At 33.3% G+C, this 72,089-nt stretch overlaps 4 protein-coding genes across 8 annotated transcripts in view; 2 read left to right on the plus strand and 2 right to left on the minus strand.

Moving 5' to 3' along the window:
- Positions 1-7,378: 7,378 nt before the first annotated feature.
- LOC138306486 (acetylcholine receptor subunit alpha-like) lies at positions 7,379-9,198 on the minus strand. Its single transcript, XM_069246950.1, has one exon. The coding sequence runs from the start codon at positions 9,095-9,097 to the stop codon at positions 7,844-7,846; it is 1,254 nt and encodes a 417-aa protein (XP_069103051.1). The 5' UTR covers positions 9,098-9,198; the 3' UTR covers positions 7,379-7,843.
- Positions 9,199-12,671: 3,473 nt separating this feature from the next.
- Positions 12,672-14,095, plus strand: LOC138306645 (neuronal acetylcholine receptor subunit alpha-3-like). The gene has a single exon (XM_069247085.1). The coding sequence runs from the start codon at positions 12,678-12,680 to the stop codon at positions 13,947-13,949; it is 1,272 nt and encodes a 423-aa protein (XP_069103186.1). The 5' UTR covers positions 12,672-12,677; the 3' UTR covers positions 13,950-14,095.
- A 1,681-nt stretch (positions 14,096-15,776) lies between these two features.
- LOC138305552 (glycoprotein-N-acetylgalactosamine 3-beta-galactosyltransferase 1-like) lies at positions 15,777-45,266 on the minus strand. 5 transcript variants are annotated; one of them, XM_069245842.1, is made up of 5 exons: positions 45,049-45,266; positions 42,338-42,569; positions 22,312-22,398; positions 19,675-20,339; positions 15,777-19,185 (listed from the first exon to the last, which is right to left on the minus strand). In XM_069245842.1, the coding sequence occupies exons 2-5, from the start codon at positions 42,519-42,521 to the stop codon at positions 18,940-18,942; spliced, it is 1,182 nt and encodes a 393-aa protein (XP_069101943.1). In that variant the 5' UTR covers positions 42,522-42,569; positions 45,049-45,266; the 3' UTR covers positions 15,777-18,939. The 5 variants fall into 5 exon arrangements, with proteins under 5 accessions (XP_069101943.1, XP_069101941.1, XP_069101942.1 ...); XM_069245840.1 differs by lacking the exon at positions 45,049-45,266 and adding an exon at positions 44,343-44,978; XM_069245841.1 differs by lacking the exon at positions 45,049-45,266 and adding an exon at positions 44,226-44,978.
- A 25,451-nt stretch (positions 45,267-70,717) lies between these two features.
- LOC138306164 (mucin-2-like) overlaps positions 70,718-72,089 on the plus strand; it is a 3,485-nt gene continuing 2,113 nt past the window's right edge. The window contains exons 1-2 of the mRNA XM_069246557.1: positions 70,718-70,891; positions 71,156-71,543. Of these exons, the coding sequence (XP_069102658.1) occupies positions 70,724-70,891; positions 71,156-71,543 (556 nt within the window). The 5' untranslated portion in view covers positions 70,718-70,723. The remainder of the gene's footprint in view (positions 70,892-71,155; positions 71,544-72,089) is intronic.

Raw genomic sequence — 72,089 nt, forward strand, 5'->3', positions numbered from 1 at the left:
TCTCTTTTGGATAAGTCATTCGAGCCCGGCTTAGGACACGCGCAAAAAAAAAAATCGCCTAGTTACATTGTAATAGTGTAATTCTTGATGCTATCATTGGCTGAATGAGAATGTATATGTTGCAATATAATGCATCAGGCCCACATATATTATGTGAGGTAAAAACAACTAATATTTGGTAACATACGATTGGTTTTAAGCAAAATTATACATATTAATATTTTGTATAAAGGTTCTTAAATAAGTGTTAATTTCATATTTATATTTTCAAGCGAGTCTAAGAGGATCTAGGTCGTGACGAGTTTCATAAAATCACATATGAAAATCAAAGTTGGCAGAAGCGCGAGGAATATCATTCCTGTGAAAACAACATTGACCAAATAATAAACAGCTACAAAGGCGTATAAACTGTAACGCAGCAGGTAAGCGAAAATGAACACATGGAAGGGCCGCGTGAGTGAGTTTAAATAAATATTTGTTTGCCTGGTCCAGTTTACCCAAACAAACCCATTTTACATACGATAACGTGATATGTTCATTAAAAGTAATTTGTTTTCGGTTCATACCACATAAAGTGTTTATTACTTTATAAGGCTATCGTACTAAACAATATGATTCGTAGGCAGTTTATCCCTAAATATAGCTACAAAAACACGTTCGGCCAACTAGTGCATTATCTATGATGATTCCCGATACCGTCATGTGTCTATCACACGAGACTGGTGCTAAAATGAGATGATTTTGACTCTTGTATAAATAGAGCGGCTGTTGTATTTCAGAAGAAAAACCGAACTCATTTGATGGTCTGTTCATCTAAATTCGGTCCGATAAAATGCTTTCCTTCCAGTCGTTTGTATAAAATTACATTTCACCAGTATGTCAGAACGTATTTAATCTTTTTACTTCCCCCTTCCATATTAAGACATTGCTTGTTCTTCACTCATGATTTGAATGTTTGATTGTTTTAACGCGCTATTAACAGCCATACTCATGTAAGGACGGCCTCCCATGTATGCAATTTGAAGTGTCTGAGCGTATTTTGGGAGACTGCGGTATGTTCATGTTGTGTCTTCTTGTATAGTGGAACTGTTGCCCTTTTTTATAGGGCCATATCACTAAAGCATGCAGCTAATCGAGCACTATTTATGAATGTAGTACCACGATTCGTTAAGACAACTTATTTATATATATTCCTTTCAACAAACATCTGTGTTGATTGTAGGTAGGACTTTACGTTACATGTTGCCAGCATTAAAAAGCGACTATTCCCAGTTTATCAATTGTTTTGTAATTATGTTATTTTTTTCCAACAGCAACAATATATACCGATAAAAGCAAATGATATAAGTTAATATCTTTATCCTTCTAATCATGCACACTATTTTTTTAATTTTGATTGTCATTCTCACCATAATCATAGCTGTTGGTGTAAATATAGGCATCACACATCATTCATACCACATGTACACCACATACATGCACATACTCGCACATAGATGTTCTCACACATACATACACTTTGGTTTGCTCACATAGAAAAAGTCCTCACTCAAATTTAACAATTTAACTTCTTTTTCCCTCACATATTCATTGATGTCGATTCACTGTGGCCTTCTGCAGAGAACGGTTCTGTGCCATCTATTGTGACTAAGAAATGATTCTTGTCAATCTACCGGGTTATTGTAGGAATATCTCATTAGCATTACATTCATTTTATATACTAAATGACTGAATCCAGTTTTCTCAGTTCAATGATAATGTGGATTTTTTAATTAAAATATTAATAACATGAAAATTGTAAGATAAAGTTAACATTGTGATTAATAAAAAAGTTAAATAATGTTATTCTTAAACTCTTAATTATTGTATCGAAAACATAGTGGGCCTTTATGCAGAGCATGCAGGAGTTATATAGCACTATAAAAAGGGCAACAGTTCTACTATACAATAAGATACAACACGAAATACCGCAGTCTCCTAAAACACGCACATCGCACTTCACACACGCTACACACTGCGTACATGACAGGTCTTCCTTACATGAGACTGGCTGGAACTAGGATAATAAAATAATAAAACAAACAAACTAATTAATTAAAAGATAACAGTAAATTAAGAAGAATATATATCTTAGAATCTGTAATTTACGTTACCTTATTAACATGGCTACAATTTATAGGCTGCTGTGCATAATACCTTTAGTATTAACCTAAATTATGCATATTATTAAATATAGATTAGCACATCCCACCCTGTCACATTATACTAACAACGGGCTATCCGGTCGTCCCAGTCCGTCCCTTTATTCTAAGCGACAAAAATGTTTTGTATAGACTATGGTGTATCAATGCTAAGGGAAAGAACCCAGAACATACCTAAAAGGGGCGAGCGCGAAACTGAAGGCCAAATGTGAGGTGGTGTCATTTGAGATGTTAGAAATAAAAAAGCGAGTTAGGAAGAAGAGCAACTTAACGATAGGGTTTTAACTAAAGTCGCATTGAATGATCATGCGACGTGGCAGCAGGTACAATGCCCTCATATATACCATCTTACTGTCAACATCATTGACACTAGGTATGATTGCTATGGGGTAATTGACGAATCTAATTAATCGCTTATCTAGTTAATTTTTACACTTGGGCCAATATAAAAAGCAATATCGCGGCCAGTGACATATTACTTCACATAAAGATTTGACAATGAGATATATCAAGCGTGCAAGAGACACGGAAATAGTTAAAGCGTACGTGAGACCCGATCAGAGTGACCTTTTCTTAATTGGACGGGCTGTCCGTTGATGTGCGACGCCAGCTACTAAATCAGAATCACCGTGATGCTTGTGGGCGGAAATCAATAATCTATTTCCTGTAGTCAAGGTGCAACAGACGCTTTATTATAACACTGTAGGGATTTAAGATGGATCTTACAAAACTGCTGAATGGCAAAAGAAGAGTTTATTCATAGCACCGACGTGATCGTTTGTCATGACATAGCAATAGTTTTATCAATGGATTCCGTCTACAGTGCTCTTCTGATATATCACTATATATCTGTTGATTATAACTCCCAAAGCTTGGTACGCCTACTTAATTCTTAGTATTTTACGAGTCAGCTGGCTGTAAAAGTACCACCAGCTCTGTATAACCACATAACAAGGTATACACAAAACACAGACAAGTGGTTGTTTTCTATGAAAAATATATTTCAGTTGCTACAAATTCCACACAACAACACAACCAGGAGGTATAGCAAAATATTTCTGTATCCTTACAAAATAAACATGGCGAATAAAAAAACACCATGTACAACCATCACAGGAATGTTTTCATCGTGATATCTGAATGGAAATTTATCAAGCGACCCTTTTATAAACGTTATAACTGAAAACTTTTATATTCTTTTGATTTCCCCTGTGTTTAAATTTAAAATTGATTAGTGTATTAATGTATAGTGTTCTGATCGAACAACACCGCCATTTATACTGATTAGTTGAGCGGGACACAATGGCTGAATGGATATGATGTTCCCCCCGTATTACCACAAGCTTTCCACCTCTGGATTGTAAGTTCAAAATCCATGTTGGGCAGTTGGCCAGGTACTGACCGTCCGTCGATGTTTTTACTCCGGGTATTCCAGCTTTCTCTATCAACAAAACTCAAACCTAGCATGTCAATAAATGACCCTGGTTGTTAATAGGACGTTAAACTAATAAAACTAAAACCTAAAATACCACACTCGGTGGCTACTGAATATAACTATATTACTGAAGACAGCGATCAGCTCACACCGTTCGATAGTTTTACGATAAAACTACTATAGTTTCACCCCGTGTTTTATGAGATGTTGATATAACTTATATCGCCTCTGTTAATATTATGGAACAAAATACAAAAGAAAGAAAATGATTGAGAATGGAAAGCATTTTTGTGGTAACATTGAATTACTAAAACTATGGCATGTTTATTTAAAAGACAGGAGACAGAACTATTCTATTTCCTTCATGGTGGTATCATCCGAAACGATAGTATCATCATTTATATTTCATATAAACGCTATTATGCCTATGGTTACCCAGCTCATCATAAACTGTCAAAATTTACTAATTTTAAAATTTTAATTCAGAATACAGCCTTATCGGCGCCTGATGCAGGCTTAACGAAATAGAAATGTTTTGATTTTCTGACTGGACTTGGTTGAGGCTGGACAGAACCGCCTGTAATATGCACATTTTGCACAAACTATACTGCGCAGTTAAACAGGTGTGTGGACCACGTGATGTCCTGTCATTCCTTCCAGAACATTCCACGTAGTCCCTACCATACCTATACCTATTCGGTAACAATTAACTAACAAGTTGGTCACCTAGTTTAACACGTGCATAGACCGTCATGCCTGTGTCTTTCCAGAACATCCCAAGTCGTCGCTACTAAGTAGGTGCCGTAACAATTTACTGATATTTCGGTCACCCAGTTTGGCCATGCTTTAAAACAACAACCTAACTCTTGCTGCAAGCATTAGTAAACAATTTCGCGTTACTGACCTTTGAATATACTACACATCAGTACTAGGTCTAAGCAACATTATATACACCACAACAATACACTATGAAATTAAATACAGTCTAATAAATTTATACATGGTTAAATTGTTATTAAATAACTAAGACTTGTACTCTTATAAATACACTATAGTTTAACTCAGGCCCGCGATTCACAATTAAACACGGCTAACATGACAACTTCTGTCAAGGTTCAACAGGTACCCCGCTTCCTGTTTACCTAGCGGGAATATTCAAATATCATATTTATCACTAATGATATTAATGGGGACTTAAGCAAGACTACCAGCTTACCTACCTCTATAGGGTTACAGGGATGCCGCGCTACATGACACTGGCTTTTATTAGGACCTTAATATAATAGATAAACCAAATTATACCAAAATATATACCATTACGTGCTACATTCAGAATGTAATTAATCTGCCTTCTATATAATAAATATGTACATTACGACATACCAAAACGACGTAGCTAAAGTAAAATTTACTGCCGGTGTTTGTGAATTTCTCGGGGAGAGGGACTAATCGACGGTAAAATCTTACTCGACTCACATTGTTTGTGTACTTGGTATCTCGAAATCTACATACCGATTAATGCTACATCACTACCTTACATATATATACAAATTAATATATATGCCATTGGCGTTATCAGCTGCCTATCATGACGTTAGCTGTTGCACAAAAGACGTAAATGATGTTAAAACAATAAAAATATTTTCAATGAAATCTGCTGAATTTCGTTTACGTGGTAGGGGAGGCAACTCGGATATGCGGTTATGTTATGTATTCAATTTTTCAACGCACGATTCGCGTAAAAGTGCCTAAAGAAACTTTAGTATTACTTGTCTTATATACAGTATTTATCAATTGCTTATGATGAAAACAAGAACATTCGGAAACAGAGATGTTTTGTATTAATTAACATATATTGCATGCTACTCCAATGGTAGATCGCTTGGTTTTCTACTAAGACTCAGGCAACAGCATCAGGTAAAGGGAAACTACTAGTATTTATGATCAGAAATAAAAATAATATAGAATATCCTCCCTTGTCACATTACCAATAGGCAAAATTTTATTAAATTCGATTAAATTATGAATTTGTTGGATATAACAATTTCACCATAATTTCGCTACTATAATATAAAAATTGGAGTGCGTTAGGACCGATTTGACAACCATTGAATGGATTTCCTTTGAGACTTGGATTTACGAATGTCTATTGACTCTTTACAACTCACTCTGTACTTTCATCGGTCTTCTTAATTGAAGAAATGTATAAGATCTCAAAATTTTGTTGGAAGACATTTTACATTCAGGATATTAGTATTTGAATTATATCGAGTTTCCTGAGTATATAATTAATTACACAATTTGAACTGAAACTTTAAAATTTGAGGAAAATCGCTTTAACTTTCAAGGAGTCGATACTTATATATATATTTTTGGCTCACTACTTTTCGGAAACATTTTGTTACTTTTAAAATGGGAATGTAAAACGAGATTAATAATTTTGTAGATTCTAAAGCTATTAGCTTACTGTCAATATAACATTTGTCATCACATCATGAACAATTTAGTTAAAATAAATTAAATGTCAATTTACATAACGTGGGTCGTCCTAATTACTGCACGTTCATTGACTATCCCTGCACCAGACGTTAATGAAGTAAATTGTATATTCAGTGTTAACACAAATTACGCAAAGAATCTTGCATTGGTTGGTATTGTAACCTCATCTTACGCCATCTATAAAAGTTTGTTATATAAAATTGAATAACGCGTGTATAATTTTTTGAAAATTTTAAATTTCTGTTTCAGAAAAGTAGTGGGCCTTTGAGCACGGTCGGTGGTCGGGTGATTGGTTAAGTACACATAGGATACGTACATCTAAATGTATATTAATATCCAAGGTTCGGATGTGTGGCGCGTGTGAAGTGCGTGGTCTTTTTTAGACAGCAGTTTGTGTTATGGCTCCTTGTAATAGTGCTATATAAATCAAGTATGCTGCCAGAACAAGTACACCCCTACCGCTTCACATTATACTGACAACAGGCAAACCAGTCGTTCCACTCACCAAGGCCACTTTACCTTGTTGCATATATTGAGGAAGTATGTAAACGTTGTCTACTCCGCGGGACTCCCATTTGGAAAGTACTGTTAACACAACTATATAAAAGAGAATACACTACCACTTGTATCGACTTTGGTTTGTCCCGGCCAGCGGACATAACCCAGAGCAGACCTCATAGGGCCAAACGCTCAAATGGAGGTAAACGGTGAGGCAGTGTCAAGGGAGACATTAGGAAGAAGAGACAGTAGGGAAGTGATAAAAGAAAAAAATCCTAAATTTTGTCCGCCGTAAATAAAACAACCAACCAACCAATCTAACGGACAAAACCAGTCGTTCCTCTCCCTTTATGCCGAGCACTATGCAGGGATAGAAACTACCACTTTTATAGGCTTTATTGTGTCTCGTCCAGGGGACTGAACCCAGAACTTTCACACAGGAACGAGAGCTAAAATCGCGCCAAATTGATAGAATGCGATCAGTTGGTGAAAGATAACAGTATAATATCACAAAATAGTTGCCGTTCACGGTCATACAATAGGGCACCAGGTATAATTATAACGCCATGTCCCTAGGGATAATACATATATTAATATTAACATTCCTCCTGAAAACATAAAAAAGAATGAAATAAAACATTAGCAAAAACGCTTAATTATGTTACATGGCAAAATCCGAGAAATAAGTCTTTCAAGCTTAAAAATTCATACCGTGGATATTAATGTTTCTTACATCACCATGTATTACAAACAATTAGTCCTAACTAACCTCTCGCTTAAGCAATGAAAAGGACTAAATTTTCCACAGGAACGAAATCATACGTACTTATATAGAATTTTGAATATAGACACAATATTTTCTTGTTATACATTTGATTTAATTCGCCGTTTATTTGATTGTGAAACAGATACTAATTTACTGTGGTTCTTTCTTTGTCTTTCAAAGCCGCTTTATACATACCGTGTCATAAATACAATATAATATCGTAGCCAACACAATGCATCCTCAATCTTTTAGTCTTTTAGTAGAAAGCAAAAAGTTGATACTCGAATCGTCGAGCAAAGTTCATTATAGCCGCTCTATTCCTAATGCAACTTGATATATATCATTTGTCAGCCACTTAAGGTTTCCCTGTATTTACATGCGGCGTTGGTCGAAGAATTCTTGATTAACCACGCGCATAAACCACATGCGAGTACTTCCTAATGTTCAATGCCAGTAGCTGAATGTAAACACAAGCGACGTCAATGTGGTGTAAAATAATGTAACACAAAACAAGAACTTGTCAATGAAACCAGTCACCTCGTCCTTCGATAAATGTATTTTCTGTTTTTCGTTCATTTCATCCTTGCCGTCTGCTGTTGTAGCATCATTAGCGTCCCCAGAGTCTGAAACCTGTTCTAGGGATGCTATCTTTTCCCTTCTGCATGATGTTGAACGTTTTACACGTTTGATAAGCCACAAAACCCAGTTAGGAAATGAATTGATGTTTGCTACATCATGGCAGCGAAGTGTTAAAATTGTTAACAGGATCACGACGCCACTGTACAGCATAGCCAGAAGGAAAAAGTAGGAAATCTTTGAGATGGGATCAGAGATCTTCGGCATTTGTTCACTAACCACTGTCATGTAAACGGTCAACGACAGAGATATAGTTATAGAATATGACGTTCGTTCGCCAGACGAAGCAGGCAGGAGAAAAACAAACGGGTTCAGGAACAGAAGCAGTAGCATTGGCGCTGCCAGAGGTAATATAAAGAAAGCGGAATGCCTTTTCAGATGGACTGAGAAGTCAAGCGTTGATGTCAGGTTTCCGTAATCGGTATTGTTCTTCACGGATGTCCAGCAAAGATCCCATTCCCCGTTGGTGTGGCAGTAAAACTTATCAATTACTGGACTTTTTGGAATTAATATCACTTCCTCCATAGTGTATAGCATTGGGGTCAGCTGAAATACACATGTTTGTGAATCCGATGGGAAGTATGTCATATCGAAAATGCAAGTGACTTTCATGTGACGCCCAGGTGAAGAACTGACTTGGCCATTGGAGTATACACGTACATCATAATCGTCGAAGGAAAAATCTGATAAATCGTCAGATGATGTCACAACGTATATCCGAGGTTTCCAAACATTTAACGAATTTAAAACAAAAGTTGTGATGCCACCGAAGTCGTTTGGGTCCCAACTCAGACGATAGTCTGTCCACAAGGTAAAGAGACCACAGTTCAGTGTGATTGTGCCAGTTACTGCGTTTAGATCTAAGATGGAGATGAGGATCATATCAAGTGTCACTGCGACGGTGTCACTTAAATTGTACGCAGGTCGAATATCTGTTGTGTAATTCTCGAACAACTTTCCCCTCAATCTCAACAGATCTTCTATTGTACCATGTGTGTATGCACAGGGAATGTTGCAAAAAACGTACAATGCTATTAACAGCAGAGCATAAAACTTCGTCATATTCCTATATGAATTTATAGTCCAAAACTATTAAAATCAAATATATTAGAATATCTTGTTCATGTAGCAAATACAAGCCGAGTTAAGCAAGTATATGTGTCATAACCATATACTCAGACATCTTAAACATAATGCCAATTTCCTAAGAAAGATCATATTTTAAGCGTTCATATTTACAAAGTTCTGTCGATCAGTTCGATACAAACATTATTAATTATATTGACATTGTTAAGTAACATGTATATGCGAGAGTCTTTCTAATTAGCCTCCAATATAGAATTCTAATTAGCCTCCAATATAGAATTCTAATTAGCCTCCAATATAGAATTCTAATTAGCGTCCCAAATTTCTTTCTAATTAGCCTTCCATATTATCAAAGATATCTGAAATCAATTTTCAATCCATTTCAATGTTTAGATTGTATACACACTTGAGTAATGTTGTTTAAATTGTTATGATTCCGATACTAATGAGTCTATTGACAGGATTTTTCCGCGGTCCAGTGCTGAAAAGTTTAAATATTATTTTATGCATGTTTGGATAAGGTAACGAATGGATCTTAAAAGCCGTGTCAGAGGGCCTTTTACGATAATAATTACTTCAAATGTGGTATTATCGATAAATAAATGAGTCATTGACAACAAAGTTAAGGTTATTAATCAATATTTACGATTCCCGTTTTTCTTTGCTATATAACATTACCAACTGGGAAAGCGTTTACACTTGCGTAAGCGCAGTTGGTTGTCGCGAAAGAATACATACACCGGAACAATGACTTCCGCAAGTAGTGTTAATGCGCATATATCAGATTCGGCCTATCTTTTCATTATTTGAATGTAATGAATATATCAAATTATATTTCCGAAAATAAAATATTTGAGATACATATGTATATTGCATCAGTGGAGTAAAAAAGATAGCGTTGTTGTGGAACTATATTTTGTATACTTGCTGAACTTCAAATTAGAGCCAGTTGTTCAGGGATTCAATCAATTGACCGGCTGTTACATCAATCGTATAATGTTGAAAAAAAAATGTTTTATTTTATCGGAACATTAAATTTGGAATAAGTAGTCGGTTGAATTATGCTCTGAGGTGCACATAAAAATCATTAACAATTGTGCCATCTCAATGAAGGAAAAAATTGTCGATATAATAGTGTCCTTGCACAAACAAATTATTTGTTTCCCAAATAATATGCAAATGTAAAACGGGGTTATCATTCCTTTTAGTAGTAATGTGACATCATCAATATATGGCATACCATTAAAGCAGTTATCATGGCACACCCTTTCCCCGTATATTCAAACATTTTGCATAATTTTGTTCATTATACATTGGAACTATCTAATGCTGTCTGCATGATGGAGTAGTTTAAATTTGTAGTAAATACTGAAATTATTCAGCAGGTTACCGAATTACAGCACAAACAGATAGACACAAGATTTTCCGTTACTGAGATATTTTATAACAGCTCACACATATATATACAAATGACTCTATATATGGTTTACTAATTTGATCTTTTATGTTCGGGGAAAAGAGTGCGACGACCCATATTACGGGAAGGGAGATAATGCTGTACACAGTTTTTGAAAATCTCATGTATTGTAAAATGTGCCATAGCAACAGTAACTGATGACAGCGAATGTGAAACTAGACAGTTTTAATGTAATTCAGAATTTAAAAGAATTTCAAAATTTAATTCTGACGTGGAATTTATCTTTTTTTTTTTTTTTTTTTTTTTAAACTAATATTTTTTGTTTTTATTTATTTTCATGCTAATTATTTTATCAAGTAGTCTAAAAAAATAGTATAAGCGTTGATGTCACTCGACTTAAATACACAGAATATTTCATACCCCGATGAAATTAGAATATAGTGAAGTTTTGTTGAATGCTTGAATTGTTTTAAAACTAATCGGCGAAAAATACATCATAGATATGTAAATCATTGAAAAATAGATCTACAGACATCATGACACCGGGTACAATTATAACGTGGGGACTGCCAATACTGTGAAGCCATCGGCTGTCATCGGCTGCCATCGGCTGCCATTGGGATGTTAAATTTCCAACAATGTAAAACATCATACAATAGTATCGTTTGCACTGAATCATGTGTATTACTGACCTATGGACAGCATTACCTTCCACGTGCATACAAACAATGAAAAAATAATAGTATACACGCATGAAGAATCTAACAAAACATTGGAACAATTTTGTTTCCAAAACAAAGACAAGCAAACAAGAAAATACATTATAGTCATTGTCAAAGCAAACACTATTTCCAACCATATCATACCATTTTCAACCTTAGTATTTATCGCTCGATACGTGTCAAAAAACTAATGTACGTTAGTGATTTGTATATATATATAACTAATCCCGTTATGTAAAGCAATAAATCCGACCCTGAATGTTTATTGTATGAAAAGTTTGTCCATTAACAGAACACATTACAGTATCTAAACAATGAAACCAACGATTGATTAGTTGATTTAATTAATATATTATCCCCTGCACATTGTTAATGAACTCGTCCAGTCTTTGAGCCAGAAGAGTCAAAATATGTATTTAGGGGTGAATGGTCAAGTAATTCTACCTTTCTGATTTACCTGATAATGTCTGCTACCATAAGTGATACTTTTTTTGGGTTTTTTAGACAACAGCAATGGTCTATTGATTTGACGCATTGTCGCCATACATTACAAACGACTAGACAAATAGTCAGAAATTGATAATTAATAACGAATTGGAGATTGTTAATGTCGAGTAGAGATCATGTTCTACCTCTTCAAATATTTGAACTGAACTAATGTGTTCATACATTCATAACAGTTAGTGCACCCAATCACATCAATACGGTGCAGTAGTATGTATTGAAAATATTCTAAGTAGTGACTAAATCGTGTCCTTTTCTAGTTTTGATGTAACGTCTTTGCTTGAAGCAGCTTCAAACACCAGGTAAGGTAATGTGATGTGCCCGCTGTATGAGCATTTGAATTTTCTTATAATACTTATAATAACGAGATAATGCAATTATGTCTATTTGATCGCCAATGATATTCATCGCATATTTGATTCCTTTGTTACCTCCACGTGAGATTTCAGAAGTTTAGAAAGTTATAGAAACATGTGTGTCGGCGAAGATGTTAAGATTCTACGTCAATGAATACATATGAAAAGAAGAGATTTTAGCCAACTAGAGGTAGATTACAAAATCGTGATTTCGGTAACGGATTTCTGGTAACAGAATTTAATAATACGAAATCATCAGGCACATTATATTGGGTCTCTATAATTATATAATCTGTGGTTCTTTTTGAAATGATGGAAAACTTTGGATAGGCTAGTGTGCAATTCATTACCAATTATTAGAAATATTATATCGAAGTCTCCGAAAGTCACGTTTTCATAAGGCACAGTATATCGCATACAGCGACGATTTACATTCATTGATGAATAAAGAAATAACTACTAATTTTAGTTTTTGTTTCCATATTTCTCACGATACATAAAGATACTTAATTTATTTCTTATTTTGAATTATTTACAGAGGTTCCATCTTCAACAAAATGACACCAATATCTATACTACTGATTTTGGTGGTGTCTTTTGACGTCATCACATCCTGTGCACAAGCGCAAGGTACAATGGATGACCTATATAGACTTAGAGAAAAGCTGTTTACAAACTACACCATGGACTTCCGGCCAGCATACAACTTAAGTGAGCCTACCCACGTCACACTGGAGATGCTTCTGATTTCAATTCTGGATCTAGATGAAATCTCGGGAACTATCACTCTCAATTGTGCATTTGGTATTCGATGGACGGATTATCGGCTGGCGTGGGATCCAAATGATTTCGGTGGTATCACATCGTTTACATTGAACTCGTCGAGTTTGTGGAAGCCTCGGATTTACATCTCAACAGCCGCTGACGATTTGTCGGATTTTTCCTACGACGCTTTCGACGTCCGGATATTTTCAACTGGAGTGGTGCTGACCTCACCTGGTCGAACTGTGAGGGCGAGCTGCAAGTTCGACATGACGAAATTTCCTAAGGACTCACAAACCTGTGTTTTACAGCTGATGACGTGGATGTTATCTGCAAGTGAAATGGTGTTTATTATAGGACGTTCAGATATAAGTTTGTTATACTATACACCCAATGGAGAATGGGAGATCGACGGCACATCTGTTACAAACAACACGGAATTCAGACCTCTTTCCTCAATCATAGACTTTACAATTCACCTGAGCAGACGATCTGCCTTTTTCCTTATAACCATGACTGCGCCGATTCTTCTTCTCTGTTTCCTTAACCCGTTTGTCTTCCTCCTCCCGGCGTCCTCAGGAGAAAGGATTTCCTACACCATAACCATGTTCTTATCGTTGGCGGTATACATGACAATAATCGGCGAGAATATGCCCAACATATCAGATCCTATGGCCGCCATTTCTTATTTCCTTTTAGTTGCCATGGTATACAGTTGTTTGATGACGGTGTTGACAATTTTCACCCTTTGTTGCCACGCTGTTAAAGACATCCGTCGATTCCCAGTCTGGCTTACGTGGTTAGTCGGCCGTACGATGTGTAAATATGCACGAGCCAGACACAACAAAGTCCAACCTGCAGACGATGGTAGAATCAAAACAGTAAAAGACTCAAGTGAGGAAATGGTGGAATACGAAAGAAAAGTCGATGATGACAATGATTTCCATGTTCAAGTCAGTAAGGAGAATGTTGTGAATTTTATTGATAGAAGTTTATTTTGTTTGACAGTGCTAATGATAGTTGTCACATGGTGCGGCTTTTGGTTTCGCTACTGGAACGAATATTAACGATATGTAACTTAGACTCAGCTGAAATATGTTCAACAAGCTTACCTTAAATGTTAGAAGCAACACACGTCCCCGCCATCAATTGCATTTTCTTATCTATGGCAAGTTATTATTATTACTAAGTTATGCTATCATTGTATGATGTTTGGCCAAATTATGTTGATGTGTTCTCAGGGTATCGTCTGGAAACTAATATTTTGCTAATTAAGCGGTTATGTTTGACCATGTTCCGGATAGTTAATCTGATGTACTGAATTGTGATCACTGATATCGTAACTGACGTGGGGATTCACTGAATGTTAGAATTGGAATTTCTCCAGACACTCGCATATTCAAAAGACTTGGAATTCCATCAATAAAATGACTTGATAAGGAATAACCCTATTTATAAATATGATGTCATTTAAAGCAAGGTAAGCCATTTGTTCTCTCTCTTTTGTAATTTTCATTATAATTACTAACAATAAACAAAAGACTACAATTTAAAACATCGATAGACTAAATAATTAGTCCTTACATGATGCTATTGATCGTATCTACATCTATATGGCATTTACATTTACAATGTATATACATGATGTATAATTACTAATCCCCTCAGGGAATTTAAATACTTAACAAACAATAGGCCTCTTTGTGGTATCCGTTATCGCTCATCATGCTTGTTAAAGTAAACACAACAACAACTGCTATTTGAGTAATGTTCTGCGGGTATGGCATTAGAATTGTACCTGCTGCCCCTATTGCATGATCGTAAAAGGCGACTAAATTTAGGATCTAATCTGTTCTATTTTTCCTAACTGACTGTTCTTCCGAACGTCTCCTTTGACACCGCCTCACTTTTGTCCTTCTGTTGAGCGTTCGCCCTTGGGATGTAGGCTTTATGTTCTGTCCCCTGGTAAAGACACACCTAAGTCTATAAAAGTGGAAGTTTCTTTTCCTGCTTAGCGCTCAGCATAACGGGAGTGGGACGACTGGTTCGCCCGTTATCAGTATAATGTGATCGCGTGGGGCGTCACTTTGTTGTTTCTGTGATGACGTCACGATGAATTTCCTGCTCGACACAACCAATGAAAATCGTTCCAGAATATATCACACCAGTGATACATGCAAACAAATCACTGGATGTCAGGCGGATTTTGGGATACTCTTATTTTTTTCATACATAATGATTCCTTTGAACCAAATAGAAAAAAGAATCGTACATCTACACGTAATTTATTTCTAAAAGCACACGCATTTTGTTTTCAGATTCTCAGTTTCTCACCACCGATTGTATTTTTCTCTCTCACATAACCCCATTGGAAACGAGTGATTTCAATTCTTGAATACTGTAATTTCCTGCGTATTGCCCGCGGGCTATATATTTTTTACCATAAAAAGATGTATAATGCGGGCTATCTGAGAAATTTATTACGACAATGGAAAAAATATGCAGCCTATACCTTGTAAGATATTTTAAAGGCACACAAAATAACAGGTGAATACTCAATAGCTGAGAAGTGAAAGTATATTGAAGTATTATTACATGTACTATCAACAAATAATATGCTAATGACTTAACATGTCTTTAAATAAACCTATGTTCTCCAAATGAAAGCATTACAAATGAAAGCATTATAGCACGTACCATAAATGAGGAATTCTATAAGTTTAAAGACCGTTAAGATATAACAAGCGAATTGGGCAGGGATACCACTTGCTCATGTAACCGATTTGAAATAAGGTTTATTTTTTAAGGTTGCGGTATATTGGTGTTGTGTCTCCTTGTGATAGTGGAGATATGTACAATAATAAAGGTGAATATAGAACACTTCAATAACACTCTTTGAATATTTTAAAAAGTATGTTTTATTCGTTTTATTCAAATCATACGTACAAGAGACCAAGAGGGCCAGAATTGCTTACCTGGAGTAAAAAAAGCATAGCACATCAATAATAAATGTGTCATTTTGCGAATTTTAAAAACCAAATTCTCAATATCGATAATTTTAACAAATTACAATGCTTGAAAGGTAAAACAATATACATTTTGAAATATTAGACAGTATTGATAAATTGGTTTTATTATATCATTATCCAAAGCTGATTTACAACCTCATTATCTCGAAGTTGTCATGACCATGGCGACGAGTGTTCCAGTTAACTGTAGTTAATACATAAGGAAGTCGTGTGACATACTTCGAGTATTAAGAGGTCGAATCAATGGTACATGTATTTATCTGTGTGTATGTAACATGATTCATTGATTTTAAAAAAAATGAGGAAATTCGAAAAAGGAATGAAAAAAAAATATATCTCGAAATAACAACTCATTATCTCGAAAACATAACTTATCTTAATTTTACAATTTTAAATGTATTTAATGTAAGGTTCTGCCTGTACACCAAAAATACATCAAAACAAATGATTGCCTCCCGAAAAAACAACAACGTTGCACTATGCTCTATATGGAATGAAGTACTGATTGCGCATGCACCAAAAGCAAAATAAATATTTTTAATGTATTTTTTCGTTAATTAGACAAATATATACACGATTAAATTCACAATACCCGTATCTCTTTTATTTTTGTCATGATTTAGAAGAGTTTTGAAAAAAAGGTTATGTTGTAAATCATGCAGAAACATTCAAGTCAAGATGAGCGATAATGATTCAGAAACTTTTGATAAAAATCAAATAAATATTGAACATCGCTAGGTGGGTCCTATTTAGTCAAACAAGCCGAAGTTGACTTTTTGTTGACAGATACGTATAGTGTGGCTTTAAATATCAGTTATTGTTCAAATGATGGGTATCATTTATGCTATGTCGGCGGTGGAGCATCTTTAATATATTTTTTCAAAACAAATATAGAATAAAATGTCCTTATGACAATATTTAGTGAGGGAACACAATATTATTGACTAATGTAAGACTACACAATATTCATCCCTCACAATAATACTGTGTTCCTTTACGTTTAATTACGTCACAGTACATAACGTCCTATATGATTGGTTCATACGACAGCGTAATGATTTCTACAAGGAAAAGAGTCCATCAATAAACAAGTAAAAAGATAAAATTCTACGGGTTACTAGTAATATAATGTTATGGAGATATAACACAAAAATGTAAGTGTACCATCTTCATAAACGGTCGTTATTTATTTATTTATAATTTATTTATTTGTTTATCTATTTTGGTAAGAGTACACTCATATTTTGTGTTATATTTCCAAAACATACAAAATACATTCAAATGAATTATTAAATAAATGTGAACAAACATACAAATGTATGTATTTATGAGTTTGTCATCTAGTAGCAGTCATTACAATCCGATTACATTACAGATTATAATTTCCTTAATGACAATAAGTGAAAAATTATTATGGATCTCTATATATGTATATTATTGATTGTGTTTAGAAATGCTAAGTATTATTGCACATTTAACCATTGTCATGATTGCTGTCTTGGAAACTATGGGAAAATCCCCATTCACCCCTATAAACACATATGTGCTCTTCTAATTCAGAGGCTAGACCAGTCCATTATGATTATTCAGGGGTGAATGCGTTAAATTAAAGCACTTAAAATATAAAATCACAGGTAGACATATTATAATAAGCATTTCTTAATAGGATTTCACGTTTCATGCAGAAAATAAATGGGTTTTTCATGATCCTTGATATCGACAATAAGGTACATATACATGTATATATATCACAAGGCTTTGTTCTTTTTTTCAATTTTTATTCTCAAAAATACGATATTGAGATGCACCGAGATGCATTCCTCATATCATCTTATCTTGATATCATATGAAATAGGATTTCCAAGGGATAAAATTGTTGGTTGTCATATAATTCTCATAGATACCTTAATCACATTTTAAAATTCAAAATAGATTTCAATTGTCAACATGAATGGTTTCAACTTCGACCTTTAACTAACATATTTTATCTTGGATTATCTGATTATCTCATTTTACTTATTGCGTCCCGAAAAGAATCCGTGGCACTATGCCCTATATGGAATGAATTACTGATTGCGCATGCACCAAAGCAAAATAGATTATCTTATATTATATTTTGTGTTAATTAGACATATATATATACACGATTTAATACCACTTATTGCTTAAATGATGAGTATCGTATATGCTCTGTCGACGAGGATTTCCTGACAAAAAGATTTCAATTAAGGCACATTTATAAATATAACTAAAATGCATTTGCATATTACAGAGTTATCTGCCCTTACGTGTAGGTATTTATTGCTACGTTAACTGTTTGCAAGCGTAACGCCATACTTTTCAGAGAAAGCGACGTGAGTTTCGCTGACAAACCAATGACGTCACAATGGATACCTATCCGCAAGGGAGGTAACACTGTAAAATGCAAAGACGGACTAATAATACAACAGTACAACCTGGATCTGCGACCACCTCTGTATATTGACCACCTATTGAATAAGACCACATGACCAAGGAATAACACAAGTGTACCTGTGTATAAAGACATCTTGGCTATACATACATTTTTGTTTGGTCTTTAGTTGGTCGCATTGGATAGGCTTAATGTAGGTAAATTTGGATTTCATTCAGCAAGGGATTTCAACTTAGTCACAAATGTCAGGTAAATTCTTTTTTTAAAAACAATGTAGATTCTAATGTTCTAAAAATGATGGATATCAATATGAAGATGGTCATAAATGATAAATTGTTTTTCATCACAATATCAGACTTGACTTGGCCTTACTTCAAGTTTATTGTAAATGAATTTGACTTCCAGATTGGTCTCTCATGAGATGATGACTCGATATCAAGAAATCCGATGCAGATTTCTACTTCCTGAGGTATAAGGGACTCTACACGAATCCCTATAACTCCACAACAACATGCACCCAGGCAGTGGCACAGAGCGCTATTTTGATTGGTTGAGGACAAACATGTTTATCCGTCATCCTTTTTCCGATTTAACCTAACTGGTCCTGTCATTAATTCAGCCGCCATTTTGTTTATTTGGTTTCGATTCCACCAATGAAATACCGTCAATGCCTTGAGGTAGAAACACGGAGCTCGGGTCTTTGTCCAAGTGCGATACCTCTTCTTTGAAAAAGTCGTCGTCTATCGCCGCGAGTTGTCTCCCGTACACCGCCGTTCGGTACAGGAAGTATTCTGTGATGTACATCATCTTTGGGGTAGTGTAGTGAAAGGTTATTGGTAGCTGGCTACAACAGTTCTTACCCTGTAAACGGATAAAACATATGTAAACAAGAACGAGATTAATACTCGGTAAGGTATTATACAAGGTTACGTGTTTTTGCGTTTTTGTTTTACATTAAAACAATCATATTTAGAAATCTTCTACGATATGATTGTCTTAGTTGCATTTGTATTTTATTGTTTCAAAAAATAGTTTAATGAAATGAAGGCTATTATAATTCACTTTTGTTGCTAAATAAAATTATTTTGTAACTCGATCGCGTTGAAAAATATACAATCTTAATATACGAGGCTATTCAGTTTTCATATTATTGAGTCAAGAACTATGTGATATTTGCTAACAATACCCATGCAAACATATTAATGAATTATGAAAGCAACTTCCAAAGTGAACATGTTTAAATATTCGAATTTTGAAATAAGCATTAACGTGAGAGCAACGAATTTAGAATTTAAATTTATTCATTTTGATGTTTTTTTCTGTTTGTGAATCAGATTTTAGTAGACTTACGGATCGAGCTGGCTTGTGAGGGTATTGCAGGAGGTACACGGGAACTGGTCCAATAATGTAATTCAGTATACTAAACGCATGGAAAGTCTCCCGTCCGAATTTATCCGTGGTTTTATAAGGCTGGACACCGACGTTTTCCAAACATCTACCCACATCAACATCCTCATCATTCCCATCTCGGTCACACCGATCCCGATTTAGACCGTCCTCAACGAGCATGCGCAGTGCTGTCTGGCTCATCACATATCCGGCTCCGCCGCTCATGTAGCCTTGTTTTAAATGCACTTTAAAATGGTGTCCCAGATATATTGGCTTTTCATGGTCACATTTTGATAATAAGAGTTTAAGATTCTCCATAATTACAAACGTATCGTCGTCTGCTTTCATAAACCACTGGTAATCGTTTAAGTAATTATTGTACATATAATTCAACATTGTCATGGTTTTTCCAGTCAAATGACTCCGCGAGTCTTCAATGTCAAACGAAATTGTCATGGATAATTCCGATGGTGAGGAGGACACAAATAAAATTTTATCACAACGTTTTCCCCAAGTATCGTTGACGGCTTTGGCTTTCGTCAGTAAATTTGCTGTCGTCGTGGCGATGAAACAAAATACCTTGACCCTCTTTGAAAGGTCATCTGCTACAGAGGTATTCACCAGAACTGAAATCAAAAGTTATAAACAAAAATGAATGAATGAATGAATGAATGAATGAATGAATGAATAAAAAAAATGAATGAATGAAAGCCGTGACAACATTTAAACCATAACTCATTGTCCACGCTCCGATCCCTTTTATTTTCTGTAAATGGGCGAAAAATTAAACACCATAAGGTTTAATAAATTAAGCTGTGAAATTCATTCAAATGGTCAGATATATGCGCTGCCTTATGAATGTTAGTTACGAGACCGATATCATGCACGGTAAAATTATTATTTTAAAATCTTGTGTATGTTTAGATTACAATATACTTGCAAAAATCACTTTACAATTACTAATAACACCGTAAAATGTGAAATGAAACTGTAAATCACAATTTGGCTTTATAGTATGGCCGTATGTACTCATTTCACTGTATTGTAGATGTGACTTTAATGATTTTTTGGCATTTGTAAAATAAAAATATATGCATTGAAAGTGTTGTAATTCTCAAAATTTTTGCAATTTTTGTTGCTGAATAACATATCAAAAACCTCTTCTGAACTCGTGAGTATGAAAATATGGCACATATAACTTTAAAGGTGAGGGGCTTACTAGCTAACATTATTTTCCTACTGATGTATAGGTATATACAAATCGGAATATCAGATTGAATTTAAAGAAAATATTTTCAGATCGTGAAAAACAATATATCTACAGTTCAATAAAATGACACTCTAGCGGTGTTGATGAAAAGAAGGGAGGTCACTGTTGGTGATTGATAAAACCCGTCCATGTTCTTTGAATTCAATGACTAAGTCAAATCTATGATAGCTTCACGTTGATAAGCTTGAGCTTGTAATATTCTATCGAAGAGATGTTCGATATTTTTTTCAATGACAATACATTTGTGTATATATATATACACAGGTCTACCCATTATAATCAATACCTCTCTTTTGGTAGGCTGAACTAACATCAAAACCATGACCAGTTCATAAGGCCAAAATAAATTGTCTGTTTAGAGTTACATTGGCAAAAAATAGGGTCGGTCGCGCGGTAGGGAGGATTTTTTTTTTTTTTTTTTTTTTTTTTTTTTTTACTTTTTTTTTACCTTTTTTAGTGTCTTTCACTCTTAAATGATGGCCGGAACCGGAGTCTGAGATCGAAATCCCGACTTTTTAATTTTTTTTTTTTCGTAGAAAAGTGGAAAAGAATTAGAGTCGGTCGGGACAAAGAGACATAGGTTTTTTTGGCCTTATCAAATGTTGATGTACTATAAATGTATGTCGGTTTGTTGATTAGTAGAATAGGTCAACGTTAAAGTTGCTCCACCTCCAACAAACGGTATATTTCTCTAGTTAAAATAGGAGCAGACGATTTAGTGTTCTTCTTTAGTTAAAAAGTTACTTAGTTTACACCATGACCACCATTGAAAAGTTTGAACTTCACTTCTTATCTTAATTCAAAATAAAAAATATTAAAAATAATTAATTTCGTCCCGAAAAAAAATCCATGATACTAAGTTCTTTATGTTAATTATATATCTTAATTAAGTACTGATTTTACATGCACTAAAAGTAAAATCAAATACTTTATATGCATTATTGTGCTTGTTAGACACATATAAACACAATTGTACATCAATTATTGTGAAATTAAGGATCTGTATCGTTTATGCTCTGGCGGTGGAGCATCTTTAACATCCGGAGTCTTATCAGGATGGCCAACCCCGTATGGTAGACAGCAGAATGTTGGTGTTGTGCCTATTCCGTCTTTGTATATTACAGAGTTATCTCCCTTGTGGGTAGGTATCGATTGTTACGCCATTGTTTTGTGGGCGCAATTTACGTCGTTTTCTCCGAAATGTATGGCGTTACGCTCGCAAACGTGACGTCACAATCAATACCTACCCGCAAGTGCGGATAACTCTGTAATATGCAAATTCGGAATAACTTTGAGAATGTCGACTTAACGATCAAGACATTACTTACTGGTATCATCATCCTCGATATCTTCAGGGCGATAACTCTGGATGGACGACATGTCATTTGATACATTCTCATAGTCAAACCACATGCCTGAAATATACAAACAACTATTAAATAATTATAAACCACATGATATTTCTGAAGCAACTATACAACATTATTGTACGAGTACGTGCAAAGGCCCTTGTGAGCAAAGCAATATACTACAGCCTCACAACATGCGCAGACATTTACACACATAAAGCATTGCATATATGGTGGCAGCCTATGAAGTGACCTAACCTAAAACGTCAACAGAAAGTAAATCAACCGTATAAATTATTATTTAAAAAGGGGGTACCAATGGGATCGCCTTTACAAACACATTTAAATACTTTAAATAAAATAACTCTATTGACCTTCATAACTACTGCACAAACGTATGCATATTCTAGGCATATTGCAAGGTTCAGCACTACATGGTATTTGATCTAATTCATCATTATGGTCATCTTACTTTGTAAAAGTACTAGTAATGCGACAATTCAGCCTAAGAGAACATTGAAATTTGTACAAATATCGGACAAACCCGGTTTTAATGGAAATTAGATCAGTCGATTTTACTGTGCCAGAAAAGCCTATAGTGGTGAAATGTGTGTGGAATGTTCAAACTCGCTCGCTGTCCGCCATTACACATTGTGGTCGAACACTTGTATACCGAACCATGTCCCTTGCTCGTAGAGAAAAGCAACTTTTGTCTAGAACTGCTCAAATTGCCCTGACAGTAGTGTGTTTAGGTGAATTATCTTGCTTAAAAATCATTTTTTTCACATCCTCGGTATTTATGTAGCACATTTGTTTAAGGTGCCTGACTTAGGCTCGGGTATGGGTACAGCATGCATATATGTTGTACCTGCTGAATCGTATTGATCAACGATTTGTAATTACAACGGTTTTTATTATAATACTTAACAATGGCGTATAATTTTTCAATATTTTGTGTTATGTGTTTCATAAGAAATATAGAACAATACATTTGTGCCACATTTTGCTTCTTGGTTATGTAAAAGAATTAGTCTGAGTGAATTGTCCCTTTAAGCATAATGCATCGTTCATTACTGTATATTTTTATTTTCAAAGTAACCGCCGGTACTATTTTCGTTTATACTGCTGAACTGGTTTAGTCGGTTGTAAAGGTAATTTTACATTGTATATCGTGATGGGCATTCAGATTTAAATACAGTCCTACAGCGCTCACCTGAAAACAATACATATTTTACAAACGAACAACTAGGTCAAAGCGCATATACGAAAATTACCCAGGCCATATTTCATTGGAATAGCTTTAGTCATATTCCATGGATCGTTACTTAATTATTTTTACCTTTTATGTACCTTGGACGTATTGCATGTCGATTTGATTAAAATTCTCGTTTTTGCAAAGAGGATCTGACGACATTTTGTTCGTAATTTTGTTATTTTAAGCATGACTAAGTTAAATTACATCAATAATGTTCTTAAAATATTTACCATGACGGTTATTTTGACAAATACACCTATTAAAATCAGAATTCAAACGCCAGCAGCCAAAGTACATTGTATATGAGACAATGGAGCTTTGATTTTAACGTATAAAGGCTACATTGACACAGGCATTTAGTGAGTTTATATAGTTACTTAGTCGCAGTATTACCCGAGGTAAAGCTTTACGTTAGAATCAATTACTGCTCAATACCTTACATTATTCAGCTGCTATTGAATTGATTTAAGTAATCAAACATGTACGCTTTGTTCCGCTCCTATGAACAGCTCGCGGGCGCGTGCTGTGTAACGATTTTATTATTCTAAAGTCATAGCAACATATATACATGTACATTATTGTCATAGAAATTTGTAACATTGAACTTACATTTTCCGAATGTCTAGGATATAAATGTAATTTGGCTTTCCCATTGTGTTCCATTGTTTGAAATTTCTATTATTGGTGTTTCAAAAGGGGTATTACATGGTTTTTTTTTGATTTCTTTTTGTCTTGTAAATAAGTTTGTTTTGTTTAACCTGAATATTTAAAGATGCTCCACCGCTGACAAATGGCATTTTTTCACTATCAAAAACACGAGCAGACGATTTAGTATTTTTCTTCAGTTACAAAAGTTACTTACTTTACACCATTACAACCATTGAAAAGTTTGAGCTTCTAATTTTGCTTCAAGTTAAAAATATGATTTATTTATATAATTAATTGCATCCCGAAAAAATATCGTCCACTATATCCTATATGGAATGAAGTACTGATTGAGCATGCACCAAAGGCGAAATAAGTCATTTTATATTATGTTTTTGTGTTAATTAGGCATATATATACACGATTAAACACCAATTATTGTTCAAATGTTGAATATAATTTATGCTCTGTCAGCGGTAGGGCGGTATCTCGGTACTGAAGCGGCCGATTTTGATGCGGTTAAGGAGGTGTCCAGTTTATAGACGGAGGAAAGCCGGACTATACACACTGATAAACCTTGCGGATTTTTCCTTAAGGCCACATTTTCGTATCAAAATTAATTTAAATAACTGATATAAATTATGAAAATGTTGGTTACCGTGATATAACTTTTATCATTTTCTCCCCCCCCCCCAAAAAAAAAAAAAAAAAATCCCAATTCTTCCCAAACTTATGGCTCGATACGAGTGACCAGAAATATAGCATATATGTATGTTTCTGTTCATATTCCCCAAGTCATATATTATCTTTCTCTATGTGTTTGATGACATTTTTTTTAAATGTGACAGAAGACGCCATGTACATATTTTCAAAATTTTTTTAAACCTAATTTGCATGTATCGCTAATAAATTTGTTGAAACGTTTTGTCGAAACTTGCAATACCTGTTTCCAATGAAATATAATACATGATGTTTGCATGTACTTTTACGATGAAGCTTGAATAATGCACGAAGTCTATGAATTGAATTTCATTGTGACTATTATTTGCACAAACTTCTGTGAAGCTCATCTTCATTATTATCCGTGGACGCCGTACAGGTAAAATTCCCAGATCATTTGGTCGATAATATATTTTTTTTTATTATTTTCACTTCCCTTAGCATTTAAAAATTATGATTGTGAGATGTCATTCACAAGAATTCGGCCGCTAGAGGGCATTTGATTTTCCTTAAAATTTTTCAACAATCATGCTTATACATGTAGTCTACTCTGGTTAATACAATGGAAGGTTTTTATGTAGGGATCCCTTTGAAGTTTAGATAGTGTGTTTCAAACTATAATACCTCATCGACCTATGCAACGTCGATACTCTCTACACCTGTCCGACCAAGTTTCACCAGATCTACACCATTCATGCCCACATAGGAAATCAGATGTACCCGCTAGTCTACAGTTTATTGCCCAGCAAGACCCAGACAACTTACCAACGATTTTTCACACTACTAAAGACGAATGTTTAAGTGAAGTGCTTTAAGTTTCATATGTTGTATATATTTAAATGTTTCAATTTTAAATTAATTATCTCTTAACAATTAATGTTTTCTTACATTTAACATTTTAAGATATTGTGATAAAATATGAAAACATTTGAAATGGGAATAAAATGCAGAATAGGTATATTAACAGTTAAATAGAATTGTGACTTTTTGTAAAATTACAGGTAAAAAATCTACCTGTAAGTCAGTACTTTATCAGAACAGACTATAATTGGTGAGCCATTGTTCTGCAGTGTTTGCATAATTCCTTTGATCTCCAAAAAGTGGGAGAAAGAGGAACAAACCAACTCAGGTAACTTTCGACCAGGTAATTACTTACAATTACATGTATGATAAGATACATCATAAGATATACTAGTACTACAGGTTTTTTTTTTTTAATTAAGTTCAAGCCCATACTAATATATTTTGTATTATTTATCATATGATAATATCTGTATGTTTTCCTTAAGTGTTAAAGGTATGGTTTTATTTGGATTAAAAAGAATTATCCATTGATTAATCAGCCCATGACGAAATTGATGATATATAGATCATCATTCAAGAACTCTGCATGTGTTACTGTCAGTAAAAGGTCATCATCATTTTCAATACAGAGATATGTCACCAGCAAATACTTTTATATAAGATATTACATTATCTGTTAAGTCATTTATAAACAATAGGAAAAGAAAAGACCAAGTACTGAACCTTGCGGTACTACAGCAGTTATCGGTTTTTCATAGGATTTATTAATATTCGTTTTTGATTACGCCTTCTTTTCTGTCAGATAAGTATGCTTCAAACCAATTATACACTTTACCTTTAATTCCACATTTTTTCAACTGATACAATAACCCTTAGTGCCATACTCTATCAAAAGTCTTACTTATATAACAGAAAACAGATGAAAATAGCGATTGATCCTATCAACAAAGGGAGGGAACATCTTGATTTATAAGAGAAATTCCTCCACTATGTGTTTAAAAGGGTCATTTTATGATATTTGAGGCCTCGATTTCTCGAAACAAACTTAAGTCAAAAACTGACTTAAGTCAAAAAAATTATCATAAGTTATATAAGGAGAAAAACTTAAGTTTTGACTTAAGTCTGCTCTTTTGATTCCAGAAATCGGAGTCTGACATTATTTGTTTCTCAGAAGAAATCCTCTGAATTAAAGAGGAAGATTCTAATCCTTCAAAACCGAAAAAAATAATACACAGTCAAGTATAGATCACTAAAAAACTGTAGATTCGACAATTCTAGTACAGGTGCTTTACAAAGTGTATATTAATCTAAACCTGAAAACTAGAATAGGTCAGAAATTATAGGAAAATGATGAGTCATTGAAGGATCTAGTATAGTATTTCTATTACATATATATATTTACACTTATAACGCTGAGAGATAGCATAAAAATATATAGCTTAAGACTAATAAAAAAAATACAAATACAAATAAAGTTGATAATTTTACGTTCAATTCAAATATCATGGCAAGTATGATTTTTTTCTGAAATATGCTACTGTTTTATACACCATTCTACAGCAACACGACATAAATTAACAGTAACTGATTTGCTGATCACCTCCCAAGTGAGTTGATTTACCTGTGATTTACCTGTGATCTTACACTGAGAACAATTCTGAGAAAGGCTATAACTCCCTATCAACACACCTTAACCCCTATGAAAACAGTAAATCCAGTCTAGTTTCTGAATAAAATGCTAAATTTGTACAGAGAAAAGAGTAATTTTGTTAACACTGTGACGTCACGAGGCTTTATTACATATGTAGCCATGTATTACAGCTTCAGGCGACATGAGTGTATTGCCATAGACAAGCCACTATTACACATAAAGGTATGAGAGGTGTTGTACTCCAAACAATATAAATGCAATATATGTATGTACCTACTTCAGAAGATATGCATATATCCTTATTCAACCTGTACCCCATTTTCAGTCCTATCCATGTCTAATTTCAAACTTTCCCTCTTTTCACTCCATTCTATCCCCTCCTCGTCCCTGCCTAAATGCGGCATATAAAAATAGCATTAAACGAATACTGGAAACCTAACACATATATAAGAGCCGGTGTTTAGTTTTTCAGCTTTAGTGTTGTGAAAAGAACGTCCATTTCTATTTTCCGCACATTGTGTGTTGAGTGTGTGAGTTAGTTGCAACACAGTGTGTATTGTAGCGCAAAAGATATTAAGGCAGAAAATGGTGTCGTCTTTAGAGCTAAAATTGGTGCCTATTACTGTTAGTGGAGCAAAGTAATGAGTTTGCAAACCATTATAAAACGTTTGTTTGCATTTTATCGTACTTGTTTGATATAGCTTACCTACTCGGCAATAAAACTGAACCAAAAATATCAAATTCTCATCGAGGCATTATTTTTGTTACAAAATACATATGAAGATCTGACATCTTGTGAGCAGTACGGTAGATATTTTGAATGGTAGTTATGTTTGTTTTTTGACAAAAATAATATGTCAATGCATGTATACGCATAAAATAACTGGAAACCTACACAAAAAAGTATAGAAAACTGTGCCCGAGTGATTTTCAGAGGCAGTGCTCTCTACGACACATAGGACCAATTCGTACCCGGCCGAATGGTATTAAAGGCCGGGCACGTATATTCGTTCTATATGTTTGTTTGCATGTGGTTTTAGAGACTGTAGGAAAACAACAGTGAAATCATATACAGTGTAACTGTCAAATCATGACCAATTTAAAGACCGTTGTATACAAAAAGAAAACCCGTAATTATCAGACTAGAAAAATTTGATAATGTACATGTATGTATAAATCGACTATACATTGTACATTAAATAGACAAATACTAACAAAAAACAAATGTAAATATGTTCAAAAATAATCTGTAAATGGTATTAAGGGTATGTAACCAGGAGTTTTGGAAGAGTGAGCGTCCTCAGTTCCATTGACAACACACGTCAAAATCATCTAAGTTAAAACTGTCGGCAATAATATGTCCCCTTGGGTACCCCCATCTCTGCTATGAAACCGCTTGATGACATGCGATGTGTGTTTATGTACAGCGTTCGATAAAATCAGATCGATCGACGCGATAACGAGCAGGTTTAATGAACATGGCGCACAAACATCGATTCTTATTGATTTCACTTTAAACGTTTGTGATAAACACAGCGGACCTTTGTTTATTAGAAATATACCCTTTGCCAGTTTGGCTTCGAGTAAAACAATCGTTGTCTTTATTTAGTTTGTGAAATGATGATGACCACTGATGTGGAAAGACTTTACAGACTAACTGTAAGCCGACGTTACACTGACCCGTCATGTTCAAGAAACATTGACATTTTAACACAACGATTCCAACGGACTTGGAAATTTGTGGATAGTGTTGCAAAACAACTATAGAGATTATATGAAATTATTTAAATAGTTATACATTGTACATCTAAATCACTTTCTTTTTGAGTTGACTGTAAAAAACTGTGTCTTTATTCAGATGACGGGGAATGAAATGATTTCCAGTCCGCAATTTACTATCAATGATCATAACATTTTAAAGCCCCATTAAACCGGTCGAAACGAATTGTGGATGCCAGAATGAAAGTTAACAAGAGGGTATATATATGATATATTTTTTTAGAACAGATCAAACCACAAATTTTATGTATACATTTATAATGTTAACCAAATGCATTGGCTCTCATGATTAACAAATTCAACCGACCTATCGCAAAAAAACAAAACAAAAAAAAACAAAACAAAAAACACACGTGAGCAAACATCTTTGATAGAGCCGGAGATACTCTGGCCCTACACAGTACACCAGCCATCTATGACCTATGCTCTCCTTAAATGATGGAAATTGTTCGCATAATGATATTTGTAAGGGAATATGTTAAACAGGATTGCAGTGTTAAAATATGAAATGTATATACTCTTTAACATCAAATACGTATTTCAAGATTATGCTCTTTTTCAATTCGCTACATTTCGTTGTTTATTATCATTTTCAGTGTCAAATCTAAATTGGCAGATACGTTTATCTTAGAAAGTTTACTACAGAGCTTTTTGTATGGAAAACTGTTATAAATATTTGTTTCATTTTGGGTACTGTTTGCATTTAAATTCCAGATACATTATCTGTTGTCGGACTATCGGGCCTTCGGACTATTGGGCCTTCGGACTATAAGGCCTATAAGGTAGGAATATAAGGCGGTCACCTGTACGACTGGTATTCAGTTTAATATGTGTAAACAACTTCCTGACTAGTTCGACAACTAAAGATAAATGAGATATTATCACTACTGGGAATGGCATGGGGTAGATTTTTCAAGATAACCGATCGTCAAGGCGAGGGCAATTTGTGTGTGTACTATTCAGAATAATGAACAGTTGCAAAGAAAGTATGGAAACCTGCGGCACTCCTGTATGATTTAAAAGATAGAGTGGTTATTAAAGTGAAAGCGTTAAGTTTGTAAACCTATTCAATGTATTAAAATGTTATGAACATCAATTTACTTAAGACTGAAATGCAGATGCCTAGCAAACACTTCAGTAAGAGAATATTAAAAACTTTAAAATTATAGCGACCTTTCCGGAGTAAGATTTAAAGGTTTCTTGAAAACATTAATAACATAAGAAAATACATATCGATGGCCTAAGATGAGGTAACAACACCAAGATTTCCTGTGTAATATATGATAACTGTCGAGATTCAATTTACCGCGTTATAAAAATTACCATTTTATTTATTTATTTTTTTTCATAAGAAGATGATGAGTGTAGTCAAATAGTATCAACAGTAAGTTAATAAGTTTTGCGATACTACAAAATTATCGATCTCGTTTTACATTCCCATTTAAAAAATTAAAAGCCGTTTCTGAAAGGTAATGGGCCTTTAACAAACGTGAATTGATCCATTATATACATGCACTTCTTTAATCACAGATTAACCTACGAAAACGAACATACACGCACGGCCTACCTATACCGGTCATCTAATGACATGATAATTTTCTATCTAAAGCTCTTTATTGCTACAATACACTTGTGGTATTATCTTTATAATTATTAAGATGTTCATTTTTTATCAGGAATATATGTATCCATCAAACTGTGAATGGTACATATATGACTGAATGAAATGTGATTTGAATGAATTATTTTAACAGTTCTATATACGGTCGTAACCAGTACATATTTTTTCAATTAGATTTTATTTGGATGTGAAAGTACGTGTCTTTTCTTCAAGGTAATCCTATCAAACTATCTAATTTCATGACGATGTGGCGCGTTGGATTATGACATACAAAATTCTGTGTACATAATGGAAATGAAATGTCAGATTTTTGTATATGTAATGTCGGGGTTAAACAAGGCGAAAATTTCTCACCGTTTTTATTTTCTATTTTTCTTAATGACCTTGAAGAGTATCTTCAACAAAACAATGTGTCATATTTGAGAGAAATTGATAGTTTATGTAAAAATAATTTTGGTATGTTTGTCAAATTATTTGTCATTTTATATGTAGATGATACTGTGCTGATGTCAGAATCACCTGAAGGTCTACAATGTGCACTTGATTGCTTTCAAAGTTATTGTGAAGAGTGGAAACTAACTGTTAATAAATAGTAATTTTTGAAAAACGCAAAAGTAGACGGCAGTATAATTTCAAATTATTTAATGATCAGATAACTCGTGAAGATTCTTATCCTTATCTTAGTATATTGTTCAATTACAACGGCTTATTTGCTAAAACAAAGAAAAGTTATCTCACCGGTAAAGAAAGCACTGTATGCATTGTATACTAAAATTAGAAACACCCCACTATCAATAGATTTACAATTGAAATTATTTGACTCACTTGTATCTCCTTATTTGTTGTATGCCTGTGAAATATGGGGACTTGAAAATGTAAGTATCGTTGTAAATATTCATTTGCAATTTTGTAAAAAAATCTTTATGTTCGAAACAGTACTCCTAATTTTATGGTTTATGGAGAACTTGGTAAATATTCTTTAGAAATTGAAAGCAAGGTACGGATGTTAATGTTATGGCACAAATTAATTACAGGGGGAGATACACTTTTTAGTGTATTTTATCGCCTTTCACTACAAATGCAAGAAAACGATAATAAGTGGCTTGGGCATATAAAATCACTCCTTAAAGATGCTCCACCGCTGACAAATAGTATTTTTTCACTATCAAAAACAGGAGCAGACGATTTAGTATTTCTCTTCAGTTACAAAAGTTACTTACCTTACACCATTACCACTATTGAAAAGTTTGAGCTCCTAAGTTTACATTAAGTTAAAAACATAAAAAATAATTAATTGCATCCCGAAAAAATTCCGTGTCACTATATTCTATATGGAATGAAATAGTGATTGCGCATGCACCAAAGGCAAAATGGATTATTTCATTATATTTTCCGTGTTAATTAGACAGATATATACACGATTACACGCCAATTACTATTCAAATGATGAATGCCATTTATGCTCTGTCGGCGGTGGAGCATCTTTAATGACACAGGTTTTAACAATATATGGACATTTCAAAATACATGTACGATGAATAGAGCTTTGTTTAAAAACTTGATTAAACGACGTTTATGTGATCAATATATTCAAAATTGGTTTTCTAGTCTTGAAACATCGTCTCGCGGATTTGTTTGTTTGTTTGTTTGTTTGATTAATTATCGTCCTCTTAACAGCTATGGTCATATAAGGACGGCCTCCCATGTATGCGGTGTGTTGCGTGTATGTTGTGCGAGGTGCGTGTTTTGGGAGACTGCGGTATATTCATGTTGTGTCTTCTTGTATAGTGGAACTATTGCCCTTTTTATAGTGCTATATCACTGAAGTATGCCGCCGAAGACACCAAGCAACACATTCTACTCTACCTTCAAAGAACGTCATACTATTAGTAAATCTAGAACCCCGAATTTACAGTTTCCTATATATTGAAACTTGTAGATGGGCTGGTATACCACGTAATAACCGTATTTGTTTACTATGTAATAACGGTTTTGGAGATGAATATCACGACTTATTTCAATGTAGTAACGCAAGTATAACTACTCATAGGCATACATAGGTTCCACGATACTATTATACAATTCCATGTTTACTAAAAATGGGAGGCAGGTTTGAAATCTGTAACCCAACTCTATTTACAAGAGTGAGTTATTTTCTTAAACAAATAAACACCTGCATTTTGATTACTTGTATGTTATTACTTCTTATTATGTTGTGATAAAGTTGATAATATATGTTATATGATGTAACATTGAAAATACAACTGTATAACTACTACATGTATATGTTCAATTTATTTATACTCTGTACAAAGTATTAAGTATGTTCAATTATTTATACTCTGTACAAAGTATTAAGTATGTTCAATTATTTATACTCTGTACAAAGTATTAAGTATGTTCAATTATTTATACTCTGTACAAAGTATTAAGTATGTTCAATTATTTATACTCTGTACAAAGTATTAAGTATGTTCAATTATTTATACTCTGTACAAAGTATTAAGTATGTTCAATTATTTATACTCTGTACAAAGTATTAAGTATGTTCAATTATTTATACTCTGTACAAAGTATTAAGTATGTTCAATTATTTATACTCTGTACAAAGTATTAAGTATGTTCAATTATTTATACTCTGTACAAAGTATTAAGTATGTTCAATCTATTTATAATCTGTACACAGTATTAAGTATGTTCAATTATCTATATTCTGTACAAAGTATTTAGTATGTTCAATTATTTATACTCTGTACAAAGTATTAAGTATGTTCAATTATTTATAATCTGTACAAAGTATTAAGTATGTTCAATCTATTTATAATCTGTACACAGTATTAAGTATGTTCAATTATTTATACTCTGTACAAAGTATTTAGTATGTTCAATTATTTATACTCTGTACAAAGTATTAAGTATGTTCAATCTATTTATACTCTGTACAAAGTATTAAGTATGTTCAATCTATTTATACTCTGTACAAAGTATTAAGTATGTTCAATCTATTTATACTCTGTACAAAGTATTAAGTATGTTCAATTATTTATACTCTGTACAAAGTATTAAGTATGTTCAATCTATTTATACTCTGTACAAAGTATTAAGTATGTTCAATCTATTTATACTCTGAACAAAGTATTAAGTATGTTCAATTATTTATACTCTGTACAAAGTATTAAGTATGTTCAATCTATTTATATACTCTGTACAAAGTATTAAGTATGTTCAATTATTTATAATCTGTACAAAGTATTAAGTATGTTCAATCTATTTATAATCTGTACACAGTATTAAGTATGTTCAATTATTTATACTCTGTACAAAGTATTTAGTATGTTCAATTATTTATACTCTGTACACAGTATTAAGTATGTTCAATCTATTTATACTCTGTACACAGTATTAAGTATGTTCAATTATTTATACTCTGTACAAAGTATTAAGTATGTTCAATCTATTTATAATCTGTACACAGTATTAAGTATGTTCAATTATTTATACTCTGTACAAAGTATTAAGTATGTTCAATCTATTTATAATCTGTACACAGTATTAAGTATGTTCAATTATTTATACTCTGTACAAAGTATTAAGTATGTTCAATCTATTTATAATCTGTACACAGTATTAAGTATGTTCAATTATTTACACTCTGTACAAAGTATTAAGTATGTTCAATCTATTTATACTCTGTTCAAGCTCTATTAAAGCTGAAAGTATGAACTTAAGTAAAATTGAAATATATTCAGTGTATTACACTGCTATGGCTACGCTAAAGGTCAGTGATATGAATTATTAAGCATATATTACCATTATAATATTTAAATATTGATATTGCTGTTTGCTAATACTACAATCATACATAGCTAACGATGACTATTCATTATATACTCTCCAATGTACGTAAAATATTTCATACACGAATATGTAAGCTTGAGTGTATTATGTTTATATTGTACTATCAATTACCCTGTCTGTCATGTATGTTTTGTATAAATTGACCTCTTGTGGCACACAAAGGTGTGCCCAGAGTGTATTGATAAAATCTGAAATCTAAAATCCGTATCATGTACATGAATTATGGTATATATATCGTGCTGTGCACTGAAAGATCATTGTCACTAAGTCTCGGTCTTAGGATCACGTATAAAGGGTCTGGCGAAGGTCTAACGGAAATGTCTGTCATATCAATATTCTTATAACTTCCATTTAATCTCCCTGAAACATGTATATGTATTTACGGATTTACTACCCACCACGACAGGGTGTACACATATAACACCGCGTTTCCCCCCAAATATAGTGGTATTTACCACAATAAAATCAAAGTCTAGAGGCTATATTGGTATGCCATATTGTCAGCCAGCAGACCAGAGAAGTGACAATAAACCGATAGCCTTTTTAATTTATGTTGATCATGATGGTACGGTGACCAGGTGTTTTCAAAAGTGGAATTAAAATATGTTAATGTCTACTGGTGACTGAAACCAAGACATTCAAAATAAACTAGATGCTAAAAGTGAAAAAGTAAAGTTGAAAGAAATGTTTCTTTTGTATTTGTCTTTGTATACTGCGAAAATAAGCTAATAAAATGTGTTTCAAGTGAAAATATAATTCAGGTGGGCTTTGAGATCACTTAAGTCATGTTAGGTGAACGGTACGAAAATGGATCTCTTTTTTAACCCGCTAGTTACACATATATATATACATGTATTGTTAGCACTAGGTTTACACGTATACAGTACTATTAAAACACAGCGTTAACATTGCATGTAAGAACTAACGACTCCCTTAATCACAAATAAAGTTTTAATTTCAGTTCTCACGTATTTCGGAATAAGTTTAGAGGCTTATTTTTGTCCTCCGGATTTGGTAGAGTAGAAAAATCATACAGGGAGCGAACTTAATGTACAGATGTATTGCTAGTTCTTTAATCCCTTTTCAATTTAATTGAAATAGATATTTTTGAATTTGAAAAAAAAATCTTACGAAAGAGAGATATACATTTATTTGTATATTACAGTTTTGATCATATAGCGGTATAGGCGAATTAACTTTAATTGAGAGTTTCTCTGTTGAATTGTTCCCAAAAACTTTCTTTAATCTCAAATGACTTAACAACGGCCCATAGTTTTTTTTAATATTTTAGTTTGCTTCGTGAGGAAGGTTTTTTTTCTGTCGTTGGACAAAATATTTGCATACGACAGAATGTTCAAAGTAAATGAACAAGCATATTATATTATAAGAATAATTATAAGTAAGGTCAATATTTGTATCGTGATATTTTTAAGTTATCGCATAGCGTATATAAATCTGTATATATACCTTATGCTCCAAATTAACTCGTGCCGCCCGCGTCAACCTGTTTTGTTTAGTCAACAAACATTGCATGGTTTCTCGTCAAAACGTGTCTTGGCATTATTTTAATTTGGAGTATCTTCAATAGGTAATGTGAATATATATATAAACCTTCGGATAAGATTTAACATGCTAAAATATGCGTACAAACAATTGGTCAAGTTATGTCCAGAGGTAATTTAAATGAAATCGTGATCAAAAGTAATGAACACACGAATATAGCGTACAGAATCATCTTCACACATTCTGTAATAGTGAAATATATTGAACATATTGTATTTTTCACTTCTGATACAATCACTTGTTTGACCATTGTTTGTATGTTAAACGCTCAATCTGATTATACCAGCTTTTCAATACACTTACGTCAGCGTATTGAAGAAGCGCACAGAAGATCTAGAGCTGGTCTTACGTAAGCGTAGTCAATAGCTGCTCTTACATTTTCAAGTGTTCGTTTTAATCAGATTGGTTAAACGTTAGAGGGAAAAAACTGACACCTTCATACGGTCCCCTTTCAAAATGATTTGACATCAGCTTTGACCCAATTGATCAATCGCGCTTCTGTGTAATTCCCTAGTTTGACGAGTTCCTTTCTGTTTAATCTACAGTGAAGCTCGCGAATGAATCAATGGATCGTTTCAAGTTTCATTTAAACCTGTTATAGAATCGTCTAACAATAAATATATAATACCGTACACATTTGTGATGTAGTGCGTGTACGTATGTCGTAAGACTTCTAGACAGAGAATGGTTTTGTCATATGGTGCCGGCCAGAAAGCATGACACATATTAATTCTACAGTGTACACGCATACTTCTGCGATACATGTTGTTAAAGGCCCATTACCTTTCTAAAACCAAATTTGAAAAGAGAAATAATCTTAAGAACAATTTTAGTATTATACAAATTCATATTGCTTTGCAGTCTGGCGCAGTGATAGTCAACCATCGACGACGGTACGACAGCGGGAAATATAATACGATCCGGGTTATGTATAGTTTGTCTGTTTGTTTGTTTGATTGATTAAAAGAGCAAGGGTCATGGAAGGACGACCTCCTATGTATGTGATGTTTAGCTTGTATGTAGTGCAAGGTGCGTGTTTTGGGAGATTGTGGTATATTTGTGTTGTGTCTTCTTGTATAGTGGAACTGTTGCCTTTTTTATAGTGCTATATCACCGGAACATACTGCCGAAGACACCAGGCAACACACCCTACCCGGTCACATTATACTGACAACGAGTGAACCAGTTGTCCTACTCCTTGTATGCTGAGTGCTAAGCAGGATCAGAAACTATATATAATGTACCACTTTTACAGAATTTGGCAGCAGCCAGGGGACAGAACCTACGCATACCTCACCGAGACATGCGCTCAACAGAAAGCCAAATGTGAGGCGATGTCAAGTCCGTTAGGAAGAACAGAAAAGATAAAATGCTAAATTTAGATACTTAGTGTAGTCAAACGGATCCCCTCGGAGAATTTTCCGGTAATCTTCGGGCGGAAATTACTCCGAGATATCGCGATTGTAAGTGTATTGTGTTAATGGCAAGTAAATCTCTACAATTACAATTATCATTCTAGTTTTGAATCCCCATTTTGAAAATTAAAAGCTGTTTCGGAATCGTAGGGGTCCTTTAAACATCAAAAGACGTGAATAAATGGGTTAACTACTTAATATACGCCGTACAAAGTTTAAAAGACTGACAACAACGAACAATAGTCAGGTCCTAGCAACTATCTGACGCCTTCAAATTCTCACCCCAGTGCCAGAGCTGAGCGAACATGTAGTTTGTGGGAACACTTTTACCAGTCGTTCGAAGTAGCTACTAAATCATTCCTTGGATTAAAACGTGTTTCCCTGAATTGCTACTCATTTTTGATTAACAGAAATAATAGTATATGTTGCTGATACCATCACTGGTTTTGTATATACAATGATACCAGTCTTTTTAACAGATGTAATATATTCGATATTGCATGGGTTACTTTCACTATATCGTATGGATATTGCGACATGGTAACGACCCCTGGAATGTCGAGGATGGTATAGTACTGCCAAGATACATCGATCTGGAACCTTCGGTAATTTCCGTAAACGAGAAAAGGCCAACTACCTTTCCGAAACAAAAATAAAAAGTTTCCTAAAAAGAATAATAACATAAGAAGAAATATTTCGATGGCCTAAGATGAGATTACAACACCAAAGAAATGCCAGATTTCCTGCGTAATAGATGTGAACAGTGAAGATTCATTTCGCTGTTTTGCCGTCTGACGCAGTTATAGTCAACTAACGCGCAGTGATTAGGACGACGGCGGGAAACATAAGACGACCCGCGTTATGAAAATTAACATTTCATTAATTGTAATGAAATTGTTTAGAAGTTGATGATACGAGTAGTATTAAGGGTAAGCTAAAAAACTTTGCCAACTTTACAAAATTATCAATCTCGTTTTAATTTCAAAAATTAAAAGCGTTTCGGAATGGTAGTGCGCCTTTGGATTAATTTTATTGTAAAATCATTACTTCAAATTACAGATTTCTTGATTTTTAAAGTAAAAACATCATTATATTTCATCACACTTTACATTGCAAAAGTCAATTTGTTATCAATAAGAGATTTAAAAATAGTAATCATTCAGTATGGTGTATTTAATTAAGGTTCAAGTCTAAACAGAGAGAACAAAAATAAAATCTTATATCGGGGACATATCCACATTGTACAACTTTACAACTGTGCTAGGTCTCTATTAGTTAGCCATGCTCTTCGATCGATGATCTTATTTTTAAGTGATTCTTTATCATAGTTTCCCAATAATAACTGTATATACTTGTGTGCAATAAACGTTTTAATTAGTTCAACCAGTCAATGCACTGAACCAGTAATATTGGCCCAAACTGGTTATCTGTAATTACGCTGTAAATTGATCTATATAGCTCTGGGAGAAATACAACATAAATTGTAACAATGCACATGGTACGTTTGTATACGGAACTTCCTAATGTAACACAATGGTATAGACTTTAAATATTTTATTTTTATGTACATTAAATAATCTATGTGCAACTACCAGCACTCATTCACGCTAGTATTCGTTTCTAAATTGGTAAAATGAAGGTCATTTTCATAACATTATCAGAGCGTTTGGTAAAGCCTTTGAATAATAAATTAGTCATTTGATAATTCCTTACTGCCGTGTGTCGACACATGTAATTATGGGCATACAGTATATATTTCATCTGCATGATGTGAACATTTGCAATAAAACAATAATTATATCCCTATCACAATAAGACAATAGTATCTCCCTGTCACAATAAGACAATAGTATCTCCCTGTCACAATAAGACAATAGTATCTCCCTATCACAATAAAACAACAGTATCTCACTATCACAATAAACAATAGTATATCCCTATCACAATAAGACAATAGTATATCCTGTCACAATAAAACAATATTATCTCCCTATCACAATAAAACAATAGTATCTCCCTATCACAATAAAACAATAATATATCCCTATCACAATAAAACAATAGTATCTCCCTATCACAATAAAACAATAGTATCTCCCTATCACAATAAAACAATAGTATCTCCCTTCACAATAAAACTCACAATAAAACAATAATCACAATAAAACAATAGTATATCTCACTATCACAATAAAACAAAATATCTCCCTATCACAATAAAACAATAGTATCTCCCTATCACAATAAGACAATAGTATATCCCTATCACAATAAAACAATAGTATCTCCCTATCACAATAAAACAATAGTATACCAATAATAGTATCCCTATCACAATAAAACAATAGTATATCCCTATCACAATAAAACAATAGTATATCTCCCTATCACAATAAAACAATAGTATCTCCCTATCACAATAAAACAAATAGTATATCCCTATCACAATAAAACAATAGTATCTCCCTTACAATAACACATAGTATCACAATAAAACAATAGTATCTCCCTATCACAATAAAACAATAGTATCTCCCTGTCACAATAAGACAATAGTATCTCCCTATCACAATAAAACAATAGTATCTCCCTATCACAATAAAACAATAGTATCTCCCTATCACAATAAAACAATAGTATCTCCCTATCACAATAAAACAATAGTATCTCCCTATCACAATAAAACAATAGTATCTCCCTATCACAATAAAACAATAGTATATCCCTGTCACAATAAAACAATAGTATCTCCCTGTCACAATAAAACAATAGTATCTCCCTATCACAATAAAACAATAGTATCTCCCTATCACAATAAAACAATAGTATCTCCCTATCACAATAAAACAATAGTATCTCCCTGTCACAATAAAACAATAGTATCTCCCTATCACAATAAAACAATAGTATCTCACTATCACAATAAAACAATAGTATCTCCCTATCACAATAAAACAATAGTATCTCCCTATCACAATAAAACAATAGTATCTCCCTATCACAATAAAACAATAAAACAATATATCTCCCTATCACAATAAAACAATAGTATATCCCTATCACAATAAAACAATAGTATCTCCCTATCACAATAAAACAATATATCTCCCTATCACAATAAAACAATAGTATCTCCCTTCACAATAAAACAATAGTATCCAATAAAACAATAGTATCTCCCTATCACAATAAAACAATAGTATCTCCCTATCACAATAAAACAATAGTATCTCCCTATCACAATAAAACAATAGTATCTCCCTATCACAATAAAACAATAGTATCTCCCTATCACAATAAAACAATAGTATCTCCCTATCACAATAAAACAATAGTATCTCCCTGTCACAATAAAACAATAGTATCTCCCTATCACAATAAAACAATAGTATCTCCCTATCACAATAAAACAATAGTATCTCCCTATCACAATAAAACAATAGTATATCCCTATCACAATAAAACAATAGTATCTCCCTGTCACAATAAGACAATAGTATCTCCCTGTCACAATAAAACAATAGTATCTCCCTGTCACAATAAGACAATAGTATCTCCCTGTCACAATAAGACAATAGTATCTCCCTGTCACAATAAGACAATAGTATCTCCCTGTCACAATAAAACAATAGTATATCCCTGTCACAATAAGACAATAGTATCTCCCTGTCACAATAAGACAAATTGTCACAATAAGACAATAGTATCTCCCTGTCACAATAAAACAATAGTATCTCCCTGTCACAATAAAACAATAGTATATCCCTATCACAATAAAACAATAGTATCTCCCTGTCACAATAAGACAATAGTATCTCCCTATCACAATAAGACAATAGTATCTCCCTGTCACAATTAGACAATAGTATCTCTCGTTAACGTTCTTAATGTTGAGATGTATATAAGATAGGTCACGTAATAGACGTGACCTATCTTTATCTTATATATAGATATCTCTTCATTAGGAAAAAAGGCTCACTACATACGTGGGTTAACATTTGTACACCAAACACAGACCTTAATTTTCGTCTTTTCGCCCCGAAAAATTACAAATTACAGATATACTTTTGTCATCTATCATATACGACGGAGATTATAATGTAATTTCTAATGTACAATTATGATGAAAACCATGTCATGTAGTCAAAATCTCTTTGATTTTTTTTTTTAAATTTTGAATTTGAATTTGTTAAAATTTGTTAAATTTCGTCTTTTAGGGGCAAAAAGACGAAAAGACGAGATTTAAGGTTTCTTAATTCTCATCTTTTCGGGGCGAAAAGACGAAAAACCGTACTCCTTCTTTCCTATATACGTATAATGCTTATGACAGGTACGTAGCTGTATTGTCTATTGACTGGTAGCTAGCTAAATATACATGTAAGCCTATTAGGGATGTTGAAACCAGATCGGACATGTTTATATCGGAATGTCTATTATTGGTGTCAGGGTCAGAGGAAAATCCGGCTAAGTCGCGAACTAATCAAATTAGTAATCATAACTGAAGCAATATAAATGTATGGGTAAATGAACGAACGTTCAATTCTATTTAAACAAGCGTTGTAACCACATAGTCGTAAACACACACATACGGTAACGCCATATTACAACTACCTGGTACAAACGCACAGGTGATCTAGACTTTGTGATCCTATTATCCTGTTTATACTTCTGTATAATTAGCGAGATTTTCTTACCTTTGTTTTTGATGTAGAGCAGGTGGACGTACAGAAATAATCCCAGTACAAATAAACCCCACATATAGGTCCTTCTCAGGTGGATAGTCCGCATGATGGCGACCGGTGGCCGAGTCCTGCGATAGGACACGTGTGTACCTGTGGCATATGTGCGTCCTACAGGTAAAGCCTTCAAAGATGTCATCGGTCAGGCTAGCTATTTTTAGTCCCACGCGACTGAACCTCTCGACTGCTAAACAAATAATGAAGGTAAACTTGTAAGTGTCAGTGAACCGTTAGTTACATATAGTTATGCACAGTAGCGATCACCGGATAGTTGAATAGCAAATTATTATATCAAATCCACTTTCAATTAGGAAATATTAATTGGTATTACTATATCCAAGTTGACTAACATACATATGTAATTGTGCATAATTAGAGACTACAATGTAAAATATCACGAGGTTCTCGTCCGAAATGTATAAATCCGATTATTTATGTATACGCCATTTGGTATAATAGATATATATTATAGCACTACTGGTGGGCCACAGGGGAATGCATTGCCACAAAGGGGTATTAATTATTTAATATTGTAGCCAATTTCAACAACATACAATAGCAGATCATGTTATAACCGGTTTGACAAACTAAAAATAAACGAGTTCGTCGTGTCAATTTACATTATTTCCAAATTCGGCGAAACTATTCGGTTACCAGTTTGGCCACCATGCATACATAACCATGAAATTGACAAAAATGTCTTTTTTAACCAGCTCGGCAAGAATTTCATCCGTTAATAACATAATAACTAGTACTACTTCGGGAGAAATATTACAGAGTATTGACAGAAACATGTATTCTGGTATTGTATCGGAATATCCTCAGCAGCTCAGCACAATATCATAAAATGTAATCAGGTTGGCAAAATATTACTAGATCCCGAGTTCGGAAAAAGATCATACGAACCTAGTTCGGCAACAACAGCCCTAGCTAGCACACCGAAATATCACCAGCAGTTTGACAAAATATAAATTAGATCAGTTTGGCAAAATTATCACTACATCAGCAGTTCGGCAAAATAGCATCACTGGTTCGGCAAAATAGAATTCATTATATGGATATAAACCCATTTCTTCTTCGTAAAATAGAAAAAAGAGAAAGTCCACCTTCGTAATCCCGGTACATATAGATATACTGTATGCAATATACTTGAGTTCTTAATGTTACTCCTCATCCGATACTAATGTTTATTTTAAGTGTATTGTTGTGTAACGATTCTTTATGTAAACAACGCACCTGTGTGTGTACCATGCGGACAGGGTATGCTTTCCAATGGTTATACAACAGAACAATGGATTTATAGCAATAAAAGAGAAATTATTTTTCACGGGATCACATTGTTCATTGTCTGAATAGATTTCCTACATTGATCGATATTAATCAATAATGCATTCCATTGTTTTAGTAATAATTAGCTAAATATTTAGATAAACATAGCTAGCTTCGGTTGCCATTATGTCCACTGTATAATGCAAATGTGTATAGAGTATAATGGACAAAGTACAAAGTATCTTCCAAAATGGTCACTACATATACATCCGGGTGAATATTCACTAATCCCAAATCGCCACAATTTGAACAAATACAAACGATTTTTTAAATGACACATTTAAACCCGCTCAGTGTACTGTTACAGGATTCTTACGATGAACATCAAATGGCAAAATTATCGGTGTCTTCTGCTGTCTTCAAATTTACTATGGGGTAGTCCAGGGGTGGATATAACGACAGTGATAGTAACCCCTGGAATATTTCAGGATGCATAGAAACCTACCAGTAGATCTAAATAAAGTGATGATTGTAGAATCTGTCGGATTCCTTGTGTGTGAAGCGCTATCTTTACCTGTGGTGTCCAAATGGTCGCCAGGTACTCAAACTGAAAATTATCCTTTCTTCCTTTGCGTACAAAATACAAATTTAAAAAATTAGCAAGCTTGTACAAATTAATTCAATTCTATACCGCGTAATATGCCGTCTCTAATATCCACCTCGACGTCTGCTTCCGACCGGTAAGTTGTTCCCTGTGCACTACCAGTCATGTAAATACAAGTCTAATTCCGGTTGAGTGGGCTACAAAATTAGTTCATGCATCAGTGCCCCGTCCATTGTGGATAATTAGAGCTTTTTCTGTTGTCCAAACTGAAAAGTGACTCTTCCCTATATTGTGTATAGATTTCAAGTTTGAAAATCAAGAGATATGGGACGCTTTTCGTCTATATGTACACACTTATTGTTCTACCCCTGTGTATAAAATACCACTTAAAGTGAATAGTCGGGCAAAGAAAACCAGTCTAAATGCGTTCATTGGCCTTCCAAAAGTTCTCACATATTAATACGACGGTCAAGTTCTGCTTAGTTTCCCAGTTCTGACCATTAAAGTAAAGAAAAGTTGAAAGCATTGAAAGCGAGGCTGCGTGGAAATGTAACCACGGACATAGTGAGCCGGGAGGACGTTTTAGAATTTCCATACTTTAAATTAATTTCTTCGTACGCAGACAGATTTTGACGAGAGATTTTATTTTTCCATTTCATAAGAAATTATACTGGATACATTCACACCATATTTACCGACTTTAGCCATCCTTGCCCTACTGTTCACTTTAAATTTTGAAACTGATTTGATAAAGTCAGTTTCTAAAATGTCAAAGTATAATCGTTTTGTTTACCATTGCATGAATACTTTTTTTTAGCACAATGTGCAAGCTAATGTTTACGTCCATCTGTACAGTACGTATATCGTCGACTGATTCTGTGTCTCGCCTGATACTTTAGCCGGTAGGGTTACACATTTTAAAGATTTCCGTCCTCCTAAGTACACAAAACTCTACAGGAGTTAAATCCGTGGTGAACAAAATTAACTTTAATAAGTGCATTCATACACACAGCTGTATTTATAATGTTAAAATCACTGGGGTATCATGTTTTGCCCCCCGGCGCCAGGTTGACAGTTTTCCCTCTAAATACCACACATCCTCGATACACCAGGGGTTATTATCACTGACGTTATATCCACCCCTGGACTATATCATAGTAACACTGGAGGCAACAGAGTCAACACATGTTATTTGGTCCTTTGATGCACATGAAAATAATCCAATAACCGTAAACTGTGGCTGACTGTGTGACTTTGCAGTTGCGAGTCGCTCTCTCTGTAATTTTTAAAGGAAGTCAGTGCAGGCCTAAGATTGGTTAGCTATTTTCTCTTGAACAGCCCACAATTGCACTACGAGAAAGTCCATGGGTGTATATAATGATGGTCATAGTAACTCTCGGAGTATCGAAGATGAACAGCACGCAGCTTCGTGTGGTCAATGACCTCAACTGGTTTTAAAATTTCGTTATATCGCATTGCAAGTTTCCTTGTTTCGTTTTGGCACCGCAAAAATACTACGTTTAGATCGTAGAAATGCACTTTTATATGGTGAAAAGGCGATCTTTATTGTTTAGCGGGTCGAAAAGACGTTATTTAGCGCTACGAAATGACGATGTTTTGTGGGTTGAAAAAAAAACGACGTTTAGGGGGTAGAAAAGCGAAAAGGAATGGCGAAATAGAGAAATAATATGCACGTGCGTCATCGTCTCGTTCACCTTTACCTGTATATTATAAGACGCTTCCATATGTGGATGCATATGAAGGATAAGTATAGTCCACTCGAAGGTATACTATCTTTATCTTTCATATTCATAATATATACTCCCTAACTTGATGTTTTCTTACAGTTTTACAATTATGATAGTCCGCTATTTTGAGAAATAAGTTCTAAGGAAACCACAACTGCAAATTTATTATCCATACATGACCATTGCGTGGTATTTTTGAACGCAAATCCCGTTTATACATTCTTTCTAGGAAAATAGCAAAGATTCTGAGAACAAAATATTTAAAAATTCACCGAGAAAATGGTATTGAGCCATGTATTACAGCCTCGGGCGACATTGCATAGGGTAAACCAGTATTATATATATTATACATGTAGGTATAAGCTATATTGATAAATGTCAGCTTGATATTATTATTTTACCCGTGTATTATTCACGGCGTAAACCTATAAAATGTAAGGATTATATCGCTTGACATTTTTTTGAAAGCCAGTCATGCAAACTGTATATAGCATGATTGGCTTCAATTGTTACTTACAGAATTTGACACCGTTTCCATTTTACATATATATTCATAATTGATGACTGTATACTTTTGATTTAAACATATTTTATTTGCAATTTTTTACAATACAAAAAGGATTGGGTACAAGTTAAAAAACTTATATTAAGCCCGTTCCAGTTATTTTTTAACATATGCAAGCAAATGGATGACCTAAGTTATATGCAGATAAACTTTATTAGAGATAGAGAGAGAGAGTGAGAGAGAGAAAGAGAAGGGGAGGGAGGGAGAGACAGAGAAAGGGGGAGAGAGATTATAAATAATTTGATATAAAATATACAAACAATTTAGATGTGGAAGACGAATATGTTTTTATTTTAATATGTATTAATTATCACGATTTAAGAAAGAAATATGTAAAACCTTTTTATTGGCGTAAACCATCTGTGTACAAGTTGATACAGTTATTATGTTGCGAAAATGTAAGTGATCTACGTAAATTAGCAAAATTTATATTTGAGGCCACGAAAATACGATCCCGCGTCCAATAATTTCAGTATACATGTAGTTATTTTAGTGTTGTATACTTAACCTGTAAGTTATGTAGCCTTTATATAACACACATTTTGATTTCAATGTATAGTACATTTGTAACTTGTCTATGATATTGTACTAATTACTATGTGATTATATATATATGTATATGTGCGTATTTTGCACAATTCCAATAAGTTGTAAACTTAAGGAAAATAAAGAATTGAATTGAATAAAATGATAATGATTTTAATACTAGAGTAATGGGTCTTTTCCAGCTCGGGTGACAATCACATCTGGAACACTAATCCTCATATCATGCCATACAAACTGATCTAATGTCTATCACATGTCGTGCCCATGATGTCTCTTTCTTTGTTACTCGCCGATCCTTCTTGAATAACTTGTCACTATACATTATATTTTAGACTAGTTATCTATATACTCGCCGGGGGTTTGGGAATTGAGAGAGAGAAGAGGGGGTGTCCAATTAATAAACCGATTAAAAATTTATGGTAGATCTATTACTGGTATATAAAAATTGACGGATTGCCCGGGTAGCGCACGTAAATTTGCAATTCTCCGACATTGAATAGAAACACGTGCATTTGCGAGCACGAGGCGTGGCTACATATATACATGTTCAGTGTAAATATTGCTTGGCGATCTGTAGAGTTCTGATGACTTTGTACAGTTCACTCCGCTATTCATATTGTTCAGAGAATCGATACTATCTCCCCTATGGTCCCACTATACGTTTTCAAAGCAAAAGTAACAGTTTCCTTAAAAATAATGACGTAACATGAGGTTACAAACAAATAAAAGATTTCCATGTGTAACTATATGTCAACAATAAAGATGATTCATTTCGAGGTTTTGCCGTCTGGCGCATGCCCAGTGATAGTTAAAGAACGAGCGGTGATTAGGAGGACCGCGGGAAACATAAGACGACCCGCAGTATGGACATTCCCCTTTAGTTTACTTTGATTAAATTGTTCAGAAGATGGTGAGAGGTGTAGTGTTAACTAGAGGGCTAATAACTTTTGCGACTCTAATCTTCCTCAAACTCGTTTTACATTCGCATTTTGAAAAATAAGAACCGTTTTAGTTCAGGTACCTTTTACCGTGGGAAAAATCGATGTTTGGGACTTCATAGACATTCGAGTTTTAAAACAGCAAGACTACTTTTAACAACTGTAAGCTCTACATAAAATCATTGAGTTTCTCCATTTAACAATGCAACAGGATAAATAATCAAAACACACGAAACGTATGAATATTGTATTTATAAAAGTTGTTTGTCGATTAGTGTGAAGGGCATTAAAACTTCATACCTTAATGCCTTAGCAGTGATTGTGAAATAGCCCAATTTCACGGCCTACATCGAAACATCCACAAATGTTGCCATGTTAAAAAAAATTAAATTTCAAACTTGGAATTATACCCCAGGACATAAACATTTGTATAAAAACATAAGGCATGTAGTGTATTGGCTGTTTCTTCAACAAACTCGACCAAATTACTGACTGCAAATCAAAAGTTGTACCAATGTACACGTATACGTATGTATCTATGTAAAGAAGGGCCGCGGTGGCCGAGTGGTTGTCTCGACATATTACATATTCAAATCTTTGGAATGCATTATGATAATTCAATGAGTCATACACGTGTTCAATAATATTAACAAGGTCATTTTAAATAAACATGCTTGTTTATGTCATGCACATAAATACAAACACTTCAGTTGAATATTAGTTCATTGAGCTAATTTTTACGGTTCAAGGATTAGAATGAAACATATGCTGTAAACAAGGCGAAATTGCAAATAACATGAGTTACAATATATTGATGTACATATGGTTTAGAGAAATAAATTGCAAACAAAAAGTTTTTAAGTTAGTTTAAATAGATTTTTTAACCAACGAGTCCATATTTCGGATAAATAAAAACTCATTATGTATATAAAAATGTTAAAACATTGAAGACCACAGAATGGCCCCTTGGAAAACACCCCGGGGTATTTCCTTTGATGTTAATTTCTGAGTCTAATAACTTTGTTGACGTCACGCAGCGAATGCTAATTCACCTGCATATTTATCTATATAACAGGGTCGACTTTCAACAAAAACTGAGTACGTCATGTCATGTACATCATGATGATGGTACATTTTGTATGTAACATGCTTTCCTTGTCCACGTCGTGGAACAGTTAAACCACCAAATCATTGTAGTTTTATTTGCTAAAAATATTTTTTCGTAGAAATGATTTTAATGATTTCAAATATTGAATTTTTGCTAACCGTAATGATTATCACCATATACAAGTAAAACTTGTCTAGCCATATTTGGCTTAAAACAAATACAAAGGTGGGCGAAGTGCAATGCATACAATTTGATTTTTTTTTTATTATATTGGAATAAGTGTTCAAAGGATGTAAATATATAATTCAAAAGCACGAGAAAGAAGGTTGGTTACACCAGTATATTAAGTCATGTTTTATACCATTTTTCAAACGTAACTAGTGAACCGCGCCATATAGATAGAGTTTTATTCCTTTCTCTAAATATGATCAGCGAACCGATACAAGTGTATATAGATAGTTTTTTCCCCTTCTTCAACCACGACTAACGAACCGTGCCCTATAAATAGGAGTAATCGTAATTATAGACACGTATCGTACCTTGAGCTGAAAACTATCTTTCATCTTTATTTATAACGTCTAATAAATGTAGCAAATATCACTGCAGTAGAGATATCACCGTTAAAAGCATTTAAACAGTCTCAATAGCGCTATTCATCATCGATATACATTTATTTAGACCAATGATTTTGTAAAGAAGTCTTTTATATTTATTCATCGCATGAATAATCAACTAATCTTACTCGTACAAAATCACACCACAGGAAAAAAAAATTCAGCCAGTAATTTTGAAAAAAGACAGAAAGAAAAGAGAACCTGTACGTCTGGGTCTCAGATATTGTGCTTACGTCCTTAGGGCATTCATTGCCAGTACGCTGACACGGAAATGCTATATTACAAAGAAAGTAATCCCCGGTCTAGCAATTTAAAGTAGAACTTGTGATAATTGCGTGATCTAAAATGAAATATGACACCTTTTTCTTACACTTAAATATCGTGGCATGTATTATAGGTCTTACCCTAATGGCTATTCAACACATTTAAGGCTATGATTTCCCTTCATTATCAAGTTTAAATCGTCTAAAACATTCTTGATTGCGTTTACAGATTTCGAGGCAAAGTATTCATTTCAGTTACAACAAACACTTCAATTGTTTATTTAAAGTTCAGTTAATGTATACTGGGAATGTTTTTCCCCGATATCAATCTACATCATAACCGTAGGCCTGATAAAGTCATATATGTGCAATAGCGGGGAGTAGTATGTATAATATATTGGAGATCATAGTTAGCTTTGATGCATTAAAGTGAACAGTCGGGCAAGGATGGCTAAAAGTCGGTAAAAATGGTGTGAATGTATCCAGTATAATTTCTTATGAAATAGAAAAATAAAATCTCTCGCCAAAATCTGTCTGTGTACGAAGAAATTAATTTAAAGTATAGGAATCCTAAAACGTCCTCCTGGCTGACTATGTCCATGGTTACATTTACACGCAGCCACGCTTTCAATGCTTTCAACTTTCCTTTACTTTAATGGTCAGAACTGGGAAACGAAAGCAGAACTTGGCCGTCGTATTAATATGTGAGAACTTTTGGAAGGCCAATGAACGCATTTAGACTGGTTTTCTTTGCCCGACTATTCACTTTAAGCATCTTTAAGTTGTACTATCTTTTAGAGGCAAACACGTATAATGCCTTAAAACATTTGCAACAGCGCATGTTTGATGTATTGTAGTAGTCCAGATGATTTTATATTTATGTATATTTAAATTTAATTTTAATCTAAAAAAAGCGACATATGATTACTGTTATCACTGTTAAATGTGAAATGAAATGTAGACCCCATCTTGGTTTCTTGGTTTGACCGTGTGTAGTCCATAATGCATTGCAGACGTAAATTTCATGAGTTTTGGCAGTGAATCCACAATTCATTTTGAGATGTTATTTGTACGTGTAAAATAAAAAAAACCCAACCTATTCATGGTAAACATTGTAATTCCCAAGTGTTAAAAGATGTTCTACCGCTGAAAGAATAGTATTTTTCTCAATGAAAAAACAAGAGCAGACGAATTAATATCTACCTCCCGTTACAAATGTTACTTACTTTACATCATTACCTGTATTGAAAAGTTTGAGCTTCTTTTTTTTACTTTTAAGATAAAAATAATTGAAAATAATTAGTTGCATTCCGAAAAAAAATCCGTGGCATCTATGTCCTATATGAAATGAAGTACTGAATGCGCATGCACCAAAAGAAAAATAAATTATTTTGTTTATTTTGTGTGTGTTAATTAGACACATACATTATTAAACATCAATCATTGTTCAAACTTTTGAGTATCATTTATGCTCTGTCCGCGGTGAAGCATCTTTAATATTTGGGAAACTCTTCATGTTTCGTGTGTATGAAAATTACGGCACATATTACTTTAAAACATATGCATTGTATTTATTGTACATTATTATTATCAAAATTCTCAAAAAATTGTAGTAATTAAAGATGCTCCACCGCCGACAGAGAATAGATGATATTCATTTTTTTGAACAATAATTGGTGTTTAATCAGGTATATATGTGTCTGATTAACAAAAAAAATAATATAAAATAATTTATTTTGCCTTTGGTGAATGGGCAATCAGTACTTCATTCCATATAGAATATAGTGCCACAGAATTTTTTCGGGATGCAATTAACGTTTTATATATAATACACGCGTTTTGGGGACACTGTATTATATAAGTGTTGTTTCTCTCGTAATAATAAATTTAAACCAATTCTGTTGTGTAATTTCATTGGAGCGTACAGCCAAAGATATTGAACAACACACACCGATTACATTACACTAGAACTGAGGACGCACAAATCAATCGTCCCATTTTTTCCCCATACATTATGTGAACTCAACATCCTAATTAAAACGGTATGCAGAGCATTTAACCGAGACAAAGATACATTTTAAATAAATCATGGCTTGTCTGCGTCTGCGAAAGGGAAGAACCTCGAACATTCGGTGCACGTGTGAATTAGTATAACTTAAGAAGTTTGACCTTACATTAAGAGACAAGGGTGCATGTAAGTAAGGACGAGTTATTCCCCTTTAGGTACAATTTTGATTTAAAATGCCTCAAGCAAGGTGAACAAAACTTCAAATTGATTGGCTTATGGTTCTATTAGTAAGCAATATCGATATCGTTTTGTTTTTCTTTGAATATTCAGAAAACAACAATCAATAATAAATCACATCAAATACTTTTGTGAATATCGATATTAAAAGTCATTTGAGTTACACTACAAGTTGCTGACCATACACAGCATATTGGATACTAAAATAGGAGACTTTCAAATACTAGTTCTCCAGAGGGAGAATATATATAAACATTACATAGTATGAATACCCCTTCCACAAATTTTCAGCCTCTTGGCCATTTTCAGGTAAATAGAAACACAAGAAAAACGTTCAAGATTGATTTCACCTAGCTTGTCTTGTGTTTCTATGTACCTGAAGATGGCCAAGAGGCCGAAAAATTGTGGAAGGAATATTTATACTATTTAATGTAAAATAGGAGATGTTATCCGCTAGCTGTCATTAGGACGTTACGCATGGATACCCAAAATAACCAACCATACAAAGCTATATTCTAAATAATGATTAATACAATGATGGGGAGAGACACTACTATAGTGAAGTAGGAAATTCTCTGGCCCTGACACCAGAGTTAGCCATTATGACAGAAAGATGTCTGGTTGTAACCCGAGATACTCTAGCCCTGACACCAGACATAGTCGTAATGACAGATAGATTGTCTGAATTACGGCCAGAACGCACTGCTATATCAAAAAGTGGAATTATCCGGTACGTTTTGTTATCAGCCAGATCATCTCCGATTAAGACTGCTTACAAAATATAACCATCGAGAATCGCCACTTACCTTGTTTTTCAACAAATGAATAATTTATCTACTCATAGCCATCCATTTTATCACATATACACGTATTGTGTCAACACAGTCGTTTCTCTTCCGCAACTTTAAATTTCCCTCAATGTCGTTGTAATTTTCGCAAAGTATGCAAATCGCCTGTAATCTCAAGGGATTACTATATTTGGGTAGATAAATTATTCATATGTTGAATAGACTAAGGTTAGTGATGCTTCTCGATCGGTGATCAGTCTGAATCGGAGAAGACTTTGCCCGATACCAAACGGTGTGGGTTTATTCCTCTTTTCGATATAGCAGTGCGCTCTGACCCTAAAGCAGACATTTTATCTGTCATAATGTCTAAGTCTGGTGTCAGGGCCAGAGTATCTCGGGCTAGTTGAGTTATAATAAATATTTCACTTAACGAAATTTCCTGTAAGTAAGAACTCCCACTGCCGAATCCAAACTCATTTGTCTTATGAAGAAGCTAAATTGATGGGCTATGAAATAATTCTCATAAATTTACATTGATACATATAATATTGTTATGTTGAAACTTTCTTGTCGCAAATTCGGAGATCATTGAGGCGACTTTAGATATACTCAAAATTAAACAAATTATACAATATTTATTAAACTGATTATTTTGAAAAAAAAATTGTCTCGGCTTAATGCTGACATAATATCAAATCTTTAAACAGCGTAATTGAATTAGAAATATTAAGTTAACAAAAAAGTAGAACTAATAAACGTGCAAAGTAAAAGTAAAAGAAATCCTATTTTGTAAAAAAACATTTTGCCGGTATTTCATTTATCTAACATGAGTTTCGAGTGTCATTGTATACATCTTTCTACTCATTCATTCAATAATTCATACACAAATGTAATTTGAAATTCAAATCATACAAAACTCTTTTTTATGAAAACACTATGAAAACGACAAAATAGCTGTATCATGTAGCATGATGTATCATTCTGCATATCATACATTTATCTTGCTTTATGACTTTATATTAAACCCGCTTTTTACCTGTTTGGTAAAATTGCAAGGTCGTTAAAATGACACCTATTTGATAGAAATCAATTAAACCTTATAAATTGCAGCTGAATACAAATACATCATTAAATTTTGGTGTGTAACGTTAATGAATATACATTTATAACAAGGCAATGACTTTAGTTTTAAATATTTGTACTAATGTTACACGTGTACTTAAATTCCTTAGCGTTTATTTAGACTTTTTGCCAAGAGAAGCAAATCACTGTAACCCAACTTTCTTTCCCGGCTATTCAATTTGGCGATTTCCATTTCAAAACAAGTTTGCGAAGACTATTATTCAAGGATTACAACAGTGAATGGAAATTCCTATCCATAAACTTGGATCGTGAAATTCGTATGACAAAGAAAATTGGTTTACAGTAAATAAAACTACTGTACATTTGTATGTGATTGTGTGTTCGATCATATGTGCACGTGTTTCGTTATTGTTTAAATAACAAATCTACGCGACATATAATTGGTTGTTTCAATAATATCTTAGTTCATGTGGATTGTTATTGGGCGTTTTAATAACAATTACACTATAAACATTACACGCTATTCATTTAAAGATGCTCCACCGCTGACAAATGATATTTTTTCACTATCAAAAACACGAGCAGACGATTTAATATTTTTCTTCAGTTACAAAAGTTATTTACTTTACACCATTACCACCATTAAAAAGTTTGAGCTTCTAATTTCCCTTCAAGTTAAAGTTACAAAAAATAATTTATTGCATCCCGAAAAAAATCCATGCCACTATATCCTATATGGAATTAAGTACCGATTGCGCATGCACTAAAGGGAAACTAAATTATTTTTATAATTTTTTGTGTTAATTAGACATACATGTATATATACATGATTAAACACCAATTATTGTTCAAGTGATTAATATCATTTATACTCTGTCGGCGGTGGAGCATCTTTAAGGAATAAATTTGTGTTTTGTTGAGGTTATGCCGGGTTACATAAAATTTACACAGGCTCCATTATCATTATACCCTCATAACCTCAACAAAATAAAAAAAAAATCTATTCCATATATTTACAGTTTTTCCACGTAAATGAATATCATTTATTCTCGCGGCAGTTGCATATTTTTTTTATCAAAATAGACATATTTTTTCTCTTCCGTCATCGTCAACGAATTCGATTGAACAGCTGATTGGAATCACGTCATTCATCTGATCCCACCAGAAGTGGGGACATGACGTTGCCATCAACTATTCCCGTAACAATAGAATCGCCGCACGTGTTCTGCTCTCATTATACACTGATAATGATAATACTAGAAAGCAAGGTTATTGAGTCCATGCCAGTGCAAACTGTAAATATAATGATTTTTATATGTTTTTTAAATCAACCCCTGAAATATTTCATAACCAAATCGAAGGCTGAATGCTGAACTGCCTACAATTTTGTTATGAAATATTCCAGTGTTGGGTAAAACGACTGTGATAATAATCTCCGGAGTAACGAGAATGATTAAAGCTCATGAAAGGTTATCTCTTCCATAATTTAAAGTCTTATTTTCTAATTAGTGTTAAGAACTCGCCTAGGTGTCAATCTAATAAACTAAAAGGAGTAAATAGAAACCACATATCAACATTAAACATATCAATCAATATAAAAATCTTTTAACATTTCAGTAAAGATCAACGCGTAATATACCATTAATTTCCTTATCATGCCATAATACCATTCTGAGCTAAATATACAATGTCACATGTAAGTAATATAGGACATCGAGTGGTTTTGGACTGATATGGATATTTTATCGCTATAGACTGTCATGTATTTTGATTTCTAAATTATGTTTTTTGTGGTTAATCAATTCAAGGTGAAGGTTCAATAAAATACATTAATACTTGTTAAATAGAAAGAACCCATACATATACTATAAACTATATATATTTTAGCGGTAATAATATTTTAGCGATTTTTACGCTAATTATGATTGCAGATATTAAATTGTCTACCTAAGGTTAGTATATAGCTGTCATTGCAAATGTGCATGCGTGAATTCATCATTGTACTAACAACACATTTTATTTCAAAGTGAATTATCCTGTCTAAGTAAAATTAATAGGTGAGTTTGCGACCTGCATGTCGGCCCCATTGCATAATGAAAATAATATTCAGCAAACTTTGCAGCAACAATAGGACCAAAATTCACTCAGTAATTTCACTTTGACAGGATAATTTACTTTGAAGAAAACAATGTGTTTAACCTGTTCAGAATAGATATTACGCTAAAATTTGAAAGCGCCAATATTAGAATGTCTGCAGTATGAGGGATATCTGTTTAAAAATTCAACTGCCCACGGGTCTTTTTACAATACATATTTAATAATGGAGGCGTCCTACTAAATTGAATGTGTGTACTTGTGTTGAGAACACGTGAGACTGGGATATTCTGTTTCTTCTTGCTGTGGCTCCTTGTGATAACGGTTCTTTAACGGTTCTTTAATGAGATCCCAGATCCGAAATTAGGACGTAAAATAGCATACAACTATATTCTTCATTCACAACAAAATACTACGACCACACGTGAGCCCCTGATAGGTGATCATTACTATGTCTATAGATAAAGTATACATGTATTTCTTTATACGATTTATAAACGGAATCGTTTGTTTGCTGTTACCGTAAAAGGAAATATTTTGAGGATGATTTATGGATTTAAAGATAAGAAAAATTCAGCATGTAAATGATCGATAAAAATATCAATATAAACTATAAATATCAACATTCTGCACAAATTGCATTTATCATAGCACAATTGCCATTTGTAATCACGAATTTATCATGCAGACATAAATGGAAATAGGAAATATTTTAGTCGTAAATATGCATGAATATTTATAATCAAATTAACGTAAACTATAATGAATCACTATACGACAACAAAGTGCTATTCTATGAATGCACAACGTTATAAAAAAACAATGCCGTTTGTTTGATTTACAAATACGACAAATCGATTTTCATAGCCATACAAATATTTATACAATGAATCAATACTATTTATTCGAAGTTGATTTAATTAACTGAGTTCTCACTAAACAATAGGATTGTGAAGATGTGAATAAATATATAAAAATGTATGTAACTCATGTATAGCTATATACAGAAACAATCACTCGATCAAAATCAATGAAGACGTGAATTCGCACATCGTATGACAGATTTAGTATGCTTTTTACATTAACATGTGCAACAGGTTTACGATATTTAAGTATAAATCTATGTAGAAAGACTTACACGGTGACAATTGACTGTTCATAAATTTATCTACATGGAAGTGTTTGTAATTTAACCGTTCAAAGTATATTTATATTCTCCTGAAACTAGAGCTATACACAGATATTGGTTCATTATAATTATATGCCTTTATTGAGGTCAACATGGTGTTTTAACGCATCGGTGTAAAAATATAATGACCGAGAGCGTAGCTTTTCAAGGGTACTACGACATTAATAAACAAAATGAAGGTCCTTTTTATAATCGATATATAATGATGATTGTAAAACAGATGGTCTTAGCACTATACCCCGATAACCTCCTATTCAAAGGGGATAGTGGATGATGTAATCATCTGTGATATAAAAATTGAAGGCCAATTATATACAAATTCTTATCCAGATTTAAAAATTTTCATGAAACTTCTATCAGCATAATCACTTTTTAACCAACTGGTCCCTAATAATTAGTTATTTTGAATCTGTTATCGGTATGTAATTTGCATCTATCATCGGTTTGTACTGTAATAATAATGAGAGATATACAGTTCTCATTAGCTTAATGAATTGGTATTAACGCAGAGTTCAAAGCTTATACAAAACAAAACAGCATGTTTGAAAAGGAAATGTTAAAATGGAGTGAACGTAGTCTTTAGAGTCATACATAAGAACACACAAAGTTTTTATCTGACTAACACGAATGTATAATTAGTGGGGACCGAGTAGTTAAGATGTCCTGACATATTACCACAAGCCCTCCAACTCTTGGTCGCGAGTTCGAAGCCCATGTGGGGCAGTTGCAAGGTACTGATCGCTAGTCACTATTTTCTCCTGGTACTCCAGCTTTCCTCCAACAAACCTGGCGCGTCCTTACATGATCATGGCTGTTAACAAGACGTTAGGTAGTGATTTCGTTGTCTGTGGTAGGGAAAGATTTTAGTAGTCTTTAATATATTTGAAATATGATCATATAACAATATATTCAAATTGAAATGATTGATTAATATTTTAAAACATTCCATTATAGATATTTAAAAAAAAGAATAAAATGTAAGATGTTTAGATTAAAAAATCCATGCATGATTCTACTAAATATTAAAAAGACTTAGAAGAAGTTCATTCGTTTTCAAGTACTTGACAATAAATGCACAGCTAGTTTTATTCATTTATCGATATATGTACACACAAAACATAAAATATTAAGGATTAGAAAATAAGCCAAATGCTTATATCAAGGCCTTTCCTAAATCAAAGTATCAGATATTTGTTTACCGCGAGTATCCATACTATTTATAGACAGATAACGTTCATCAATTAAATTCCTTTTTCTGCAGAGACTGCCACCTTTTTGTGTACAGTTTCTTCTGTTTATAATAACTTACCAAACTACCCGCTGTTAGTGCATGAGGTTCACCGATACACATTGGCCTTAACGTAATAACATTCCTGATACAATGTAGCAGGTAGAATTTGCGGTTATGATTCGTTTTCGCAATGTATTTGCAGTTTTCATGAAATCTGCCAGTTCAAAACACCAGCAAAATATTTTGAATTTCACTACTGATATGTACAAGTGTCAATACTGCATATAGAGGAATATGTATACCGCAAATTAAAAACCCCACGAATATGTTCTGTTAATGACACCCCGAAATATGCACCTCGCAACTTTAAAGTGATATGCAGTAACACATTAGAATTATAATGTCCATAAAATTCCAAATGCTGTAACCATACTTATTATACCGAAGTCAAATTTTAGCGCAAATGCGACAATTTGTAAATTATGATTTACTTAATAGCGCGGACATGAATTACCGCAATTCGCTGGTTCAATACCGGAAATATTCTTTTACAAACTTTAGCGCTGAACGTTAATTAGCACTTCAAAAAAAGCGCACAAATAAAACTATCGCTAAAATAAGTACATTTACAGGAATATATGTTATATGGAATATTTGCGGGGTTTTGCTATCGCGGAATCAAAGTCTACTAGACTGTAGTGAAAGGAAGTTTTCAGAGAATGTTAGACACATTTAAAGTCGATAATTCCATAACTGCAAGTAGTATTTAATGTTGCATTAAAATAAAATTGAAACGGACAACATTTATCAGTTTCAACAGTTTTGACTTACAGTTTAATAGGGAATATTCATGTGTGCTGTTTTCGAGGGTCAAAACTTAAACATTACTTCTTGGACAGCATAATTAGCTGATACTCTATAACTGTTAATTTTCATGGGTGATTTATTTATCAAATTCCTTTATATTAATCACTAGCGAAATATTCAGGAATTTATCGACGTGCATATGAATAGTAGTTCAAAGATTTACATGAATCAGTTATCAGCGGAAGTTTATTTTTTTAAACCTCTGCGATTATGACCGCGGAATTATCGTCCCCGCGAATTAAAAGCGATAGATAGTATCACGATGCTTTCAGTGATGTATAAACACATTTTGCTGTTTATGAATCTTACAGATCCATGAACGCATATACCTCATGTCATATATGTCATTGTATGGACATGAGAATGCTGGTATTGAGTTACCCTCAGTAATCGTATTGTCTTGTCAGGTGTGGAATAGATATGAATAATACATATTTATAACAGCGGTTTATGATTCTATTAGTAAGTAAAATCGATATATTTTATAACTGTAATAAAGGTTAGTCGGTAAGTAATGTTCTATAGATTTTAATGGATTGTACAAAAGGCTCGCAAGATACTGTAGGTAACACCTTACAGGGACGCAGAATTCAAACCAAAAATAGATTCTGAAATCCCCTTTTTGGGCACAAGATATTCATAGAGAGGTGAATGTTTCGGAGCCTGCTGATTGGGTATCCAGGGTGCATCAGTTTCTAATGTTTAATGTGTGGAGTTGGGCAATACATGTAGATGTAAAATATATAAGAATTTTAAAAAATTCTGGTAAAGTGTGTGTCTGACAGGGGGAGGTAATCAATTATTAGAATTTCATGAATATTTTGGGTCAATTTTTGGTGCGGAATTCAACATAAGATGGCCACCCCACATAACTGTTTAGCAAGATGGTAGATACTTTATTTCTTTTTATTCAAAGGTATGCGAGATGCCATTCTTCAAAATTAGTGGAAGGTGACCAGACTTGAAAACTTCCATTTAACTTGACAGCGGCAGAAACGTTAATATATCGTATATAGCGAAATCATTTGGTTCTGCGGATCACCTTACACAACTAATATAATAGCATACCACTGTCAGCTGGTTAGCTGCAATATTGTAGCTCAAAAGACTTTATGAAAGAAAATGGTGTCGTCTTTAGAGCTACAATTGGTACCTATTATTGCGAACGGAGCAAAGTAATGCTTATGCAAACCATTATAAAACGTGAGTTTGCATTTTTATCGTACTTGTTTGATATCGCTTACCTACTAGGCAATAAAACTGAACCACATAAGATATCAAATTCTCATCGAGGCATTATTTTTTTTTTACATAATACATATGAAGGTCTTTCTGAAGGGAATTTATACGGCAAGTCCACAAATTGTGAATTTGGCGTCCTGTGAGCGGTACGGTAGATGTTAAGAATGGTAGTTCTGTTTGTTTTGGACAAAAAATAATATGTAAATGCATGTATACGCATAAAATAATTGGAAACCTACAAAGAAGTATAGAAAACTGTGCCCGAGTGATGTTCAGAGGCAGTGCTCCACTACGACAAATATGGACCAATTCGTACCCGGCCGAAAGGTATAGTAGGCCGGGTACGTATATTCGTTCTATCAGCTGGTTAGTATGTAATACAAGAACTACTGAGGATTTAATGATAAACTGACACCATAACATATATAATATCTAATAACTTGGCTTGGCCTTTTGTTATGTAAATTGTGACATTCAAGATGGTATATTGAAAAAATAGTCTAATTATCTTTCTATAACTTGGTTTCTCTGATACACACTCTTGTACATTTTTGTAAATGAAGTGAAATCAAAGTATTAGAAAAGTGAAGTAAGGATGAAGTGGAACAAAAATGATGAAATAAAAACAAAAACAAAAAGCCAACCAAACAATCAAACAAAACCCCATAAAACAAACAAACGATTGAAAAAACCCCCCAAAAACAGGAATATTGAACTACATTGCAGTTGTTTTAGTATATCGACTTAAAAAATGTATGATATATTGAGAATATTAACAAAAGGTGGGGAAAACTACAAAGATCAAAGTGACACAACGCATATTACAGGTGTATACTGACGTCATACATATATATCAGGTACTAATCACTACACCACACACATATTGGGTCACTCCCCCAGCACGATCTGGCCACGCATGCGTCACAATTAATTGCCAGGTTAACCCAATCATATCCGGTCTTCTGATGATAGTATTCGTTTATTTTCAGTTAGAGTACTAATGAAGTCAGAATATGGTCTAGGTCGGAAAGAAAAGGTCATGCGGAGGTTGAATGTGATGCATGCTTTCACACTGAAATAAATTACTTGATTATAGTTTAGACTATCAAATGCAGAGAGCAACCAACTTAATAATTTTACATAGACCACAGTGTTAAACTTTGTTAAAGTTTTGTACTGTATTATTAAAACAAAGGAATATTAGTTAGCTATTGTGTTCTATAATTAAAGTCTAGGTTCTCATATAACACTAGATAGAAAAAAAAGTTTGGGTCCTTCTGCTCAACTTCCAACCAGGCTAGCTTTATTGAAATCAGGCGCATTTTGCACTAAAAAGTCCTTGAAATTCTAATGTTTTTACCTATTCATTATCAAAATTGATATTTTGAACCTAAATCTCAATATGAATTTCCAAATTGATATCATGGTTATCTAGGAATAATTACCTGTCAGAAAACATTTTTACTTTTGAAATTCATAATTAGCCAGCCAATCAACGGCCGGGTTAAAATTCTATCCTGGGCTCAATCTTGTATACACAGGGGCCATTTCGAAGGTCTTTTTTATTTAGTTGGTTGATCCCTGCAGCAGTAAAAAAACATCTGTTATAATGCTGTCGGATACTACAAATATTCGAATTTTCCCATTAAATACATGCTATCTGTATGACACGGCCCATCAGAAATTCTCTTAACATTACATGACAACAAACGAGTTCGTTCTATCTTATTCCATCATTAATCATACTTCAGTTCTTTACTGATAGAATCAATCAAAGAATGTATGATATTTCTTAAGGATATATAAAGAGTGTTAGTATTAAAATGACAGTGCATGGTGTGAAATATTTGAAGAGTAGTCACGGGAGGTCAGTCATCTTAACAATTTAAAATGACAGAGATAGGCTCGTAGAGCCAGTGGTATACTGTCAGACATTATTGTACTCTTGGACCAATTAGAGATCGAAAGATGCGGTCTAATGTCTAACTCTCTGCTTTACCATGGTGACATATACCATACATGTTTATAGCAGATGTATTCATGTCTAATTATTCCGAAAAGAGTTCGACCTAACAATTCCCGGTGTCTTCTCACTTAGCATATATTCATAATTTTGAGGTATACAGGTAAGGTATTTTGTTGACCAAGTGAGACTAGGTGTGGCAGATAGAATAATAGGAGATACTTACAGGTAAGGCTATAGACTGTTTCATAAAGCTTCCAACTTTTATCAGAATGCATACACCCAGTAGTAGATTTTATATATCAGAATGGACACAAAAAGTAATTACATTTTTAACATAACTACTATCTTTTTTAATTATTTCATTTCCAAATGAATGTAAACCAGCATGGATTTTAAAAGTAACTAGATGGTGAGCATTACTATTTAAAGTTCTTTCCACTCAAGTTCATCAGCAAGCAGCACCATGTTATTTATACCTTTGAATAAAGCTTTGTCCCATTCTAGAAACATTGGAATAACTTATCACTAGAGATGCTTTTACCACATTTTTCACAGTGCATATTTTAATAAATTTATTTACATGTATAATCCACTCACTTTTCCAATGCAACACAGTTCATTACACTAGTTCTTTACTGTAAATGCGGTAAATGAGATGCAGCATTAGCATAGGCAAGCACGTAGAACTGTATCATCTACCTACACAAGTTAATCAAACCAATTTCTACTGATGAACAGTTCCCCCTTATAAAACACATTTCACAATCATTGACATATAAACTATACTATATTGGTGACACTATTTCGCCTTGGAATAGACTGATCGTGTTTCTAAAATATTCAGACAAAATCCATTATATTTGATACTTCACATTTTGATAAAGTGACTGAATAATTTTTAGCATGTTTCCATCGATTACCTGATTCATAAGTTTAGTTCATAAAATACTTCTATCAACTATATCAAATGCTTTCGTATAATCTAAAAAGCAGCAATATATTTTTTGTCTTACTTTTTAAAGTTTTGTTTATCAACGTTTTAGAACATCCATGCTTAAAGCCAAATGGAGCATCTGTTATTACATTATACTTCTGACCTCGTGTCATCAGCCTTTTATTAAGTATCAATGTGAATAATTTACCCATACAAAAAAACTAATATCAACCCCCTGTAATTATTTGGGTCATATTGATATCATCTTCTTTGTAAATTGGTACTACACAACCTTTTGACCATGACTCTGGAAAAAAACCCAGACTTGAATATATTATTGAAAACATTAGTAATACACAGAAGTAGTTCATTCGAACAGTCTATAAAAACTCCGTTCAAAATGTTATCTTCGCTACAGCTTATGCCCTTTTTCCGATTTCGTATCGCAGCTATCACTTCATCGGTACTGATCTGAATGTCTTACTCTTCATAAATGGGATCTCCTTTCATCACATCTGTGTTTTACTGTTTCGATTTATTAATTATAACAACACTTACTCATATCTCATATATTAGGAATCCGAAAACATGTACCATTATTGTGAAACCAGCCTAATTCCCCATGATAAAACAATATTGAGAGCAATTAATGCAAACAACATCTAAATATATATACACATTCTATAGACAGGTTATCAAGCAATGCTATACTTAACAGAAGACTCCAAATTAAATATGGAAATCCTTAATTCTACTTGGTTTCTTTTCTAAAGTGATAATTTTGTTAAAAAAAGGTAATGATTTACCTTCTTCACATAAAGGTTCCGTCATTGAAAATATAAAAAAAGTTTTCAAAGAATTTTTGATATGTATTATTTTTTTACTTGTAAATGTAAAAGGCCAAATTCACGCACATACATAACCCTGAATTGAACGTCTTTCATGTAAAATGACTTTAAGTTGACCTACATTTACCGGAATACATTATCTCTGTAAATTGCATTTAAAATGAAATACTAGTAATAAGATGGAGTGCCCATTACAACAGCGCTTCTTAATTGATATGAATTAGAACACTAGCTGCGAATCTTAAACATTAAACATAACATATTAGGGTTTGTTTTACTGCCTAATTGCCAATGAAATTGAATTATGTACGCATTCATCATGTACAATTTAAAGGACTTTACAGAAAGTGTAGACAACGAAACGAAAATATGCATAATTTAGCATTTGTAATCAAGAAAAGAGATCCTGACTGTCAGGATTCCAAACAAAAATAGAGATTACTTATCAAATATAAAATATATGGTATGATCATCAATGATAATAAATATTAGATAACATTTAATATGCTTGTTTTTTATTGTCAGGAACAAAACCTTATATAAGATAATACAATCCATTTTCAAATAGTATGTACAGGTAGTGCGTGTTGGTGAGTAAACAATTATGACAATATCTTGGCAATTTAAAGTCAGCTAAAACGAATTTAGCAATGACACTGTATCGATATTAAATATATATTTCCTAAAAGTTTCCTAATTGATTTGTCCTTAATGATCTGGTAGGAAATACATTCATGAGTCACGTCATCTGTTTTAAATAATTAATTACGATTTGATTATAAATGTACATGATATATATATATGGAATGAAATACCTGATTTCTATATACATTATTTCTAATTACACGAAGTTAGGGCGTACATATACTTATCTCTGGTGCCAGTCATTCTGGATGCATCACCTTATTGCAATTATATAATCATAAAGCACATATTTAGTAACAGGTGAACTGTATCAAGCGAATTTTCCGGTAAACCAATATTCAGACCATTTTCACTTTGATGTACTTAAACTCATAGTAGAAGCATTCATGATTTTTTTTTCAAAAGGTCGATTATAATTTCATGTACCGTATACAGTGATTAAATTTCGATAAGAGAACATTTCTGTATTTTCTTCTTGATGCTAATGAGATGAGTGGAATGTTTTGCATATTAACTTACCTGTCAAGGTTTAAGACCCTGTTTAAACTGGTAATATTTTGTATGACTATATATCACTGTAGTTGAACATGATAACTAAAATGATAAAGAAGATGAATGTATAACACCTTTCTTTATGTATAAATGTTGCTTCAATGATTGTTTGGATGTTGTTAAATTTGGCAAAATAGATATAAATATAAAATATCTACATTTCAGTTTAGTAAGTCCACAGGGTTCGGTACATATTTCTGTCGCCAAATGAACATGCCATTATGTTTACTAGCGTTAATAAATTGTAGCATTAACTAGGAACGTTAGTTTGACCAGATATGACTTTACTAAGGCATACACATTGAGTCCTTAATATTCAGTTATATCCATTATTATCGTTCTTATTTTAGTGCGCAGCTAAATTTTTAGCGCAAATGCGAAAAAAATAAATGTTAATATCGCGGATGTAAATAAGCAAATTTTAGTGGTTCAATACTGGAATTACCTTTTTGTAACAAAATTTAGCGCTGAACGAATATTGGCGCTTCCAAAACAACGCGAAAAACCCGCTGAAATGAAACTAAGCTAAAATGAACACGTTTACAGTACCTAGATTTATACGACGTCCATTACCACTAGTATATACAATTTGTAACAGAAGGATTCAGTGAGATAACACATCGCATACAATGACAAAAGTCCTCGAATGACCTTAGCTATTGATCGACAATACCTTGAGGAAAATCAAACAAAACACCTAAATAAGTTATCATCATCGCCTTTGTAGAAATCTACATACAATCCACTAGCCCTTGTTAAATTGATTTAACGGTTTTTATGACTTAGGCGTTAACATGTGGATACTTGTTAATAATTCATGATTCACTGGACCGTTCATAATATTGACGCTTGATTTAACTAGACGATATAACTATACGGACAGTTTTTCATGCTGAATGGTAATATTCTGTGTTGATTTTCATACTGCATAATATAAGCTTGCAAATTGTTTTGATATATCAAAATACATCGGAAAATTACAATATAGTTCTTAATTTCGCTCGCGAAAAATTTTGCGATTTACTCATTGGAACGCATTCACAGGGGTTTATTTTAACGAATAATTACTTTTAAAGGCGTTATACAGGGTGAGGTATTATTAACCTATCGTTTTGAAAAAAAAAAAAAAAACATAACAAAAAACGAAAAACGTGACATTAAATTTAAAGATGCTCCACCGTCGACAGAGCATAACCTATCCTCATCATTTGAACAGAAATTGGTATTTAATTGTGTATATATATATGTCTAATTAACACAAAGCATATTATGAGATAATTTATTTTAATTCTGATGCATGCACATTCAGTACTTTATTCCATATCGGATATTATGTGATGGATTTTTTTTCGGGATACAATTTAATATTTTTAATATTTTCAATTTCAAGTAATATTAGAAGCTCAAACTTTTCATTGGCGGTAATGGTGTAAAGTAAGTTAATTGTGTAACTGCTCCTGTTTTTGATGGTGGAATAATGCCAGTTGTCAGCAGGTGTAGCATCTTTAACGGATTTTGGCAATTTTATCGAAATCAAAACCCTCAATGAATATTACCAACTAATATAACGTCAGCAAAACACATTCAGGAAATATGGACCTAAGACTGGATATGGCTGATACCTCAATCACTATGACGTCTTTTAAAAAACACATCCGACTGCTATTCATTACTGACGTAGCAAAATACCAGGGAGAAGTATACACCAGTGTATACGCCCTGGTTTTGTTTGTGTATAAATGTGAATATAGAGTAAAACGCTTTCATGCTCTACAATAATTTATTCGGAAGCTATGATCTATCAACTGACATGGTACGCGGCGTGTGATTGGTTGATTTTATTGACAAACAATCATTTTAATTGGCTGTTAATAGTAATACATATCGTGTGACGTCTCGCGCTGTCTAATTCAATAACGCGACAATCTACTTTACGACATGGAAGTCGTAAAATGAGGACAGTACTAGGTTGATAACCACACGGTATACTTAACAAAAGCGTTTGTTTTGTACGAGCAAGCATTTTCGCGTATACCGTAAAACTCTAATATATCGAACTCAATTAAAACGAATTTTGATATATAACGAAACATAACCCAGCCCCTACTGTAGCACTATACAATATATAATGTTAGTTATATAACCATTTGTAATAAAAATTTTAGTAACGAATTTTTTGTGTATAACAATTTCAGTCGTTTTCTTCATTTTCCTAGTAAATGTACACTCAAATAGCGATTTGCCATGCACTAAATATAATAACTCGAAGCTGTTATGTTATTTTACTGCCGACGGTGAATTTCCGACTTTTGTCAAAATAAGTAAAAATGTTTCAATAGATTACAAATACCTGAAAACTAGTTTTGTGTCTAGACTTTTGGTATAATAAAATAAATACTTCCTGAATTACAGGATGAGATATCCTTGGGGTGACACTAGGCACTTTCACCCTGTAATTCAGGTAGTATTTATATAAAATCTCTTTATCTAAAATAAAGGTATGGATGATCCTTTGTTCACTATCTGTTTGGAAACAAATAAAGTGTAACAAATTAAGAATATGTCAGCTCCCTTGGACGTCGTTATAAGCGAGGCTTTCTGTATATATCATGAAGACCTACATATCTATATAATTATCTTATTATAGTATTTCACAACAATTTCAGTTGATTATAACTGCAATTTTATCTACAATGTAGTCATATTACAAATCATTTCTTTTTATCTTATGTGCATGTAAATAGTTAAGACACATAATTACATATACTCGCATGTATTTTTTGAGGTACGTTCATATCCCATCCATCAACATTATATTGACTGTCATGGTGACATATCGACAGTGGAACACATTCACGTGTCTTTGTGACCCGAGGTGATGGATTGCTCCGCACGAACTGAGGAAGAAATAGATGAACTTTGACCCCTGTCTCACTTTTATTCTTTATTATTTAAAGACATTCTCATGTGTATAAAAGGCGAGAAAAGAATAATTAATATCATATAACATTTGTTCTTACAGCAGAAAGGGCTTACCAAATCTAACGGGATATACCAATAGGTACGTACTTCTCAGTAATGTAGAGCTTTCATGTTTGATTCTTTCGATATTATAAAATATGGTGTTTGTAGATATTTGGCTCAAAATGATTTTAAAAAAATAGTTCAGTTTAGTAATTAATTCAGTTTAATATATCAATTCAATTTATTTTTCATATTGACGAAAGCTTTATTGAATGTAATAGTATAATGGAAATGCATGATTGTAAAGAGCGACTAAATTTATCTTTGTAATATCGATTAAGCTGCTGTAGTTGTGAAGGTAACAATTTGCATGGTAAAAAATTCCCAAATTTCAAAATATATATCAAATATGCTTTGTAGTTATGGCGATCACGTTAGATCGAGTAAATGTAATTGTTGTCAATTGTCAACGAAATATGATGAATATTGATGTAATCAGACAATGCATAGAGACAATGTTAGTGAGATTACGCATCGCATATTAAACACTCACCAATATAACATATTTATTTCAACTGTTTCGTTATTCTAGCGAATTATCACTCAGATATTCGCACTAACATACTATTGCGCTTTTTCCTGTATTGTTATAAGGCAATTATGATGAATGAATATTTTTCATCATTTTTAACGCTGGAACGTGAAGTTGCCAATGTTTTAACGGTATATTTTATTCGATAACGTCAAAAAATGTTTTGCAATAGATTTAAATGCTCTCCTTGACAGAATATTGTTAATTTTTTTCACTCACTGGTTACCGCAAGATATTCATGGATATATCATTTAATTTTATGAATATACGTATTCATAGTAATCATTGAAGAAATAATTACAGTAATATGTAAATTAAAAATCGTCGTTTTTATATTCTTTTTAACAACTAGTTTCAGTATAGTTTAGGGGAAAAATGTATATTTAAATGTTGTAGAATGTGCATTTGCCATTTGTGTGTTTAGTTTAAGTTAAACATAATTGATTTTTATAACCATGGAAACAACTTAATGCCCGTCTATATAAAGGTAGATTACTTGACAGTCCGTCACACGTCCCTAACTGAATTCATATCACGCATTGAAGTGATGATGTATGTTAATCCTTACCAAATACAGATTGATGAACTAATGTATATGAACATATAAAAGTATTTTCAAATATTTAAAGAAAGTTATACTCGTACTTAAAGGATGTGAATAGACACTAAAATAGCTTCATTACAAATTCAAACTAGAATCAATTATAATAATTCAACAAAGGACAGTGTTAAACGACAAATAAACAAAGTAGGTCCTAGAAGCAAAGCAAACTAGACTTATGTATATATTTGCTGATTTCAAATCTTGGACATGTTATTTAAATAAAAATATTTCTAAAATAGATAATGATTAACTTAATCTCAGAATAGAACAATTAATTCTATTGTAATCCTAAACTGCATTAACACAAACTGAATTAGGATAGAGTGAGATTGAGACTGACAACATTAAAAGACAGCTGTCAATCATTTATTTTTGAACCATTTAATTAATTCCTGTGGTGTACATCAGTGAGGTGTTCATGATAATTAAAAAAACTATTGTCAAATTTGATATGATATTTCCGCCATCGGTCCGCTGAATACAATATTACCTACTAAGAATCGCTTATTAGACTTCGTTTTTGCATCGCTTTACATCTATTGTCTTCCTTCTATTGTATAAACTTTATGTCGTACCAAAAGAAATATTTTGACTTTTTTTGTTGTTGTGGCTTGTGGCTTTGTCGTTTTTCGAAGGTCAACATCTTTGTGGTTACCCTTAATAATGACATGTCAAATAATTTTGATATTATTTAACAGAACATGAGGCAAATATATTTATTTGCAGTGATATTTTTTATCTTAAGGTAATCTCATGATTGGAATTCACGATTAAAATTGTATTATTATAAAAGTTAACATACTTATTTATTTCTCTTTCAGAATAAAATACGAACAAGAAAAATGATATCGACTTTTCTAATAAGTGGATTTGTATTAGTGACTTTGATTGGACACTCTTTTCAACATGGCCGAATGATGGATCCAGTTCAAAGGTCATCAATGTGGAGGAAAGGTTTTAACACGCCCCCTAATTATGAGGACACACAGCTGTATTGTGGAGGACGTGATGTAAGTATGATGTCAAAGGTTACACGTGACAGGGAAACTGAAAATGATTTATTCGGATCATTTTTTTTTGTTTTCAAATAGCAAAAAGTTTTCGCTGTCAAAATGTCAAAAAGAACGCTTTATAAATTTCTCAATATTTTGTGGATGGAATATTCGCGATCATATGCGTTATGCGTTTACGACGTTTACTTTTTGAATTTATTTTTTCAAAAATAAAAAAAGTTTATAATAAATAAATAATATATTTCTATATTTGTCTTGTAGGCCATCCAGCGTCTTGGTGGATTGTGCGGTGTATGTGGCGACCCCTACGAGACTGATGTTCGTGAAAACGAGGCTGGTGGAATGTATGCTAATGGTATAATAGTACGATCATATCCTAGTGGAACGTCTAGAATCCGAGTCTCGATTGATTTAACGGCCTATCATAAAGGGTACTACGAATTCCGGATCTGTCCGCATAACAACGTTACAGCGCCTGTTACTCAGGAATGCCTGAACAGGTATCTACTTCCGGTGGCGGAGGCCACAGTGGACGAAGGCGAGCCGACCAGATATTACCCAGAGTCTGGTGGTATCCATGACCTTACACTCTTCCTTCCTCCGGGCATTTCCTGTTCTCAGTGTGTGTTACAGTGGAGATATCGTACAGGTGAGGTTGATTATATAAATAAATAAAAAAGCCTAAATAAATAAAAAATAGATAGATAAAAATAAATAAGTAAAACTAAATGTATAAATAAATAAAGAAATAAGTAAATAAAACTAAATGAAAAAATATAATATATGGATAAGTAAAACTAAATGAATAAATAAATAAATGTTTTGTCTTCATCTGATCATTACTCCTGGTTTGTATTGTGGTTATATAGCGGCAATACTAAAATAAAATATAAGTATGGTTATGATTATAAAATGCGACACTTGGTAGAATACAATGACATTCGTCGTTTGAAACTTCACAGGGATACTATGAAATTTTAGATGCTTATGAACTGTTTTTCCAGCAACCACAACTTGATTTTGTGGCACTATCATTACTTTACATTTTCAATGCAGTCCCACTATGTAACCTTACCAGGCGCAGTTGGCAGTCATATAGACAATGAACTTCAAACGCTTATTATGACGTAATTATCATTGTGACGTCACAATTGTCGTGCCAACGATCACGGAAGACGGCTGCTCAAGTGGCTGT

The sequence above is a fragment of the Argopecten irradians genome, chromosome 13 (genome assembly GCF_041381155.1).
Source record: "Argopecten irradians isolate NY chromosome 13, Ai_NY, whole genome shotgun sequence".
Taxonomy (NCBI): domain Eukaryota; kingdom Metazoa; phylum Mollusca; class Bivalvia; order Pectinida; family Pectinidae; genus Argopecten; species Argopecten irradians.

What these genes read in the sequence shown, in the direction of transcription:
- LOC138306645 (XM_069247085.1), top strand. Translation starts at nt 12,678, where the DNA reads ATGACACCAATATCTATACTACTGATTTTGGTGGTGTCTTTTGACGTC.
- LOC138305552 (XM_069245842.1), bottom strand. Translation starts at nt 42,521, where the DNA reads ATGACATCTTTGAAGGCTTTACCTGTAGGACGCACATATGCCACAGGT. An exon ending in TATCGAGGATGATGATACCA is followed by an intron (nt 20,340 to 22,311) that starts GTAAGTAATGTC and finishes TTTTGATTTCAG; the next exon opens with TTCTGGTGAATACCTCTGTA. An exon ending in CTCACAAGCCAGCTCGATCC is followed by an intron (nt 19,186 to 19,674) that starts GTAAGTCTACTA and finishes ATCCGTTTACAG; the next exon opens with GGTAAGAACTGTTGTAGCCA.
- LOC138306486 (XM_069246950.1), bottom strand. Translation starts at nt 9,097, where the DNA reads ATGACGAAGTTTTATGCTCTGCTGTTAATAGCATTGTACGTTTTTTGC.